The sequence below is a fragment of the Furipterus horrens genome, unplaced genomic scaffold (assembly GCF_987537825.1).
Source record: "Furipterus horrens unplaced genomic scaffold, mFurHor1.1.pri manual_scaffold_12, whole genome shotgun sequence".
Classification (NCBI taxonomy): domain Eukaryota; kingdom Metazoa; phylum Chordata; class Mammalia; order Chiroptera; family Furipteridae; genus Furipterus; species Furipterus horrens.
This window is the reverse complement of record NW_028327182.1, coordinates 25220150-25292238: the sequence shown is the minus strand read 5'-3', so window position 1 is coordinate 25292238 and position 72089 is coordinate 25220150. Positions and strand designations below refer to the sequence as shown.

Here is a 72089-nt window from a genome sequence, read left to right as displayed (position 1 = left end):
AGGTCCGGGGCCATGTGGGTGTGAAATACTCGGGGTCTTCGGGGTCTCTCCTCTTTAAGCAAACCTGCCCCCCAAGCAGTCTGTTAGTAGGCCTGTCTAATAGGAAGTGGCCGATGTCTGGCTGCAGCTGCTGCGGGGGAGGTCCCAGCAGAGGACAGGGAGGGAGTGGAAGAAGAGGTAACTGGATCAGGAGTGGGACAAGGCAGCATGCGTCTCAGAAGTTTAATCGCACGAAGGAGAGGCCCATTTGGGAAGCAGAAAGCGCGCACTCCCGGGAACAGCCATGCTACTGAAGGCTTGTATCCTGTCTGCAGGGGGCACAGCGTGTGTGCTGACCGGGCAGCCCTTCGACACGATGAAGGTGAAGATGCAGACGGTTCCCCGACCTGTACAGGGGCCTCACTGACTGCTGCCTGAAGACCTACTCGCAGGTGGGCTTCCGGGGCTTCTACAAGGGGACCAGCCCTGCGCTCATCGCCAACATTGCCGAGAACTCCGTCCTCTTCATGTGCTACGGCTTCTGCCAGCAGGTGGTGCGGAAGGTGGCGGGCTTGGACAGGCAGGCGAAGCTCAGGTGAGTGTCGCACGGGCGGCGCAGCACTTCATGGAGAAGAGCGTTGCCTTTCGGAAAATAGCACCTTTCTTTCCGATGACAAATGCATTATGACCGGACTGGAATGCATGTTTGCATTACAGCGAAGGAGTCGCCCACCCTCTGCGGAGGGGGAGCCACCCTGGGCACAGGCGTTCTGGGGGGTGGGGGCGAGGTTTGCAGGTGCTGATGGGGTGGGGGGTGCGGGCTGCTTCTCTTGTGGGCAGAAGCGCTGGACAGAAACCATGGATGCAAAACGTGGCCCGAGCTTCAGGTTCTACTCCGTGGGCTAAATGAAGAGTCTGGGAAGAGGCTGCCCGGACCACACAGGTCTGAGGAGAAATGTGGGCTTTTAGGAAGGGTCAGAAGCAGCTGAGAAAATACAGGTGGCCCTTCTTTGGCCAGGTCCGCCCCAGACAGCGGACTTCGGCTGGCGTCCTGTCTTCCTTGGGCGCTTATTATACAGACACTAAAGAGAACTTAGAAACCTCTGGGATGTTGGCCTGTGCCACCTCTGAACATTGATGTATTTGAAAGGACTTAAAACTCTGAAGTTAGCCTCATGGTTGCAAAGGGCAGGTGTTCCGGTTGTTTTGGTAGGAATTTGAAATCCCATTGCAACTGAGGGGGCCCACATGACGGAAGTAGGTTCCTTTGCTCCAGAAATGTTCTCTCGGAGGTGCCTAGAGGTCTAAAGATGGTCCCTTTTATGGGCAGGGGTTCTGTCGTGATAGATGGAGCCTGTTCTTTAAAAGCTCGGGGCCAGGTGAGCTCGTTCAGGCAGGCAGTGTTGGGGGAGCGGTTGCGGAGCATGGGTCCCAGGGCCTTCCAGCAGAGAGGGCCGAGGAGGAGAGGAAAAGCAATTAGCAGAGAACAAACCAGGTGGCAGAGGACCCCTCCTCTTGCTTTTGGCCTAAACCAGCGTTGGCTTCTGTTTTGAACTCAGAGTCGTTTTTGTCATCTTGCGGAACAGTTTGCTTGTCCCCGGCTGGGGATGTGCTGCCTTAGAGCCTCCAGCGCTCTGGCATGTGTGCGATGTGCTTCAGCGCCACCGTGGTCACGGGACAGGGGCATGGCGGTGCTGGTTCCACAGACGGGCAGGGGCACGGCAGATCCCGACCTGCTCGGCGTCACTGGGCGGTGACCAAGGAAGCCAGGGCTGCCGCCCGTGTCCCAGGAGCCCCCACCCAGCATGCTCTCCATAAGACTCCAGTCGGGGCTCAGGGGCATTTTGTAGGGCTCAGGTCTGGAGAGAAGGCTAATACGCAGAGCAGTGAAAGGTGAGAACTGCCTGTGAGGGCCTGTTGTGAGTGTCTGCAGTGACGCTGTGAACACTTGTCTGGCCTCGGGTGGGGCGCTGCGGCGAGGGGCGGTGTCCTTTGACCTTTGACTGGACGGGGTCTCCCATGGCAGGAGTGTTCAGGTCTTATTTGTTGAACAGGTGACCAACAGTCGATTCTTACAAAATCCCAGCCTACGCCTGCTGCCATTTCAACTCCAGCTCTAAACGCTTTCTCTTGAGGCCCAAGCGGGGCCTGTGGACCTCATGCAGGGCGCCGGCAATGGACGTCTTCGTTAGAAAGCCATGGTCCCCCGCGGTCTTCCCTGGCCTTGGGGTCGCGCAGGTGCCCGAGCCAGGGCCACGTCTGAGGTGGGACGGGCCGCTCCACTGACTGATGCCACCTTCGGTCCAGCAAACCTGGCAAACGGGGTCGTGACCCTGATGGACTATTGCCCATCAGCCGGTTGACCTCGAGTCCCGAGGGGGGCCAAGTATGGATCTGCAGGCCGGCCCAGAGACAGCAGAGATCGTTTTAGGCTTTGGCTTTGCCAACTGAGGGAAGGGGGTGTGAGTGGGAAGGAACGGGGTGCGTGGGGAGCAGCCCCCACACCCCGCACACCTGGCTCTGCTGTGGAAACGGCCTCCCGTCCAGTTCTCGAAATCCAAAGGAAGCCCAGGCCACAAGCTGTGCCTTCGCCCTGGGAGAAAGCTGCTCCCAGCCTACCTCCTGAGACCCGCATCCGTCCACCCGCAGCACCAAGGCCGGGCCACCAGGGGACAGGACGTCGGGGCTGGGACTGGAGGTGGCCCTTGATTTGACACTGGTGTTTGACCTCCGTTTATGTAACTGTTAGTCGATTGTCACTTTAGGACGACTGCACGTGGTAGGTCTGTTAAGCTCAGTTCTTCCGGAGAAGAGTTGCAAGGGGGGCTCTGTACCTGCGGCAGGAAGCCAACGGGACTCCTACCCCCGGGCTTTTGGAAATCCGCGAGTGGTGCTGGCCCAGCGACGCAGGCTGCTGGCCTTTAGGGAGCCGCAGTCCTGCCCGGGCAGCTCTGTCTTTCCTGCCCACCAAAGGGCCGTTTTGCCCCCCCGTGCCAGGGCAGGAGGGGTCGTCTTTTCAGGCCCCAGGAACTCTCAGAGAAGCCTTCCTGACAGTTTGTTTCTTAGACTTTGCCCCCGGGCTCTTGAGCTCTGTTGGGTTCCAGTGTCACCATCCACTGGTGACTGGCTGGCGGTACGAAATGGACACGGGGCGAGGAGGTGACCACTTCTGTGTTTGTCTTCACGTGCGTCCCTGCCTCCATTCGTATGCGTGTCCAGCTCAGCCGTTCCACCTCTGGCGGCCGGCCCCGCTGACCCACACGGGCTTCACCCTCGTCAGGCGCCCTGTGCTCCCGAGGTCAGCAGAGCATCAGTAGGACTTGGAAATCTTTCTGGAATGCGTGACATTTTGGTTAAAGATTTACCCTGGGCCCTGGCTGGTGGGGCTCAGTGGACTGAGCGGCGGCCTGCCAATCAAAAGGTCACAGGTTCGATTTCCAGTCAGGGCACAGGCCTGAGTTGTGGGCCAGGTCCCCAGTTGGGGGCGTACCAGTGGCAACCAATCGATGTATCTCTCACACAACAATGTTTCTCTCCCTCTTTCTCCCTCCCTTCTCCTCCCTCTAAAAAATAAATAAATAAAATCTAAAAAAAAAAAAAACTTACCCTGGGTTTTCATTGCTGGCAGATATGCTCTGTGTCTGCTCCAGGCCGGACTTCGGCCTCAGAACCTGGTTCTACCTAAAGCTTAGAGGCAGACACCCTGACGTGTTCAACGTTACGAGTGCATGTTTCAGGGTGGTGGGACTCTGCGTGATTTTCTCCCTTCTCTCTGTGCTTTGTTTTGCAGGTCACTGTGTGTCTTAGTTCTGGCTGCCATAAGTAAATGGCATTGACTCGCAGGCTTAAAAAACAGACATTTGTTCTCATAGTTCTGGAGGCTGGGAAGGCCGAGAGGAGGGTGCCGGCTGGCTCGGTGTGGAGGGAGGGCCCTCCTCCTGGCTTGCAGAAGGTTAGTCACCTTCCTTCCTGTGCTCTGCGTGGCAGAGAGAGCGCAAGCCGGCTCTCTGGTCCCTTCTGATAAGGGTTCTGATCCCACCTAAGGACTCCACCCTCCTGACCTCATCTAAACCGAATTATCTCCCAGAGGCCCTCCTCAAATACCATCCCACTGCGGATGGGAGACTCACACATTCAGTCCGTAGCACTGTGACCCATAAAAGGAGCGTGGATTTTACAGTCAGGCAGACCTGGGTTTGAATGTCAGCATCGCCACCTAGCAGCTGTGTGACTTCAGTCACGTGGTTTGCCCCACGTGGAAATGGGGTATTGCTGTCAGCCTCACAGGGCTGTGGGATGCTTAGATGCAAGTGTGCTTCTCTCCGCTTATCCTCGCTCTCCCGGGCTTGTGTCCTTCCAGCAACCTGCACAATGCCGCGGCGGGGTCCTTCGCCTCCGCGTTCGCGTCACTGGTGCTCTGCCCCACGGAGCTGGTGAAGTGCCAGCTGCAGACCATGTACGAGATGGGGGCCTCAGGCAAGATCGCCAAGAGCCAGAAGTAAGTACCCCGGGCTCCAGCGGGGTCTCAGCTGCCGTACTGTGTTGAGTATTTTGTAATTTGATCTTGTACTAAAATTAAGTCGTAGATAGATAGGAAAACAGATTTATCTGCTGTAAAATATGGTGTTTCTAGAACATTTTCCCCAACCGGTGGGAGGGTAATTTTCTGAACAGACTACCTATGATGTTGGACCTAGCACCCCACACAACAGATATTTAATATCCAGAAGCTGCACCCCTTTGGGCCTGTTGTGTGCGTTTCTGGCCATGTTGGGAAGCACAGAGCAGGCAGCTTCACCACTGAGAGCGGGGCCTTCCCAGGGGCTAATCTGGATTCAGACGCAAATATTTGATGCTCGTTTCCAGGATTCACATGGGTATTCGGGCTGATCAGCCCAGATCCTAGTGGTAACTTCCTTAACCAGCCCCCATTCCTGCCAGTCCTTCGGGTTTACCTACAAAGGGCCGGACGGTTTGTTTGTGGATTTTTTTTTTTAAGATTTTATTTATTTTTAGAGAGAGGGGAAGGGAGGGAGAAAGAGAGGGAAAGAAACATCAGTGTGTGGTTGCCTCTCGCATGCCCCCAACCCAGGAACTGGTCCGCAACCCAGGCATGTGTCCTGACTGGGAATTGAACCAGCGACCTTTTGGTTCACAGGCTGGCGCTCAACCCACTGAGCCACACCAGCCAGGGTGGGCCCCAGTTCTGGAAACCCATCGAAACCCTTGTGAGCATAGCGCTCTTCAATGATCAAATCACTCTACAACTCAGTCTTTTTTCTTCGCATTATCATTTAGTCCCTTCCTATCCCCGACACCCCTGCCATCACACGCTGGGTCCATGTCTGTCCTTTTTCCTTTGGCTCAATCCCCCGCCCCCCAGCTGTCAGCCTGCTCTCCATCTGTGAGTCTGTTGTAAAAAACGGGTATTAGCTCTTTCACATGGTTGATAATAGGTCTCCTAAAAATGTATTAATTATTTTAATAAAATTGTTCGGCTATAGAATAGTTCAGGTGATAAAACACGGCACAAAATATTTGTATCTATGTTTCTCTGGATATTTCCTCCCCACAGAAGCCTTTTCTTCTGAGTCCTGGTTCCTCTGGTTTGTAAAATAGCTGCGTCCTCCCTGGAGCTTGATCAGGCCTGTGACTGGGCACAAACGGCCACCTCGTCTCTAACCAACCCCCCCCCCCGCACCTCCCTCCTCCCCAGTACAGTCTGATCTGTCGTGAGGAGCATCCTTGGAAAGGACGGCCCCTTGGGCTTCTACCATGGACTCTCAAGCACTTTACTGCGGGAAGTACTGGGCTATTTCTTCTTTTTCAGCGGCTACGAACTGAGTCGATCATTTTTTGCGTCAGGGAGACCAAAGGATGAACTAGGTAAACGTGCTGGCCTTGCGGGGGCGGGGTGGGCTTCCCTGTGGTGTGCTCTCAGCGGACCCCGTCGGGTCTGCATCCCCCCGTGCGGTCCACCTGGTGCTGGGAAGCCACGTGGCACTGGCAATTGCAGGCGCCATCTGGCACCTGCTCTGGGCTGGGTCATTTTCTCAGGACGGGCTGAACCCCTGCGTCCTGAACTTCTATCCTGGAAGAACATTTGTTAATTTGTTCTGGCTCCATTTTAGGGGCAAGGAAATACAGAAATTCCTTTCCCTACGGGAAATCAGCTATAAATGGGGAAGTCACCTATGAATCATCTTGGTAATAAATCTTGCTAGTGCTTTGAGAGCAGTGGAATTGTATCGTCCTTCCTAGCTTCTTCTGTGTAGCTGCCCGACACAACGTATCGATGGCTGGCTGAAATACCCCCTCCAGTGTTTCGGGCCTGTGCTGGGGTTAGGCAAGCTCCCAAGCTTAACTGTTGCGTTTGATAAGACAACCTCGGTTTCTCGTGATAAAGGAAGGATCAGGGCTGTTGGGCTTTAAAATATTAAACTACTTCCGAATGAGAACGTTGAATAGAGGCCTGTGATCAGTGGTCTCTAGCACCATTCCTCCTTGCAGGGGCATGGCCATTGCTGGGGGGCCTGCCAGTTCCGTGCAGACCGGCCTGCTGGAGGATGGGGCCAGAGGGCCACCGTGCCGCGGGGACCAGCCCAAATACGAGCCTTTCTTGGGCTTCGCATCCTGGCGCAATGAGGAGCCGACCAGCCTACCACAGTGGACGCGTGCTCTTAGTGTTTTGCCAGTTGCTTCAGAGAATTGTGTTCCCCAGCCTCAGCCTTTTATTTGCACCTACCTGCAGCTGCTACCTTGACCTTGAGAAATGTCCCATCATTTGTTCCTGAGACAAAAGACTGCCGATTTCCTTCTCTAGGCCCTGTCCCTTTGATGTTAAGTGGTGGACTTGGTGGAATTTGCCTCTGGCTTGCTGTGTACGCAGTGGATTGTATTAAGTCAAGAATTCAAGTTCTTTCCGTGTCTGGAAAGCAGGCAGGATTCATCAGAACCTGCATAAGTATCGTGAAAAGTGAAGGTGAGTCTGGTGTCAGCACAGAGCACGTGTGCGCGGAGACAGACCACCCGCGGCTGGCCCTGTTGAGGTGTAGCGGGCTCTGTGGCCTGTCTCCTGCCTTTTCTAACCCCCTCTGTGCATTTGCTTCCAGCCCCCTTTCTTTACCTTACGTTTATTATTCTCAAGCATGTTTCAGTTCTTCCTAACCCTTGGGCCAGGTACCTGTCAGGATTCTTTGTTCTGAATAGCCTGGAGGGACTTATTAGAACGTGGGCTTTGTTTAAGGGACAGAGACTTTGAAGTTCGCATCACTTGGTTTATGTCGTATAGATATTTTCAGAAGGTAACCCTGAGAGAACCACTAAGGGATTTAAAAGAATGTGCAGCATCCTTAATCCTAAGACTTCTGGAATTAAAAATATGCTAAGCAGCTCCTGGAGGTGACTTTCTGTCCATTTTTAAAGTTATGTGGGAGGATGAAGGTTCTCTACTTAATGTTTGTATAAAGTCAGCTTTGCGCTGCTGGTGCCTGAAGAGCTGTCCTTCCAGCATCCATTATACATCTTCAAGCTTGAGATGGGAACGCGTCTGTCTTGACTTTGAAAGAGAGCGCACGGTAACAGTGTGCAGAAACCGTTCGATTTGTATCCCAAATGGGGCACAGACATCTTGTATGTTATTAACATTTGCAGTAAGCCTTCTTCAAATTTACATCATACTTCATAGTTTTACAACGTACTGACACCACCCCCACCACCCCTTATCTAACTGGATCTTCACCGCCATCCTGGGCAACGCTAACACTAGAAACAGGTCTCCAGCTTCAACGCTTTCTGCTGGCCCTGCAGGTGAAGCTGCCACAGTGCTGTGGCCTGTGGCTCTGTGGTGGCCTTCTGTCTGCCAATGGGAGGCCTCAGTCCTGCCAGAACCATCTGCCAGGAGCTACCCAGGCATGTGATGGGTGTATGTTACCAGAGCATCAGCCGCCTTTGCTGGGAGACCTGACCTTGTCCGGTTTCCTGTGGTCTGCTTCGTTCCATTAGCCCAGGGAAAATTGGAAATAAGTCCTTTCATCATGTGTTGGTTTTTAATGTTATTATTGCATGCATTTGTAAGTGTAAACATATGCTATGCAGCTTTGAGGGATACCTCTAAAGAAGGGAGTCTCAGTCTTTGATCACCCTTTTCTCTTCTAGGAATACTGGCCTTATATTCTGGGCTCAAACCTACTATGATACGAGCATTCCCTGCCAATGGGGCGCTATTTTTGGCCTATGAATACAGCAGGAAGTTGATGATGAGCCAGTTTGAAGCAGACTGAACTGTTCTGGCGAACCTGGATCCAAGTTCAAGTGTTTGAGGACTGTCGTTCATCATCTCAGGGTTTCCTGGAGTACCAGACCAATGTGCAATTATTTTGATTTCAGAGCGTCTAGTTGCTGTCTTCCATTCTTCTACCCTGAATCTTAACCTTTCTGGAAGGACCTCTATTTCACATCATTTCACTTCTGCCCATAATTGTATTGAAATAGAAAAGTTACTGCTCTTGTCTATGGTGGGACCTACAGGGTGAGCCTCTGGCCCTCGGCGCCTGTTCTGAAAAGATAAAGATTGTTGTGTCAGGGATTTCGCACAATGGTATGTGCAGTTTGGATGCTGTGTGTTGTCAATGAGGCAGTTTTGTTCCATGTTTAATCTCAGACCACACCAGAAAAACCCAGAGGTCACCATATTCCGTGAAGATGTTTATAAATGACCACCGATTCTAGATGTAGGGTCTCTCCTAAAATCTGCTTAGCACATGCACTCTCCCAAGTGGTTCAAGCTTTAAAAAGGTTTGCTGTGCTGCTTGAAAACCAAAATCTCAGATTTTAAAGGAGCGAATAGACCTGCACACCGATGTGGCTTCCTGGTTTATGATTTAAACTTCAGAGTAGACATCCTGGGTTTTCCCAGGGTGCCCAGCTGCTCAGACAGTGCCATTCACTTTCCGGGTGGGGTCCTATTATTCTCCCTGACATGCTGTGGGCTGTGGCCCAAGCGTCAGGCCTGCGGGAAGCCACGTGGCCTTCCCCTGCGCCGGCTGCCTTGCTTCTGTCCAAAGAGCGTCCCTTCAGCCGAGCTCTAGGCTGAGGAAGGGCCTGGGGTGGGGGCCGTGCTGCTGCGCTTTGTGGAGACCTTGTGGCTGACACCAGCCCTTCACTTCTGTCTCTGGGTCCTGGCCTGGGTAGGATTCCGGAGCATTCCATTGGACCACTGTGGGCCACTCACTCATTGCCTCCACCAGCTGGAAACCCATCCAGGGAGTCAAGTCACAAAGCCAAGAGAAGCCCTTGTCCTCTCTTTGGTGACAGAGTAGCACTGTGTACATGCCACAGAGACACACGTCAGGGCTGGCCGGCTCTCAGGTTTCCCCCGGGGTCTGTACCCACCATGCTTTCCCAGTGTGGGAGCCTCTGCCCTTCGGGACTGGCAGTCAGTGAACTGTACTGCTGACTGTACCTGCGGTGCGGCTTTATAAAGCAATGACACAAGAAAGGTAATTTGGGTTCAGCTATGCCACACGTATGCACTAACCACGCCACCCTTGTTCCTCTGAGGCCCGTGGACCTGGGGATGGACAGCTGTTCTTTGGCCATCTGAACAGTGCTGCGTCTGTCCAGGCTAGAAACACAGCAGCGCGGTCAATGGGACTGACTGCCAGCAGGGAGCAAACTGCTTCAGGTTCACGGTCCCTGTGCCTGGTGCCTGTGGGTGTGTCTCGGCACTGTTGCCAGTAGGCCTCACGCGTCTTTGAAAGGCTTAAATGTCTTTGACGGAGAGCGAGTCTGAGGCGGGGAAGAGGGGGAGTAAGGCAGGGGAGTCAGGGGAACGTGTTTGTCACTGTTTAACTCCAGGCGTGATCTGCACCATTTCAGGTCTGTACTCCAGACACAAATATAGGAACTGGAAATACTGTTTAGAGAAGTTCTGCTATTCTACATCATTAAATTATTGGCCTCATATGGGGGTCCACGAGGAGTTCTTTACATACACTGCAGTTATGAGACAGGGCTCACTAGAATTAGTCTCCCCCCACCAGGCGACGGAGGCAGTGTGTCTGATTTGGCAGGGTGCAATCCTATTTTTTTAAATCAACTTCTTGCTATTAAATTTTGGATAATTCTATTCCACCCAGGTCAGCAAAGTCTGTTTAAGAAAATCAGTATCATCCTGCTTTGTTCTGATGGAAGTTTCTTTTGTTCAAAGAATTAACTATATTGGGCTCTAACAAAGCAACCCCCAAGAGACCCTAAGCAAGTTTTCTTTCTATGAGAGGAAGCAGAATAGTGTGGCAACTCATTGCCAGAAATCTGGATGGATCGTGGAGGGTTAGGGAAGAGAGACCCTAACTATTTCCTTATATCAAAAGCAAGATTCTCACAAATTGGAGTTTTCCAGCATTGAAAAAGATCTTATTCCTCACTGAGCCGGCGAAGCGTTTCCCCCATTCAATCAAGACGGCCACCTGACCTGCACTCTGCATTACCATGGCATGAACTTTAAAGGACACCTGTTTGGCCACAGTGCGTGTTCCCCGAACAGAAATTAACAGGGGTGGATGCCGGCGTAACATGGAAGGGACTTGAGAGCATGTCCTCCCAGATCTCTTTCTCCAGGACAGCTGTAGAGTAGAAAGATTACTTGTCAGAAGAGCAAAAGGGACCCTTTGCGGGCTATTTTGAGGACAAAGAAGAGCCCACCTGTGCCGGGGCCGCCCCAGGGTTGACCGCGGTGACGCCTCAGGCAGCTCAGAGCTCCGCTGCCCTCTGTCGCTGACCCCCACCAGCCCTTCTCTAATTGAGTGTTGCCCCAGTTCCCCCCTTCAACACACACCTGCTGTGGCCACCGCCCGGCTTTGTGAGCTGCTGTCGGGGTGGTTAGTGGTTAGTGTGCTGGTGACGACATCGCTTAGCTGGCGTTGTGTGCCCCCGAACCCTAACCCCAACCCCCGCACAAATCATTTCTTTAATGTGTGCTTTTGGCAGAGCACAAGGGTTTTTAGGACTGAGTAGAGGGTTTTACCAGGCACTGTGTTTCTTATTAGTTGCTACCTTTGCTTCCCGATGAATTTACCTTGGTCTAGAGTGTTGAGAGCCTTGCGAATTAAAGGGGAGGTCGCTCCAAGGAGGATAATCTCAATAAAGCCAAAGCAGAGCCATTTTCGAGGAGTCTTTCGGCGTTCTGACACAGGGGCAGGGGCGGTACTTAGACTAACAGAGCACCGGGTACCCGAGAGCGAGTGCCTCCCTTGGACGCGGGACTAACCAGCGTTTGTGATGAGAAGGTGACCCTCCTTCACGGGGCATCCCAGGCTTCGGTGAAGCTGGGTCTTTGCGGGAGGGGGCGGGGCTTGACAATCATCTAGATCTCCCAGCAGATTTTCCTTGGACTTCTCTCGTGATGTTGCACAAAAGCAGAAGTTCCTGAAGCTTCTTTAGCCTTCACGTTGACCATGTTCTCCACCCTCCCCAGCGTGTGTGTGTGTGTGTGGGGGGGGGGGGGCTGAAGGGAGCTTGCCCAGCTCCGCACGGCGCTTGGAGGGCGACGGACCCGGTGTAGGGGGATGGGGCTGTTGCGTGACCATGTCTCTGCGTTGAATGCAGTCTTTGCTGCCAATGTGGTATTTGTCAGTTTGTAAGTCCAAGGGAGGGAGAAGCAAGAAACTGCCTTTCTAATACAAAGTTACTTATGTGCAACAGAGCAGGGAGGAAATATGTATCCAAAATATATATGTAAGTGAAAGAAACTCACAGTCCTGGGGAGAATCACAATTTATAAATACCTCAGTTATTATATTTAGATATGAAAGTTCTATTTAAAGTCTTTGGAAGCGGTAACTAATGTTCCTGTGTCATGTGCCAAATTGATCTCAATACGAAACTGATGTGTATTCAACCAAAAAGGAAAAAAAATGCCATTGACATACTCTCTTGTCTATAGATAATATATATTTAGTATACTCAAAAGATGAATAGGGGGCAGGGACTGGGAAGAATATTATATTCCGAGAAGCGGAGCCACTCTTATTATGGCGCCAGATGAATCACGGGGAACATCCAAAAAATATATTTGAACCCCAAACTGTTGTGGATAAATTCCCCATGTTTCAGGTCTGTGGGGGTTGTCCAACTCATTTCTACGCAGCCAAAGCCTAGAATAGAAAAAAATAACATTTTAGGGCTTACAGAGAAGGCGTTCCGTAGCGCACCTTTGTTAAACTCAAAAATGAAAGAGACTTGCGGCCTGCGGTTAGCGCCTGCCCGCTTTCCCGCATCTGGGCTTCCTACCAGCCAGCAACCCCCCTTTCTCTAGTGAGGTGCAAACATGGCTTCATCTTCGGTCACAAACACTCGGTAACAGCATGTCACTGATACTTTTAACATCGCCTTTTATGGACTTAATGACATCTGGGTTTAATAAAATAAATTTCTGTATGTGACAGAAATCAGTGAGAGAGACTGGATGTCTATTAAAACCGGTTATAAAATGCTTTCTTTTTAATCCACACCCAAGGATGTGCTTATTGATTGTGAGAGCGGGGAGGGAGGGAGAGAGAGGGAGAGAGACGTTGTGAGAGAGAGAAACGCCTGCTCCTGACCAGGAGGAACACAGCCCGCAACCCAGGTATGTCCCCTGACAGAGAATCAAACCCACGACCTTTCGGTTTACAGGACGAAGCTCCACCCAAGCCACACCGGCCAGGACAGAATACTGAGTGTCTCTTAAATGATGAAGGTGGCACTTTCCGCTGATTCACAGTCCCGTAAGTAATAAAACCAGCATTGCCAAGTAGTGTGCAAATGGAAAAAGAAATGTCGGAGAAATCTTTAGAAACGTGTAAATGGGAGGAAGAAAGCGATCTAAGTGTAGCCTTGCCAATATGAACGTGGTGTTTCAAAGGGAAACAATGTGTCCCTGCTCTAGCAAGGACCACCTCTGAGGAGCCCACCAAAAGAAGTTCCAGCCAGATGTCTACGTGCGGGATTGGCTCCTGTTACGAGTTAAAGGGAAGAAAACGGGTAAAAAACTTCCGTCCAATCCAAAGTTCCCACGAACAAAATCCATTAAATGCATGTGCATTATAAGCATGTAGCTTAGATGTTCAAAGTCCTGTTCCCTTACTGGACTAGAGGTGCGATTAGATGCAGTTCAGAGTTAAAGAAAGGCTAGGATTTAAGTACCGGGAACTACCAATTCATGCCACTTACAATCACAGCCACTTCAAAACTCACCTGCGTGATTCCTTGAATATTATTTTTTCTTCTGTAGTGAGTGCTATGGTGACACCAATAACGTCAAATTTTCAGCACCATAGAACACATACTCAAAGTGGAGAATGTCTAGAGTCAGGAATGAGTTTCCAGATAGGGTAGAAGGTTCTTTGGAACAATAATCTTTCTATCAGTTAAGAGTCACCTTTTTAAAAGTGGTTCCCAATTATTTACTCAAAAATCACTTTTAAATGGGGGAGTATTAATGACCTTTCTTTTTTAGCTGTCTTCATTGACGCTTGCTATGTCTTGTACCTTCTGCCCTAGATAAAAGGGTATCAGTCAGCTCTGAAACCAGCTGGAGCCCTCCAGGGGACACCTTCCTTTGGCACAGAATTGGGTGGTGGTGAGGCATCAGGACATCAACGTGTCCTAAGCATCTCTCACTTACACGTGAGGCCTTTATTACCACACTCAAAATACGTTTAAACTTATAACACAGTCCTGGGGCATGGGCCTTGCGGAGAATGCCAAAGTCAGTCTCCAGAACAGCCATATTTTAAAAAATAACCATTAAGATGAGTGTGTGAATGAAGACTGAAGAATGGGGACCTGAGGATATTTTAGTCTCTGTACCTTGAGCCTATGGCGATCAGCCAAAGACTTGCCACTCCACCTTCCACAGACACTGAAGGTCAGGCTGTTTCTACTGGGTTACATCATAAGCCATACCTGTTGCCTTGGATGAAGGACGTGTGGAACCAGAAGGAGAACGCGCAGTTGTCATACTGTTCCGAGACGACCTAAACACACGTGGTGAAAAAGAAAAAAAAAAGCGTTATTCGTCGTAGTAAAAAGGACACCAAGAACTAATCCCTCCAAGGGATTAAAATTCCTGCCACTCTTCATTGACATATTTATCAAGCAATTGTAGCCATCGGTGTGCAGCACTGACACCTACAGCATGACACGGAGGTCCCACAGGACGCGGCTTGACATGGGCGCTCTTTCTTCCTCTTGCCGTTTCTATCCAAATTGTCAAGGAAATGTATTTTTTTCTATGATAAGTATTTACACATTTGAATCTTCGCTAGAGAGTGCCAAACAGAATCTACTAAGGACCGATGACTATTTACGCCCAAATATATCATCCGTTTCCACAAGGAGCAGCCATTGTGTAATTAACTGTCATCGATGATGACAGAAATACTTAAATTTGTTAATGTGCTTGAACCTCATGGCCCTTTGAAAATCATAAAGGCCAAATACTATCAGCATCCTCTGCATCCTCTGGGTCAGTGTCCCTCGCCAGTGCTTCCGCCGAGAGGCCGGCGATTGAGGGAGAATCCAGACTGGCTCCATCATTCAAGGAGTAACCATCCAACATGGCAACTATCCAGGCCACTTCCTTCAACACACTGACCGTTTCAATACTTAGCAGATTCTCCCCAACAGGGAGCAAGCAGGGGCGAAAGGAGGGCATGGGAAAGAAGTTTTAAACTGAGGGACAGAGCTTCTGATTGGCAGGTTAGGTTGATGATTTCATAGGAAAATGAATACAAACTATTGAGAGTTAGAAAAGTGTAACATACAGAGTAATGCCCACAGACAGACATTCTATGACTGGTCCATGTAAATTATACACTCATGATACCCTGAGTAATGACAACAGCAGAATTCTGATTTTTCATAAAGTAACTATTAGATTTTGCATAAAGTAAATATCAGGTTAATATTTATAATGCATTATATAACAATTCAGAGAAAAGTAAAATCTTCCCTTGAAAGTATTTTATGAATTAAGGGGAACAATGTGTTCTGAAGATATAAAACAAAAACATGATTCCTGCTCTTCAGTAAAATGCACCTTTTGTTCGACGCCTTAGTTTTTGTATTACTTACATAAAAATTAATACACGCAAATTGTATAGAATCTAGAAAAAATGAGCAAACATTTTAAATTACATTATGTTCTTTAAAAAAAAAAAAAATGTGTTACGGCTCTGATTTGGTTTTGTCTTCCTCTCTGGCCAGGAGTTGATTTCTGTCCTCTCCCTGGTAGCATATGTAGCAAGGGCAATCCCAGACCACAGTCATTCAGAAGACCAGACAGGAGTGACAGTGCAGGTTGTTTCTGATTACTCACGGGAGACAGAAACCGTATTTTCACATCGTCGTACAAAGCTGGACAGCGGTGGAGATACATGATCACTCTGTTTCTTCTAGAATCGTGCATTACCTGCGAATGAACACATGGCATTCAGATAGTGAGATAGTAAGAATAACGGTGAAGTTCATGTTTACTCTTTGAGGCTTCCTCTAGTTACCACATACTCTTGGTCTCACATCCCTATCACTGCCTGTATAAAGAAATGTTGATCTTTATTTCTATAGAGCTGTGACGCTGTCGCTTACATGTTTAGAAGGCCAATATGTCTGAGGATAATGCTGCGGCACTGTTGCAAAGCAGAGCGTCCAGTGTTCCATCAGAGTCTAACCAAGTTAGCATAACTCTCCAATGTGTGTCCCTGGTTCTTCATATTTGGAGAATACACTAAGAAACTCAACTGCAAAGCTGGCGTTTGCATTCAAAAAGCAATGCCTAACTGCTCATGTTTTGTCAAACAAACATCATAGGACTTGTCCCTAGCAGGTGGCTAGATGAAGGGACTGAAGATAGACCAAGTTTCTGCAATGAACGACTTGGAAGCCGTACTACGTGTTCCTTTGTTACTGGTTCACCCTTGTGCTACCCACAGGGTCTGCGCCAGGCCCTGGGAAAAATACAAAGAGGGGTGCAGGCTCGGTTGATCATGCAGGGAGCTGCGCTCAGAGGGAGTGATAGCAGAGTGGCTCACACTTGTGTGTCACGCGGCGGGATGATGACCGGCTGTGCTCTCGTGTGCTTCAGGGAGGCTAACACAGCTGCAGGACGAGGAGGCGTCACTGAAGGGGCAGGACTCACGTGGGGCAAGGGAGGGTCTGTCTGAATGGAGGACGGGTCTGGGTAAATGGAGAGGAGCTCTGAAAAGAGAATCCAGGTCAGACAGGGGGCCTGTGGGAGTGGGGGAGTAGGAAAGACCAGTTAAAACATGAAGCAGAAATTAGAAGGTTGTGCCCCACGGGCCCTATGGGCCCCAGGCTACTTGGCAGGGAGCCTGCAGGTCCCTGATGGAAACGAGCTCAAGCGTCCTAGGGCTATATCTTGAGAGCTCAAGAGCCAGGGAAACAGGAATGAAGTTGTGGAAGAGTCGGGGGGGACATTTCCTACGTGACAAAGGGGCCCCATAGTTATTATGGGTAACATTTACTTAGTGATTTGCAGCTGACAAAGCCACTTCACAGGCACTACCCCATTTAATCTTTACAATACTTGAAACGTCATCTTTACTCCTCAGATAAGACCATTGAGACAAAGGTATTAGCTGCCTTTGACTATGGGCACACAGCGTGTCTTCTGCTCTCCCTAGAGCATTTTACAATGAGAGCAGCATTTCCGGATGCACATTGCAGGGCTCTGTTCACCCGGTATTAGGAGAAGAAAGGGTAAGGGGACGATTGTAGAAATACAGGCACGAGCCAATGAGGTCCTAGACTAGGAGGTGGCAATAGGAACAGAAAGAGAGTTCAGAGGGATTGCAAAGGTATCATCAGCAGCATGTAGGGGGCCAGGACAAAGAGAAAAATCAAAGATAGTATCGATTTGAAGGCCTGACTGAAAGAATGCTGGTGCCATTTGTGGACAGAAGAAGAGCTCATCTGATAAGGTTCGATTGATGAATACATTTTTCATTTGTGTTGAATTTATTGAGGACACACTGGTTCACACAGTTATCCAGGTTTCAGGTGCACAGTTCTGCAGCAAATCATCCGTACACTGTCTTGTGTGTTCACCACCCCAAGTCAAGGCTCCATCCATCACCTTTGATTCCTCTTTACCTGCCTCGCCCTCCCTCTTCCTTCTCTCTCCCTGGCAGTCACCACACTGGTGTTGGTCTGTGTCCTTGAGTTTTCTCTCCTTTTTTTTTTTTTTTCCTCAATCTCTCTGCTCCCCCCCCCCACAAATGCTGTCAGCCTGCTCTCTGTCTGTGAGTCTGTCTCTATTTCACTTGTTAGTTCAGTTTGTTCAGTAGATTCCACATATGAGTGAGACCACATGGTACTTGTCTTTCTCTGACTGGCTTCCTGCACTTAGCATAATGCTCTCTGAGACCATCCCTGCTGTTGCAAAGAGTAAGATTTCCTTCTTTTTCTATGGCTGAGTAGTATTCCATTGTGTAGCTGTACCAGGCAGGGCTTTTTTATCTGTTCGTCTACTGATGGACACCTGGGCTGCTTCCAGATCTTGGCGACTGTAAATAACGCTGCAGTGAACACAGGGGTGCATGTATTCTTTCGAATGAGTGTTTTGGGATTCTTCAGATAAAGTCCCAGAACTGGAGTCACTGGGTCATCAGGCAGCTGCATGTTTAATTTGTTGAGATGTCTCCACACTGCTGTCCACAGCGGCTGCACCACTCTGCACCCCCACCAGCAGTGCAAAAGGGCTCCCCTTCTTCCACAGCCTCGCCAACACGTGCTGTTCGCTGATTTGTTAATGATGCCATTCTGACAGGTCTGAGGGAATCTCTCACTGTGGCTTTTATTGCCACTTCCCTGATGATCAGTGACAATGACCATCTTTTCATCTGTCTATGGGCCATCTGTAGGTCCTCTTTGGAGAAGTGTCTATTCAGGTCATTTGCCCATTTTTTAATTGAATTGTCCTTTGTGTGTGTGTGTGTGTGTGTGTGTGTGTTGACTTTTTATAAGTTCTTTATAAATGTTGGATATTAACCCCCTGTCAGATGCATCATTAGGAAATACGTTCTCCCATTTAGGGGGCCACCTTTTCATTGGCTCGTTTCCTTTCCTGTGCAAACGCTCTTTAGTTTGATGCGGTCCCATTTGTTTTTGCTTTGGTTTCCCTTGCCCGAGGCGCTCTGATGGACGGTCTGAGTTGCAGGAGCAGAGACTGTCCACATTGTGGCATCTGCGTCTACCCCACACTGGGTGCTCATAACTGTGTGTTTGAAGGAATGAAAGGAAAAAACTATAGTTTAACGCAGCGGAACGAGTGAGCAGAGCCAAGAACAGAATCTGTGGAGAATTAGAACAGGGAGCCCAGGATTGGGCCTGGGTGCGAACCCTCATTGGGGGAGGGGCACACAGAAGGAAAAGGAGTGGTTTTGGAGAGGCAATAGAGCTAGAGGCCAGCCTGAGAGAGTTTGAAAAGTTCTGATTCCTAGACCCATGACGGAAACTCTGTTATTGCTTCAGAAAACTTCTGGAGTCTTTGGGGTTTCTTCAACATTTGAGAAAACATTGACTGGCAGGTCCCATTGCCTGGGTTCTTCACAATGTCATTTCTGTTCTCATAGTGCAGTCCCCCAGGACTTCTGAGTTAGAATCACTTGGGACATTGCTAAGTCTAGAGATTCCTGAGACTCATTCAGATTCCCTAAATCATACTTTGGGGTACAACCTAAGGATCTGCATCTCTACAAGCTCCCACGTGATTGTCATGCATACTAGAATTTCCAAATCAGTGCCATACAACAAAATGACCAAAAACAACACTCTGAACTGAAAATATATTGTGGGAAATGCTCTGAAAAAACTATTTTGGACAATGAGCTTAATTTAGCTTTGACTTGCACTCAAACCCAGGGGCACCATGTTGGACAGTACCCAAAGCAACACAGCCTCTCTTTGTGGTGAACGAGGGTTTTGGGAGGTCAACGTGTTGAATGACGTTGAGGTTGAAAACAATTAATTTTTCAGTCTCATGCCTTCTCTTACCTTACAGTTGGCAACAGAGGATGTGGAAAAGACGACATTTTGTTCCATTATTATCTGTGCTTCCAGATCACTCCCATCGCCATTCCCTACGCCTGAATGGAAAAAGTCAGAGTAAAGATCAAAATGTCGTACCAATTAGCATTATGAATTAAAAGGACGAAATCCCAGCTAACAATGTATCAATATTGAGCCATTTGAGTTTGCGTGAATTTTGTCTTTGGAAGACAAGGCTTCAAGACACTTCTGCCTCCTAAAGCGGACTCCGTTGGGCTGGAGGAAGGGAAAGAACGACTTAGGAGTTCAGCTTCTAAGCCGAACAAGCAACTAGAGAAAGTGACTTGTAGCTTTTCTGGCTAATGCGTTGCTTTCTTCAACTTTCAAATGATGATGTTTTTAAAAAACATTTTGTTTACTTATTTTTAGAGAGAGGGGAAGGAAGGGAGGAAGACAGGGAGACAATCATCACTGTGTGGTTGCCTCCTGCATGCCCCCAACTGGGGACCTGGCCTGCACTCCAGGCACGGGCCCTGACTGGGAATCGAACCGGTGACCCTGTGGTTTGCAGGCTGGCGCGCAGTCCACTGAGCCACACCAGCCAGGGCTCATGATATTTCTTAAGAACAGTCTAAATTCCTTTTTACCCAGGTCCTAGAGGGCAGTTTCTGTGAAAGAACGTATAGGCTACCCATACGTTACTATAGTGTTCAGTATATATTTACAGACACACGGTTCCTTGTCTTTTAAAAAAATTTCTATTCAAATGATCTGCTTCCTTCAGCATTTCCTCAAAGGGCTAGTTTCTAAGCCTCCAATTAATTTTTATTGCTCTCCTCTCCACACGCATATCTCAATTAAATATGCACAGGACTAAAGAGAGGCGCAGAACTAACAGAAACACTCCGAGAAAGGCATGTATTAATCAGTGTCGATTGTTCACCTCGTATTATGCTTGCTGTGTTTTCATTTAATTTTGTCCCCCTGACAGCCTATGACTCACTGGGCGTGAGGGGTCACCATGCCTCGGTGCCCTTGGTACCATTCCAGCTGCAGAACCTCTCTCCGCTGCCGGCTCCAGAAACCAGTGACGTCTCGACTTAAGCTACATCAAATACTTACCACGATAAGAAAAGAGCCTTGATTTGCAAGCTGAAATTCCCACACATTTAAAACATTTCAAGAAACGACATGATTTAAAAATTAAAGGTCTCTGTCCTACGCATCCCACATCTGTTTAACTGTCCCCCTGCAGGTAGACGGGCACTTCTGGTCGTTCCTGGTGTCATGTGTATATAATCAAACAAATATATCTTCTCCCACAGGTCTGACAAACACACCGCCACACAGAGAGAAAATCATATTTACTTCTCCCTTCTGTTTGACAGAAAGTGTCGCATGCCACAGCACTGCCCTGGGCCGTGCACTGTGGGAACACAGGTCAAAAAGTGTTTGTCATTCATTAATAAGGAAACAGCAGAAGCTTATAGTTAGTTCAAAGTCCTGCACATTTATAGGCAGGTAAGACCTGGGACCTGGGGACAGTTCTTCCTGTCTCCGCCCCATTTTCTTTTCTTCCTCAAGGTCCAGAGATGGATGGGAAGAACTTCCCTGCTACTTTGGGTGATGGTGGATCGAGTCAATTCTTTCGAAATTCATACGGATTTTTATTCCTGGTAGTAACTGGTAACAGCTGGGGGTGAAGATACCCCACAGAGCCCAGAGACTCAGGTAAGGAGACCTAAGCACTGATCCCTAGAAAGCTTTCCCTAACCCCGGGCTGGATGGGGCCCAGCTTCTGCACGCCCCCAGCACGGGGCCAGCCCTGTATCTGTGCGCTCATTGCTCAGCTCTGTTCACCACCCGGGGCCCAGAACGGCGTGGGTCTGGGCCCAAAGCCGCTGCAGTTGGACCTTGGCACTCGTCAGCTTCAGAATTGCTTGAACCCTCTCGTTGCATTTTGACAAGAAAAACATGTTCAGCGCTCGCTGCTTGCCCGGCACTCATCACACTTGGTAGAACTTGGATGAGCCAGGATGCTGCCCCACAAGAGAAAATGCTTCATCGTTGGCACATGTCAGTTTCAGCACTCGTCACAAGTTCCGGAACGAATTAATGATGAGTACCGAGGTACCGTTGCACTTGGTAGTGATTTGTGGGAAAAGGAGTGGTGGCAACAAATCCATTTACAGTTTGGGTACTTTAGGCACCCCGATGGAGTTGCTGAAGGTGGGAGAGTGACAGGTGGAGCGGGGAGCGGAAGAGGAGAGACCAGGGCGAAGAGAGAGAGGCAGGTGAGGAAACCAAGTGGGCGTGCCTCTGGCAGGACGGGCCTGAACCAGGGGTGGGTAAGAGAGGGAGGTGGTGCCTGGCACCCACGGGCCCTTCCTCTCTTAGGATTCAGAGGCTCTACTCTGAAAAGTCCAGCCGGGGCACCAGTGAGAACAGGAGGAAAGAGAAGGAGACGGAGCACCCCAAACTGGTGATGGGAAAGGGAGAGAGAAGACTTCGAAGGGCTGGTACTACAGCGGCAGCACCGCCGGGCTCACGGCAGTGCCAGCCAGGGGTTGGTACACCAGGATGCATAACAAGACAGCTGTGAGTCGGGGTGGTTTGTATCCATAACTAGGCACAAAATCGCCCCCAAATGGTAAGACCATTGCCCCTCCTACCCAATTCTCCCAGAATATGTAAAGCACTTACCACGAATCGAATCAATGATGATTTCTGTTATTATAAGTTCTTTTCTAACAGGTAAAGTCAAGCAATAGTTTCTTTTAAGAACACTGAAATAGTGAACGTATCGAGCCTGAAAAAAGAAAATAGAAACCTCAATTTAAGTGCCGATGAGAAGTCTAAAATCAGCATATCTGAATACCTTTTTTTTTTTACGTGGAACTTAAGGAGCATCGTTTACTAAGGAAACACTGTGGGTGCTACTACACAACTATGCATTTCTGTGGGTGTTGCTTCATGATTGGGTACCCACCTACCTCAGGAGGAAACACTCTGGGAAGTCACAGAAAGGGCAGGTGCTGCTGCCAGCTGCCAGGGCTGAGAGGGCAGCTGACTGGAAGCCACAGGACAGCCACCTCCCCCCAAGATGCAGTTACCTGCGACGGGGAACAAATCTAGCTGAGGGCAGGAGCTTGGTTGTGACTGCGTTTAAGGGGGTGTGTGGTTTGGTGGCGCGTAGACTCCCAGGCGAGAGAGAAATCTCCAGAGGGAGACAGCCGCGGGCCAGCGGTTCTTCCCCGGCCCCTTCCCCAGGTCTGTTTTTGCACAGAAGCCCCGGGAACTCGCTTAGCCTAGTCCTTCTCCAACGGCAAGGGGCTCCCTCTTCTCGAAGGTTCTGGTACTGAATCAACTGGACCAAAAAGGCCACACCCTTCCCCAGCCACGAGGGAGCGTTAATAAAATTCACTGCCATGCGGCCCTGGCCGCTGCGCCGCAGGCGGAGTGCTGTTCTGCGCGCCAAAGGGTGGGGCTTCAGTTTGTGGTCAGGGTACATGCCTGGGTTGTGGGGCTGACACCCAGTAGGGGTGCCTATGAGACTATCGATCAGTGTTTCTCTCTCACATCGATATTTGTCTCCCCCTCCCTCCCGTTCTCTCTCTCTCTCAAATCAGTAAAATTATTTAAAATATTTTTTGGAAAAGCAACAACCCTGAAACTGCCGTACTTCCCATCGGAAAGGGCCAGTAAAGAGAACAGCTCGTGCGAGTTTTGAACTCAGGGGTGGGTGAAATGTAGTCCCTACAGAATGGCCGGCAGTGCAGGGTCAGACTGTGACGGTGTCTGAGAACTGCCAGCCAGGCAGAAGGAACCCTGGCCCGGGGCCTCGCCAGCGAGGCTCTCAAAGCCGAGGGCCAGGCCGTGCCTGCATGGCTGTCCCCGGAGAGCAGAAGGGTCTGTCGTGCTTAGGGCGCACCGGTTCTGGACTGAAAGAGCCGCTGCGCACAGCGGTGGGAGAAATGGGGAAGGGAAGCTGGACAAGAAGAGTCCTTGAAGGAGTTACACAGCCACCCCCTTGGCTCCTGCCACCAGACTCTCTGCCTTCTGCTTCAGGCTCGTGACCACGCGTGGCTCTCAAGCTGCCTTGCGGTCACAGTGCCTTCTCCTCCCGCCGAAAACCCCAGGGGCCTGCAGTAGGAGCTCATGAAACCCACGTGCATCTAGTGAGCACTTGCCCTAAGCGGAGGAGATACTGCACCATCAGAGGCCCTTGGGCATGCCTCGCGTGGAAAGGAGGGTAAGATACAGGTTTGCCTGCGAGCGGGGTACAGAAGTCACCGTTGCCAAGAGCTAGAGAACACTGAGGAGTAAAAAGTCCCTGAAAGACACACGAAGGGCTAGAAGAATGGAAAGAGCAGGAGACCCCCCCGAGGCCTGGAGAAGGAAAGGGACTTCAGGGAGAGCGCCCACGTGGACAGTGCCTGTGGGTGTCATGTGCGCACCGGCTGGGAAGCCGCACACAGCCCACACGTGTTAGAGCGTGGGCCACGGGACTGCACGCAGTAGGAGAAGTGGTCGGGAAAACTAATCGTAGATCTGACGCCAGGTGCAAACACTGACACCCGTTGCCATTGGCAATCGGAAGCCTTTATGGCGATTGCATGATTGCAGCTGGGCTTCAGGAAGTTCATGCGTTCCTCTTAGCACGGCCGACAGCTTTTCCCCCTCTGGGTACGTCAGAAACTTTTCGGGAGATAAGGCTGAGTTTTTTCGCTCCAAACCAAGTGTCCGCAGGCAGCAGTCACAATGTCCCGCTGCCACGGCCAGAGGTCGGCTTGCATCGCTTCACCCCCAAATCGCTCATTCATGCCGTGGCCGTTCTGTGTCACAACCCCCGCCGGCTCTCACCTCAGCTTGAGGGGCCATGTAACAGACGAGAAGCTGTGCGTAGCGTGGGAAGTAACAGGCTCCAGAGCCCAGATCTCGCTTGCGTTCTTGGTTTGAACAGTTAAATTTCCCTGAACCTTAAGTTCCCGACTGTAAAACGGGACTCCCAGTGGTACCCACTCACAGACTTAGCGAGAATATTAAGTGAGATCCTGAATGTAAAACCCTTAGCACGGCACAGTCAAGTGTAGAATGCGCTAAACTCTGCAGCAGAAATGTCCTGGAGTAAAAAGAGGTGGAAACCTATGAACTACAGCAGACTTTAGAGACATGGCCGCCAAATGCAACATGCGGTCCTTATTTGGATCCTGATGGAGAAAAACTAAATTTTTAAAACATTTTAAGATAATTATGGAAATTTAAAGAGGAACTAGACATTTGGTGTCACTACAATATTATCATATTTTTAGATCTGGATAAATGGTTTTAAGCTTTTTTTTAAGAGTTTTTCTGCTAGATGTCATACTAAAATACTTGTGGGATAGAATAATCTGGTGGCTGGGATTTTCTTCAGAATAATCCAGGTTTAAAGAAAGAGTAGAGGGCGCATGTATGTATGTGTGTGTGTGTGTGTGTGTGTGTGTCTGTGTATGTATAAGTGGAGAGGACTAGAAACATGGCTGGTCATGTGATGAAGGACTGGAAATATGATTGGTCATGTGGAGGACTAGAAACATGGCTGGTCATGTCATGAAGTCATGTTGAAGCGGTGTGAAGAGTGTAACAGGATTTACTATATGGGCGTCTCAAGTTTTTAGCTTTGACATTTTCCGTAACAAAAGACTTTCAAAAGGAAAATTTAGCGTAATTGCATCTATTTCACCTGGGTTATCTGAGTATTAACTGAGATAACGCATGTACAAGTGTAAAAGAATAGTGCATAACAGTGTCTGGTAGGTAATAGGTTTTTGAAAAGGGTTCATTTCCCCTCCTCTTTCTCACTCAAGATACAGCCCGACCCCCACCGCTGTCTCTCTGAGTCTCTGTCTCTGTCACACACACACACACACACACGATATTCTGCTGCAAGGGTCGAGGTGCCCTAGTGGGGGTTTGTGAAAGACTCAGTTCTGACTGCCGACTTGAAAGAGTCTTCAGAAGTCTGGAACCTCCTTCCTTCACTGGGCAGGGAGTCCACGCCTGAGCTCTGTCGACAGTAGCCAATACGAAGTGGGAAGCGGGGTGCGCTCTGGGGAGGACGAGTGCTGGTGAAGCTCAGGCAGCACCCAAAGCGCAGGTCTCAGCCTCTGGCGGGGGATCGAGGCCTGTCACCGGGCACCCGGGTGTGGCTGCCTGACCACCAAGGAGGAGCCGAAACTTGGACCATGGAACAGGTGCCAATCTTAACCCAGTTACCCGCAGGACCCCCTTTTTAAGAAGGAAACTTACCTGAGAAGGAGTTTCTACTCCCTGGAGATTATTGCAGGCAGTGTTTTCTGTTCGTAGATTTCCAAAAACAGAAAGGCTTCCCTGTGGAAATGGGGACAGTCCAACCATGGCTCGCCTGTCTTCCCACTCCTGCATAAGGCATTCTTAAAGTTTCTAAGGGCACTCAGTTCCCTAAGTCCCCAGGCTTTGGGCAGAGGTCACCCCAAATAACATACTGAACGAAGCCACATCAAGGCTTGCTCTCATTCAAAGATTCACAAAATGTGGAATGTAGAATTGGAGAGACCTTTCACAGTCTGGGCTGCCTTCCTGTTTCCCTGTTGCCCACAGAGAAGACTGAGCCCCGAAGAAGAGCAGGTGACCCGTCATGGGGATGTTCGCAGCCAGTTAGAGCCATCGGGGGCCTGGGGCACGGGGCGTTGGCTCTCAGCCTGAGGCTCCAGCTTTTTTATTTTAAAAGCCACGACCCACACTAATAAACCGAGGGGGTGTGCACCCCCAGCTGAAACAGAAGGCCACAAAATAATACTTATCTTTGATGTTTCCTAATCTACTCCATTTCGTTTAAAAACATATGAGTCGCAACCCAATAAGTTGATTTAAAAACTCCCTGATAGGTTGCGATGCATAGTTTAAAAACCACTGTTTTAGAACATTCATCTTCATCATGGGTGTGCCCCACATTAGAACAGAAGATGCTGGAAACAGAGTGCTGGGCATTGCGCATGGCCACAGGTTCTGCATGTGGCTGCAGGCCACACGAGGAGCCAAGCTGGTGGGAGTGTGTCCCCCGGGTGGTACCTTCTCAGCGAAGATCATGGCAGAGAAAAAGTATGAACAGCCCACCCTGTCTTCTCAGAAATTCCCAGAGGGCACAGCCCCCACCAGGATTGGCTATGCAAAGAGAACAGTCAGGAGAGACTGTGTTCTGTGTTGGAACTTTCTAAGCAGCACGTCTAAGGTTCAAGGTCCTTTAGAGAACGTACCTAAGCGATCTCGCTATTTTTCGTGTGAGAAGAGAGGGAGTCCCATGCGTGGGCGGAGGGAGAGCAGGGCCAGACGAGACGAGACCGTCGAAGGGCCTCGATTGCTGGGCTTCCTCGTACTTGCATAACCCGACCTTACTTTACTGTAACCTTGCCCTGCCGGGTCCTTTTTGTATTTAAAATGAGAGTAGTGTGTTCATTATGGACAGTTTTGCATTGACTTTGATGGTGGAAAAATATTGCCGGAGACTGTTATTTATCTCAACTATGAGTATTTTGGCCTTCTCTTAACATCTGTGCCCAAGGTGAGTGTCTCACTGACCTCACCCTCGTCCTGGCCCAGGTCAGTCATAACTAACGCAAGCAAACCAGGAAGGATGAGAATCAGGCTTTCCCATCACAGCCTCTCCGATGACAATCGCATGAAGTGCCATGACTCAAACCATCATCCTATCCTACCAGGGATATTGCAGAACTAGCAGATTCCATCAGCGTAAGGCAACGTTGGTAGGAACATCTCTCATACCTCTGCTGTTCTACAGATTCCGCAGACCAGAAGGCAGGCACAAACCATTGTACCCGTTCTTCCTAGAAAAAGAGAGAAGTGCGTTCATGAACCATTGTTCACGGTCGTGTGTGGTCTAAAGACACCCTCAGAAACACGGAGAGGCCATTTGGGATGGGTTTCCTTTCACTCTGAAGTGCCTGCTCAGAACACTTCGCCTGAGAAAGAGTCAAAGCTGTCCCACTGCTCTGAGGTCTGCCAGGAGCCCTTCGTGTTCGCGGGTGCGAATGAGCACGCGTTCCTGCGTGTAGTGCTCACGGCGCTGCGGCTGCGGCCGCGGCCATGGGCCCAGGCAGCCGGCTCTGCCCCAGGGCTCTAGGCTGAAGCGCCACTCGCCAGGTAAGAGCTAATGACACGCCCTGCCTTTCTAACAGCAATAAGAGGAGACGGCGAGAACCCAAAGCCCCAGCTGGCACTGGCAATACCCAGCATCCCTTCCATTTTAGTGAGAGTTTTCCAGTGTGTTACAAAGCATCTCTGAAAGTAGAGAACGGTCTAATGGATACTCATACACCGGGTCCCCAGATTCTATAATTATATTGTATTTTTGTAATATAATTTTTGTTTAATTTCTCTCTCCTCTTCCCTCCCTTCTTCCCCCTCCCTCTCTCTTCCCCCTTTTCCTCCTCTCCTCTCTCATATAGAATTTTAAAACAAATGCTTGATTTCATGTCATGTCACCCTCAAAGTCTCCTATGTTTTATTTCTATTTATGTTTTTGTCCTGCCTTACAAACTTGAGTTAAAAAATATGCTGCTTTTTGTATTCCTACAACGGTCTGTGGCTTTTGCCTTCCCAGTACATGCTGAACTTACTTTATGTCATTCCAAACTTACCCTTTTCACTGGATACACTGCCGATACCCACAGAATATCTCAGCCCGCGGGACTGACAATAGAAGTTGCCTACCGCTAATGGGCTTGCAACTAATTTTCATGGAAGACGAAAACTTGGTTCTACTCAACCATAGAGGGTAGTTTTAAAGTGTCGTGCTTTCTTGGCAGTCAGTATAAAAATCCAAAAATGTAATTCTTTGTCAAAAACTTTGAATTTTGCTTAGATAACTCTTAAAAGCCTAAAGCTGAATGAGAGAAAACCTAACTCAACTTAACTTGGTTGGATTTACAAACAGCTTTAAAAAAATATCCACCCAAATCCATTTCTTTGTATCATTATACTATAAACATTTCAGGTAATCTTTGGTTTATGAAATAGCATCGCTGTTGGCTCCTTTAACTTAAAGCTTCTTACAAAGTTTACGAAAAATCTTAAATAAAAGTAAACTGCTCTGACAGTTTCTGAACTTAAATACAGTTTATAAATTTGGCTGATATTTTGAAAATCAAAAGTGAAAACAAAAAGTTCTTTCATGCTTATTTTCTGTCCTTCTTTTCTTGTTTTCCTTCAGTCTTGAAGCTAATATTTGAAACCCATTCAAACAAACTAACAGCAGTGTGTTCCTTGTTCTTACACTTAAATATACTTTTCTAATTTCTTTAGAAATGGAGAAATAAAGAAAAGTTCTTACCTTTTCCTGACCCGCAATGAATTACTACTACGTTTTGACCATCTTCATCGAACCAGTTACGGACTTCTCGGGAAAATTCCACCATCTCACTGATATCAAATGTAAGATTTTTAGTTGAATTAAAACACTTTCAAAAAAATCAAGCTCAGTGTATCCAGCCCTCTTCTGGCTGCCAACTTGGCATAACACTTACCGCAGAGAGGGCACATTGAGATCATCAATCCTGATTTGGTGGACCCTGTGGTGGAAGATCTTAGGGTCATAAGTTCTTTTACCTAAAATAAATGATACATATACCTAATAAACATAAGAGATTATCCAGTTAGGAATAAGTTGTACTCTTCTATTAGAAAATTTTTATTCCCCTTTAAAAGCTTTCTGACTGGATACTGCTACACTAAAAGAAACTTAAGGGTCTCAAAAATACAAGGATAGTAGCGGGTTGTCTACCTTGCGTAACGTAACCCAACTTTCCTGATTTGTCTAATAATCTGTACTTTAATTTCCTAGCGGGCTACTCATACTATGCTAGGGCAGGCAGATACCACAGAGCAGAAGCAAATGTGGCCAACAAATATGTTTGCCCCCTAAAAATGTCTGATATACAGAAAGAGGAAGTCAAGAGAGACAGAGGAGTAAGCTGGACTATACTGCTTTCTACAGGGTTTTGTTTTATTTTGTGTGGCACCCCGCTCTTCTCATGCCTCACTCGTGCGGTTAGAGCACGCATTTGTGGGATGGTGTGTCTTCAAAACTGGCAGGAGAAACAGAAACATTTTCCTACACCTAATACCACGAGAGTGGACTCTTCCTAAAATGGCTCCACCTCCTCTCCAGCCTCCTGCCTGACCCACAGGGCACGTGGCACCCGTGAGCTATCTTTTCCTACCAGATCAGGCCGGCGCAAGGCAGAGTTTTTAACTCACTTCCCAGCACCACCAAAAGTGAGCTGTAAAACCTGAACCACCTCCTTCTCTGTAGTGAACTCTTTTCTCTCGAGAGTAGAAAGTATCTAGTCATGTACGTACGGCAGAGATTGTAGATGCGGTAGTGGTCCTTGTGCATGCTGTCCAGGAACCGCGCCACTTCCTACGAAAGACGGACACGTGTCTCTCATAGAGCCGCACGGCACCGACACAACCCACTTTCTAGGAGTGACCTAAAATGGTTATGACCTTTTCTTCACTTGTCCCTTCCTTAGCACCTCTTAGGGGAGATTCAGGAAGGACAAGGTTATGGACATTCTAAGTCACATCTGACTCACTAATGGTTTTCTAATAACACACAGAGTTGTGCGTGGCCACTCTCATTGGGTCCGCTATAAACACACGTGGCTCAGCTGCCAGAAGGGGAAATTGGGTGCTTAACTAAAACGAATATGTGTGTGTGCGTGTACATGTATGTACACACCATGTGAATACATATAACTTTTAAAATAAGAAATAAATAGTGATTATTTTTTTAAATACAGTTCCTATCACCTCAGTAATGCATTTCGGCAAACTTATCCATCTGAAACACACACACACGCGCGCGCGTGTGTCTCTACAAGAATGACTACTAAAAAGTTCAAAAATTGATTAAAATAGTACCCTCAGAGCAAAGTTTACCAGCTTAATATTGAGTAAAATTAAAGGTAAGTTATCAAAGTGATGAGTTTATTAATTGGTTAATCCCTGTCAAGTAAAATTAAATGGACGAACATCCGGGGTCTGCACAGTCCCGGGGTGGGGGGGATAAATAGCCTTGTATAGAAATTCATAAGGTCCCTTACACCAAAACAAAATCCAGATGGACTGAGGAACGAAATGTAAAAACTCACAAATATCTCTAAGATATTTAAGTGAACATTAGTTAACGTAGCACTGAGTGTCCTACACACAAGACTCAGATTTTAAAAAATAAATAAATAAAAAGCATCCAAATTGGAAAAGGAGAAATATAACTGTTGTTATTGGCAGATGACAAGTACCATATAGAGAAAACTCTAAAGACTTCACCAGAACACTATTAAAATTAATAAAATAATTCATTAACGTTGCAGGATACAGAACCAATATACACGTGTTTTGTATGTTACCTGTATTATGTACTATATTCATTATATGCATACTACATGTATTATGTAAGGTATGTTATACAATACCTATATAAAATGTTATTACGAAAATCATAAGGAAAAGAAGACACCAGACAGAGTACTTTTTTAGGAGAACACTTCCGTCTCTGGGCCAATAATAAATGTACCGCCCGTCAGCGGCTGGAGAGAAACAGAGTGTTTGTCAGATGAAGCCCCTCACCTGAATGGGGTTCCCGTAGGTGTGCGGCTCATCAGACGTCGGGAAGGACATGGCAATAATGCGACCTGGAAGTCAAAACAGTCACTGGTGCGGATGTCATTAGAGATGTCAAACAATATATGAGAACTTAATTTGCATGTGACCAGACTTTTTAAAAGAAAAATCTTTCAGGATTGCAAATGATGGAAAGAAAGCTAAGTAACCCTCAGGATAATCAAGGTAATATATTAAGTTATCCAGGGCGATGACCATAAACTCCCACGTGTTCCCAGCTCAGCTGGTTCTAGCCAAAGGGAACGCATTTGCGTTGGCCTCAGTCTGGAGCTCTCCCTGTGGTGGGAATTTATTTCTTATTTAAACAGCAAAGGAAAACGAGAGATCTGGGCTCCAGTGATGGTGGGAACTCCCAGGGTGCTTTGCAGGACTCCTGACTCAGAAAGCTGGTATCTGCACAGCAGTGACCTTTATCTCTGGGGTTCTAGGGAAAACAAACAAACAAACAAAAACGGGTTTCTCTGGGATCCTTGGGACCCAGAAGGACTAGTGGACTTTAATAAAATCTAAACCCAACAAATGGCCCCGGCTGGTGTGGCTCAGTGGGTTGGGCCCCATCCCGCAGCTGAGGGGCGTGGCTGATTAGTATTTCTCTCTCTCTCTCTCTCTCCCTTCCTCCTTCTCCTCTCTCTAAAAATACATAAATGAAATCTTAAAAAAAATAATAAACCCAACAAATGGAGTCCGCTGTAAATCCATTCAACTTCCTGTACTGTAACCAAACAGACCTGGTTCGACATGACCATCAACGGAATTGTCAGGGTTAAGCTACAGAGAGGCCACCCTGCCAGAGTGCCATAGCTCTTCCGGATAGAATACTTGGAAAGAACATGGCTTAGACAAGGCAAGAACAAAATAAATACGTAACTGCTTACACACATGGGAAATGGAAAATTAATATAAGTACATCAACAGTTAAACTTCACAAACCAGTGATGTAAGTGAGGTCTAGGTCAAAGCCACCTGCCCGGTACCGTCGCCGCATTTCTGAATCCTAAACATTTAAAACAACCATTAATTTGTAACTTATAAATCAACACAAACAGAGAGATTATATAAATATTTACAACCCTTGCCAGTATTTCCTAAAACACAGCATTTTTTTGGAGTGCCCACTCACTATTGTTCTGGACAGCTTCTTAAGATAACTTTTTCGCCGCACGAGGTGACAAATTTTCAGCAGAATGAGGAGCCGTAGAAGTCGAAGCATAAAGAACGATCTAACAATAAATCAGAAAGATCCGTTTTTGCGGCAGAAACAGGGTTTTGACGATGTGAACGAAGTCTAGAGCAGTGGTTCTAAACCAGGAGTAATTCTTCAAGCACTCCCCCCGCCCCAGCTTCCCACCCATCCACCTAGGGGACATTTGGCAATGTCTGGAGACACGTTTGCTTGTCACAATGGTGCGTAAGGGGGTGCCACTTGCATCTCGTGGGTCGAGGCCAGGAATGATGTTAAACACTAATGCTCAGGACCCGCCCCACAGCAAAGACCTATCGGATCCCGGATACCAATCATGCGCAAGTGGAAAAACTGATTCAGAGAAAGAGTTGGACGATGAACACCTAGACTTTGTGGATTTCACGTTTGTGGCTTAAGATGAGTATTTTCCAGGCTTCTCCCACCCCCCCACACGGAGGGCTCTTGTTCACTTGCGTTCCTTGCATCATGACAGAGGTTCGCTGCGGCGGCTAACACACCAGGCAGGCAGCGGGCGGGGTGCTTCCCCGTGAGCTAGAGAGCGTGCCCCCCGACTCAGTGGGTCTCGAATGGGGCCGGGGATGTTGTTCTTCCATTTTTAGCAGCTCTTAGGTGATGCCGAGGTTGCCGGTCAGAGGGCCATTCGGGTCCAGTTATTCTCAAACAATTCTCTCAGCCTATCAAGCAATGTCAAGTTTCGCTGGAGCCTGAATTGAAGGCCAGGGAAGAGGGAGTGGGGAACGAAGCGAGCTATGTGCCGCATGGATAAGCCTCGCAAGCGCCACCCAACACCTACCACCCAGGACACACTGGCTCTTGTTTCCCTCGTTGCCGGAGAAAGAAGAGGAAGAAGAAGAAAAAAGCCACAGCGTCTCGTACACAATTCTGTTTCCTAACCGCAGACAGTTCTGACTTTGCCCCAACTTTCTTCAGTTTCCTGCTCCACTTGCTCTGCTTTGGCCAATCCTCAGGGTCACTCCAAGGCTGCATATGTTCAAATCAATCTTCTCTTCCAGAAAAACCTAGGAATTTCATGTGTCAGGAATTTGTGATTGAAGCTCCCACTCTAATTTAGTGGGAATTTTAAAATGTGGGGTAGTTGAAGTTAGTACAAGAGCAAAGCCCCAGTTCCTCCTTTGGGGGTTCCATCTTCTTCATTCAGCAAAACGGGCTTTGTGTGTGGGGACCCCTCAGTCCTTCAGGTTCCAAGCAGGTGGAAATACACCATTTCCTTTCCAAACAGCTTGTCTGGCACAGAATCAGGATGCTCAGAGTTAAAAAGATTACGCAGGATGAAAGCCACCGCAAATGAAGACAAAAAAGAACATCTTTAACAGAGGAGAATCATATGTTTCTTACCCGGATTGATAAGGAAGGATCTCAAAGTACAAACAAGGAAAAGAGAGATCAAATATTAGACACCACACAACGACCACAGCATCCACAAAATTAAGTGCGGCAGAAAAATACCGTCGTATCCTGTAATATAAACAAAAAAGAAGTATGTGTATGCCTCCCAAGAAGAGAGAGGTATATTTCTAAGAACACAAATTATCTGACTCAGCACTGTCACCGCCCCACCCCCATTCCACATTAATGAATTACTTAGAATTCACTTTTCCAAACTAGACTAAGGGGACGAATTTCACATTCATTATTTTATACCTACACAGACACAGCAAAAGCATCAACACGGCAACTTAAGCACAGCGTGGATATAACCAAATGATTGAACACGAGGCCAGCATTGCCCTCCCGTGGGCGCAGGAGGAAGGGGGGACATTTGGCAGTGCCTTTGGGCCAGGGGAGCTGAACGTGACAGTTTTAGGGAACCGGGGCTGTGAAGAATGAACAAGAGGAGCCTGTGAGAGGGACAAGGGTCCGCCACTTTGGTCTGCAACATATCACCTGGCTTCGTGCGCCCAGGGGCAGCTCTGACCAAAGCTGGACTTCCAGCCATGGCTCTTCCCTCCCCAAACTGGCTGCTTCAGCCATGGGCGCTGCTGCTCCAGGGGAAGCCCTCTGGGGTTCTGAGCAGTCCTTCCAGCCCCGGAGCCACCTGGGACTGGGCCACTGCCCTTCGCTCAGAGGCATGAGGCTAGCTCAGCGCGCAAGGACTCGGGTGCCTTCTGAAGTGCCCTGGGTGCAGCGAGGCTGGCGATCTCAGTCCCTGACCCCCACGGCAATGCAGCTCCAAGCCTTGGCTCACTCCGTGAACCTTCTCAGAAAGCCAGCCAGCTGAGAAGCTCAGCTGCCGCCTCCGGGCCAAGCCTCACGGCCCCAGGTGTCTCGTGGGCCCAAACAGCGGTCCTTGTCCTAACGGAGGCGGCGGTTGGCGGTGGCCTGTCACTGAGAATTTCCTAACCTGGGAGCTTTGATTTAGATGCAGTTGTTAACAAAATATTACTCGTTAAACAAATCTATCACATACATGTTCCTCTCAATTGGCATGTGGACACATTCCTGTCTGGCCCCACTTTGCAGACCCTAAGGGTTTTTTACCTGTTGAAGAAAGCATCTAGAATACACCGTCAGAGACTAGAATGCCAGTCGCAACAACAATATTAAAAGCCCAAGCTAGTCGAAAGTGGGGTTTGGACTGCTGTTTGTCTTGTGGACCATGACCTCCAGGAGACTTATTTTAATGAAGAGGGACATGTTTGTTTGGGGTGACCTGGCCATTATGAGGAATGCTTTTCATTGCGGTGCAGAGTAACTCTATGTGCTTCTAGAAAAATTAATCAGACTTACCCTTCCACATACACCTGAAGGAGAATATCCATAACAAAAAATGAAGCCATAGATAAGGAAATTGCACAGAATTCCGGAGGAATCAGCAGTGTGTTATCACTCAAAATAATGGTGTAAACGTCCACGAAGACAAGCAAAATTCCCAGTAGTCTACAACAAACACATAGATCAATAGAATCAAAATAAAGGGATGTCCACCTCTATAGTTAAACTACATTTAGACCATTAATCTGAGAAGAAAATGTCATCCTTTAGGATTAAACCATGCAGTCTTAGGAAGAACTGCATTGCCTCGGAATCTGAAAAGTTACTGTTTTCACCCAATAGAAGCCGTGTTGGGAAAACAGCATCCCCACCAGACCACTGGATACTGTTGTGGCCTTTCCTCGGGGACACATCAGGTCAACATTCCAAATCAGAATAGGCAGACGGAATTAAGATTCCATGCACTCACTTGTAAGCTCTTCTTAAAATTGGAGAAATTTTTAGGGGCTTGTACCAATTTCTCAGAATAGTTAAAACCTCATTAAGCTTGATAACTTTACAGAATTTAGTATTAAAAACCAAGTTCAATCCTGGCTAATATAAGCCCTTAAAAGACCATGTGGGTCGAGAAGATTTTGTATCCATGAGATTTTACATATTCATGGACGCTTTGAGGACAAGCCTGGGTACATGAGAAGAAATTCAGTTTCATAAATACATACATAATTGAATACTAAAGTACCTCCTAAGCCGTTCTCTTGTATATTTTATTCATTTTTCATCTGTTTTTGTTTTTCTTTTAATTGAATTCATTGCGGTGACATTGGTTAATAAAATTATATAGGTTTCAGGTGTACAATTCTATAATACGTCATCCGTAGATTGTATTGTGTGTTCACCACCCCAAGTCAAGTCTCCTTCCCTTAGACATTTTATACAGATTAAAATACGATAAATTTAAGAGGAAACGAGTACATTGTGTGAATCTGTATTATAGTATGATATCTTACTATCCTATCAGGAAGAAGCTTAAGTAGAAAGCTTCCATAATTAAAGAGTAATTCTAGACAAATAACTCATAATTATAGAATGTGAAAATGAATGCTTCATTATTTTTACTTTCACAGATAAAGAACATGTTAACATTTTCTTATTAGACTTCGGTAAAAGGCATTTCTTTGCAATACTTAATGTTCAGCTTAAACTAAAATTCCAAGAATTATATTACAGTGTATTAAATGGCACAGGGACTATGAACAGCATACTGACAGAAATGGTTCTTTTCCTCCCAGATCCTTTTTCATTAAAAATATTGATATTGAGGGTTCCACATATTTATCATTCAAAAAAGGAGATAACTGTCCTTTTGTGGGGTCCCACATACCTGAACGGGACGGAGGAAACCAGTGAGTCCACAATTCTCCTCATCTTGCTCCTACAAAAGGAATTGAAAATCAAATCCCAGAATTGTCAAGTTCTTCACAGATTTCTTTTAACATATCATATGAATTTAGTTAATGAACAAAGACCTCTATAAATATAATTCCTTAAAAATTCTTCAAGAGTTTCAAAACAAAATGCTTTTCCCTAGTTTTATCGGAACACACTTATTTGTACACGTCCTGTCTCCGCTGCTCTAACACTGTCATGGCAGGGTTGGGGAGTTCAGACAGACACTCAACACGTGACCCACAAAGTTAAAAATATTGACTATCTGGCTCTTTTAGGAAAAAGTTGACCAAGTCCTGCTCTAGGTAATGAAAGTCTCGTTTTTCCTATGGTTCTCTCTTTTAAACAAACAAACACAGAAAATTCGAATGAGCAAATTGAATCAGCAAAACATGTGTACTTTTGCTATCGTTCCCATTGGTTCACAGATACAATCCAAAAACCCAGGAACCAGAATATATACCCGGGAAAAATGAAAAAGAAACAAAATTGAAGGGTAAGTAGCATTCTGTGTTTCACCGTTGAAAAAGGGACTCTAATAAAATTATAATCTACTAAGGATATATTCAAGTTTTTCAAACTAGATCATTTAATTGTGATGAACCATTTTTTAATGTTGCTTTTCTGTAAATTAAATTAGAATGTTTTATCATATACCATTGCTTCTCAAGCATTTTGATAACTTCTCCATACTTTTCCATTTTCTTCTTCCTTCACCTATGTTCCCACAGATAGGAGACCCATCAATAGATCCCTCCTTCCAAACTTCAATCTTACTTACTTCTTTAACTTTTCAAGTTCAGCCTCTTCATGCCCATCATCAAGAGTGGAGAGTTGTTCCATTCCACTAGAAATACTAACGAAGACCAAAACACATCATTAGAGGTTTCTTACAATGAAGAATTATGTGATCTATTTACCTCAACAACAAGAATTCCATGATCGCAATACACAAGGTGGAGGAAATGTAGGTTTACCATTCTTCATATGGAAAATAGTACAATAATTAGTAAATAATAATACAAGAATAAACTCTCTGTTTTACACTTGTAAGCCTACTTTTGACCCACCCTGTATAGTAAGCATGACTTAGCTTACTGGAAGTACTAACGTTTTAAAAATAATTACACATCCTTGCACAGAAATTTCTGGTTGCCACAGACATTTCTGAGGCAGAATTTCACCACGCCGTGCTCACTAAGTATATACCTCACCTTTTATTGGTGGTTTCTTCAAATGTTACTGATGCTAATTTTTTTGGGTGATTTCTAAGGCATTAAAAACATGTATGTTTAGACTCCCAGTTACTTCATAGATTACACTTTTGTTTGAAATTAGTTACAAGTAGTCTATAATGTGTAACCTGGTTGAACTCTAAACATTATTTCAAAACGAGATTTTTGAAAATGACCACGTCATTTTCCATCAAAATCAGGCTTTATACAGTTCTCATGCAAAGGCTAGGCTGGTCAAAATTCCTAATGAATCAAGACAGTCAATTTTTTATGCTGTTAAGCCAAACTCAAGTGTAACTAACTGCCTTTAGGTTGATTTTACTTCAAAGTTCAGCTTCGGTTTATGGGTTCGCATTGCTCTAGGCTCTTCTAATTTTCTGATGTTCAAGTCCCTCCACAGCCCTCGTACTCTTCAGGTAGCAAGTCAGTCTTTTTCCATTCCTCAATTGGGTTTTAATGACTGCCAGCCTGGGTCAAGGGATCCCTCTGATATCGTGTTGATTTTACCTTTGTGACTCCCGCTCTAGACAGTAACAGAGCTCTGGGGAGTGAGGGGCAGAGCCAAAGTCTATTAGCTCCGGTCATACCTGCTCTCTATCCACTGTTACCTCTGCCTCGGTGCACACAGAGTTCCCTCCTTTAGGGTCTGATGTCCACAGAGATGTCCACGAGTAGTCTAGAGCAGGGGATGATAAACTACGGCTTGTGGGCTAAATCAAGTCTACCAGATACTCTGGGGAGCCATGTTTTATCGGAACACACAGAGTTGTACACACCCTGTCTACTCTGCTCTCACACTATCATGTCAGGGTTGAGTAGTTGAGAAAGACACTCAACAGGTGGCCCAAAAAGTTCAAAACATTTGCTATCTGGCCCTTTTCAGAAAAAACTGACCAACTCCTGTTCCAGGTAACGAAAGTCTTTCTGTTCATATGATTTTCTCTTTTAAACATGTAAACAAACTAAGAAATAAAATTCCAACGACCAAACAAATGTAAACAGCAAAACATGTGCACTTTTGGTATCAGTTTCTTTGGTTCACAGATACAACCCACAGAATCAGGAAACAGAATATATATCCGGGAAAAAAATGAGAAAGAAACACAATTGAAGGGAAAGTAGCATTCTCTGTTTCTTTATTAAGGAAGAGACTGTACAGCATCGCTGCTACTGAGACTCAACAATTTGATCTAAGTGGATGTGTCAGTGAAGCATGAGGTGGTCTGCGGGCTTCACTTCAAAAATCGTTTCTATTTTCTATGCTAATGCCTGGTTCAGAAAGGGCCCAGAGGTCTGAGAGTGGGGAAACCTAAAATATTCCCCTCGGCCCAAACTAAGTATAGCGGTCAAAAGGGTTTTGGGCAGTTGTGACATGGTTGGCACACCTTACTACAAAGAAGCCTAATTCTCCATAATATGGGACATAGAACAATTAATCCCTGCTTTTGTCATCTAGAGGTTATGGTTTGAATGCTGCCTTTTAACCCTGTTGCCCTTAGAATACAATAAGGATGCCAGCCTGTTATACCTGTTATACTTGTCTTTCTCTGTCTGACTTATGTCACTTAGCATAATACCCTCTGGCTCCATCCATCCAGGTGGTAGCAAATGACAAAATTTCCTTCCTTTTTATGGCTAAGTAATATTTCATTTCAAGCATGTACCGTCTTTTCTTTATCCATTTGGGTATCTATGAAAACTAGTCTTCTGATTGGGGCATTTAAATGATTTACATTAAAATAAATTATTGACAGGTGTGCAAGCAAGGGTGGGGATAGGGAGTCAAGAACAACAAAAACAACAACAAAACAATGGCTTCTGCCAGCACTTCTGTCTGGGAGAAAGCTGCTCCTCCAGCCCTGCTCTAAAGCCAGACAATGCAGTCCCTCCCTGTACGTTCCTGGTGTTCTTCAAGCAACTGCCACAAGACTGGAGCTCAGCAAGTGAGTGTGTCAGTGATTAAATTTGTACATTGTCCCCATAAAATAAAAACACCTGGGACTCCAGAAGCAGCCCTTTCTTTCACTCAGCTGCAATCCCTGCCAGTTTTCACAGCCAACAGTTATGAGGTTTTCTCTTCCTGGATTGGGACCCTCGACTGAGGGGCATCGAGTGGGGCTGGAGCCCTTGTTCCTAGAGAGGGAGTCTCTGCAGCTCAGATATCCCCTCACCACTGATTTTTAACTGACACATTGTGAGAGTAAGGCCTTCTGTTTTTGCATCTTTAACTCTCCTCCCAGTATTAGTGTGGCTTCTTCTGAATCTCTCTAATTTTATAGGACTTCTGTTCAGCTAATTCTCAGGGTGTTCTTCAAGGAGGGTCGTTCTGGAGTTTAGTTGCAATTTTGATGCTGTCCTGCCGAGGGCAGGGGGGCGGGGTGGCTGTGAGCACAATGTTTACCTACTCTACCATCTTGACAAAAAATTCTTCCTTACAATTTATTTGTAAAAGTAATATAACATTGTTTTCCCTTTCATTTTGTTTTGAAATTTGCTGATTGTATCTCATGGTTTTACTTCCCATGTTTCCCTTGTAGTTCCTGTAGACTGGTAGCTATGGGGAACTTTTAAAAGTGCACATGTCTAGACCCCGCCTTAAAAATATATTCAGTAGAGGTGTTAATGTGGGTGCAGGGAATCTCTAATTTCCCTAGATCTGTAGGTGAGTGTGAGTCTCTCTCCCTCAGGTTTGGCAATTGCGAACCATCTGCCCCTGCTGGTAACCACAAGTCAGCCTCAGTCACAGCGAGGGTCAGAGAGAGACACTGAGGATCTAATTTCCAGCAGTGGACCGTAGGGGCCGGTCAATGCGAAGGTCAGAGAGAGACACTGAGGATCTAATTTCCAGCAGTGGACCGTAGGGGCCGGTCAATGCAGGAAGACGCAGTAGCTGTTTTCTGTGGGTTAACTGAGGCTCACAGTGGGACATTTCTGGGTGCCCAAGGGCGTGTGTTTCCTTTCCCCTAACCCAGGTTCAGGAAACCTGTTACGTGGTCAGGACCTTCCGTGGCCTTAAGGGTGTGTATCAGGGAGGAGCAAGGATCTTGTGCTGTGACCCTTAAATTCCAGTGTGCTATCCTCAGCCCGGCCTGAGGGCCACAAGCTGCTGAGGCGGGGGAGCCTGGGTGTTCTTTCTTGTCTGTTATGTCCCCTCCCCCACTCCCAGGACCAACTGTCCCCTTAACTGCCGCGTCATCCGCTGGGGGCAGCCAGCGCCTCAGTGCCCTGGCACACAGCAGTCAGTGTCTTTCTATCACCTGCACCCGGTCACTTCACGCTCCTGCTCTAAGCCCACCCGGGGCCCCTAGCGCACTTAAGAAAAGACCCTCGCTCCTCACCATGGCTGACAGGGCCCACTATGGATGGGGCCGTCCCTCACATCTTCATCCTTTTCCCTTTCCTCCCCCCGCTGCTGGTCCTGGTGCAGGCGGCCTCACTCCTGCCTCAGGGTCTTTGCATTCGCTGCGTTACCCTCCGGGAACCCTCTTCCTCCATCTCCTCACATGACCCGCCACTCACATCTCCGCTGAAAATTCTCCTCCTCGAAGTTTTCCCTGATCACCTTGTGTCACCTAGCACCCCCTCCTCACTCTGTCCTCTTATCCTATGGTGCTTTTCTTTATAGATGTCGTCATTATTTCAAATTATATTGCTGACGGTTTTGTCTGTTCATGTGTGGATGCTTTGAGAAGAGGGGCTTCAATCACTTCAGTCACCAAAATATGTAAAGCTACAAAAATATTTATTTACTCTATAAATATTTGTTGAGTAAATCGATAGATGGAGGGGTGGATCCATAGGTGAAAACAGCATTTTCTCAGTCCCACCTCTACACACACACACACACACACACACACATACACCCCACAGGGGAGTACTCATGGGTTTCAGCCCGAGTTCTGCCCCAGTGTACACAGCTGTCATTGAAGGAGTCACGCAGGAGCTGCACCCAAGGGTCCTTTCAAGAGGCAGAAGGTCTCACAGGCCCAATTCCCCTTTTGGGGATATACTTCAAGGGACCTAGATGTTGGGGTTCTCACACTGGACAACTGAATTTCATGTCAAATATTGGCTTCAACAGAAAATTATACTTTATTGATCAGTAAGGGCCCCACTGAGAATGGATAGGCTGGGAATAAGAAAGTGGGTGAGGCCTGAGGGAAAGGGGGTTGCTTCTCAACAAAGCTGTCCAGGGAGCAGGACTTCCTGAGTCTCCCTATTGTGCTTTTAGACCTCAGACTAAAGGCTGCCTGGTTACCCCAGACTGCTTCGTTCAGTTTCAAAAACCCTCCTAGTTTGTGTTGGTGCCGCTGGCAGTGACTCAGGGTGGGACCCCATCTGGAAGACTGGGCGGCCTCTGCTAAGGCCACTTTGCACCCTCTCTTTTCTCCTGGATCCTATTTGGCTCACGGAGTGCAGACTTTGCCTTCTTTTGCTCAAGAAGTGACTCTGTGACAATGGTCCCCAACATTTTTGTCACCAGGGATTGGTTTTGTGGAGGATAATTTTTCCATAGACTTCGGGGTGCGGCGGGAGATGGTTTTGGGAGGATTCAAGGTCATTTCCTTCAAATCCACTTCCTGCTGTGCAGCCTGGTTTGTAACAGACCCAGACCAGTTACGGGTCCATGACCAGGTACGGATCTCTGCTCTAAAGGGTTGAACAGGACCATCAGGTTTTCTGCCAGGCCAGTTCCAGCCTTGGGATGTTCAGAGGTGCCTCCCATCGGAAACCTCAGTTCTGAGGCTCCTCGCCCATGGCTGTTTAGTATGGAAGGAAGCTCCTGGCTGAGGAGGGTTCAGACCGAGTGGCTCAAGTTGTAATTGCCGGTGGTGGGCAGTGGGGAGTCAGTGAAGGAAGAGGCATTAGCTGCTTTGGGCCATTAAACCTGTGCCCTCTCTGCAGAGTGTCTCAGTCAGAGAGCTTGTGTGGGGCCATCCTGTTCCCACCACGCTCCAGTCGCTGATGTTTAGGGCTGGATCAGCTGAGGTCTTTGTCAGACCTTCCCCCAGGATGCTGTCTCTTGAGTGCTCATCTAGGGACTGGCTTTTTTGCTTCTGCCTTCGCTGGGGTGAGCTTCTGCGGTGTCAGCCTCTTGCCGTCATGCTCTTGTTGCCAAATGTAGGGGCTAGAGGAGCCTTCATGCTCCAAGGTTGCCAACGTATGTTTCACAATTTAGTCTTTCCTATAAGTCAGCCTTCAGTCCCCACTTGGGTCATCTGAACTGGGCCTGGGGAACCGAAAGTGCCAGGCCACCTGCATGACCACCAGCCCTACAGGTGTCACCAGCACTGAGGAATAACAGTGAGGCAACACAGGTCACCATGCCATTCACTTAGCTTTTATTAATGTATATTCAATCCAAGTTCATGCCCACCTAATGACAATGATAATCACTCAGTAACTGTTAGCAATAACATCACAGCAGAAAATTGAGGAAAAAGGAACCTGTTTTTTCTGTTTCTGCCTTGGCTGGAGTGAGCTTTGCTGGTGTCAGCTTGATGCCATTTAGCTCCAACTGAGGACTTTTTGGCATGGAGCGGCAGAGTTCTTTGTCAGTACTTTCCCCAGGATCACATCTTTCAAGACCTCATGTGGGGACCGTCTTTGCTGGTCCTGCTTTTGCTGGGGTAACTTTTGGTGCTCTCAGACTGTTATTATCTTGGTACAGGTGACAAATCTTGAGGCTGGAACAACCATCAGGCCCCAATCACCAAATGGTGTTAGATTTGTCCCCAGGATGATGTCTTTTGGGAGCTTTTGCCACAGCTGCTGGCATAAAAATTAGAACTGACCAATCACTTGTGCTGTGCATAGTCCTGCCAGACTGTTTCCTCTCTTAGGTCTTTCCAGGTTTTTTTTCTGAAGCTTTCTAACTTGCTTGGCATCTAAAACACAGCCTTAACCCATCACTTCTGAGTCCCTGAGAGAAGGGGCGTGGGCTGCAAAAGCAGTCGTGTGGGGCCCAGGACCGCAGCAGGAGACCAAAAAATCTCCCTCATTCCCTGAGAAAACAGAACTCAAAAATATTGTAATCAGGATTCCCTCCCTCATCTCTCCCACAACAGAGACAAGATTTCTTACAGCCTGTCACTTCTGAGGCTTTAAGAAAAAACCTTCCAAGTTTTGGGAAAAAATGTAATTTAACCTAAATTGATTTCAGAACCCCTCCACCTTGGCCATGCCTCTCGGGCCTGATTCATGCTGCTCTTTCCAGTCACACTGAACTCTAGTCCCCTGATACCTTTATCTAGATCAGAAAAAGGCCAAGTGCTGAGGCAGAATGACCAGGAGGTCCAGAGCCAGATTCTGCCTACCAAGTCTAGGCTTACATCAACCCAGCCTTCTGGGATACCATTTCCTCAGCCCTCCAGTCTCAGAATCCCTCCATCACTTCCATTGGCTCTTTTGTCCTTCCCATGGATTCAGCACACCTTTTTCCCCAGTACTCAGCAGCTCTGTCTGAGATGTGTCTGAGGCGACCCATGCGGACGTCTACATGACAGCAAAGTGAGTGTGACTGGGTTTGAAAGAGAGGTTCATGCATGGCACTCAACAATTCTTCCTCAAACTTCCTCACTTATCATTTGCCAACAAAAATGCACTTTTGTTAAGAGGCCAACCAGCAATGAGCAGGAACACTGTGGGTCTCTGAGGAGCCCCAGGCCACTGGTATTACATATAACTAGGGTTGTTCTCAGGTGTGATGGGCAAGCTCCAAAGGATGATGTGGCATCCAGGTGAGGCTGTGTGTACAAAAATGCATTCTTTACAGATGCCCTGCCCAGGCCTACCAGTTCTGCTTCTCTCCCGGGGGAAAAGAGGACAAGCTATATCACATGTGTGAATACCGACTCTTCATCATCTTTCCTAACCAAACCATCTGGTATCTGGTAGAGAAATGCTAAGGAAAGCAGCTATTTGTGTGGATTGGGGAATCAGGAAATGCACCTTCATGGTGGAAAAGTGAGTTTTAGAGTCATGGAAACAATACGGAAGACATTCCAGTTGGGAAGAGCAAAAGCAAAGACAGGCTCTTCTTGACTTTGTCATGCCTCAAGTGTCAATTCATAGAACCCTCATGTTTTTATAATTGAGGACTCAAAGAAACGACAGGTTTGGCAGCCAATCCAACATTGCATAAGTAGCAGAGAGGTAGTTGTTCGGGTCAGTGGTAGGGCTTCATCTTGAATAGCTGATAGAAATGTAAGGACAAGCTCATTCCATTTCAAAGTGACACTGGCAGAGATATTAAAGGTACTACAAAGCAAAGTGAAGGTCTTGAGTGACTTTACAGATTGGAAATGATGAGCCCATTCTAATACAAAACTGAAAATAAATTCAAGCCAAAATGACATATACAAAATGAAAACCCAATCAACATACTCCTCTCCTCCTCCCAAACCAATATAAGGGTAATGTTATCATCAATGGACTGATATGTTTAGGTGCAGAAGCAACCCACATGAAAACTATGGTCAACATTGTAAAAGGGTATTGTTAAAAGACAACTTAGTTCTCCTCAGAGGAGAAATAGACAACTCTGCCCTTAGCATGATCAGACCAATAGGAAAAAAGTCATATTTGGGGCACTCTATGGTGTGGCCAAGAACTTGCTAGCAATGAGAGATAATTTTCTTTAGGAAGGGATCCTGTTGCTGACTTTTAATAAGCAAAGATGGGACATCTGTTTATTGGGTCTGTTGCAGAGGAGATGTGTCCAGGAGGTGGATTGCCTGGGCTGTCATTATAGAAGGCAGGTAGCCCTGGTTGAGAACCATAGCACCTTCTTTCACCCTTATATTGCTTGAATTAGCATAGTGCATGTTTGGATGAAGTCAGGACTAATTGGAGATGACTACTCTCTGGGGGGATTAGGAGGTACACTGCGAAGGGGAGGGCTCTGGAGGAGGTTTGTCCTGACAGGTGTATCAACATGATACCACTCAGATTCTCCAAGGCTTCTGGGAGATTACTTGTCTGAGAGGATTCCTCTGATCTAGTGGGAAAACTGATACCTTCTCAGGACCTAGTTGGGGCCCCTGGGGAAGAAAGAATAGCTAGCATAGGCAAATGATTTATCACATTAAGTGGGCTTGCGACTCACCTGGGGATTCAACAAGACAATTTAAAAATACTTGTATGTATTCTTGGGCTAACCTCCAGAAAACATCCAGATCTGGAGTGGGGCATCCACACTTTTAAAAAGTTTCTGACACAGTGGTTCATGGATAGTGAACAAACTGGGTGACTTTTGAGTTTCAAGGTGGACAATATTAGAACTGCACCAGCTTTAGATGGGAACAAGGACTCTTCCAGGAAAACAGAAATACAGTTATTCTGTGCGTGAATCGCATTTGAGAAAAGCTACCATGGTGGTGAAGAACACAACCCTGGGTAGAGACAGACCAGATTCTGACCAGTATACTTACTGTGTTATTATGAGGAAGTTTTTTTTTTAACCCCTCTGAGCCTCAGTTTCCTGACATGAAAAAAAGAGCTTGCCTCAATATTGTCTTTTGGCAAAGGTTCCCCTGCGTCCATGTCTGTTCTCTACAACCTGATCCTTTTCAGTGTGCAAGTATTTTTAAGTTACTACTTTGTGGAGTATTATATTTTACTTTGAACTCTTCCTTAGTTCAAGCAAAGTTTATATAATGCTACAGAGCTGAGAACCTAGGAGACAGTGAAAGGATGCTATCCACTTATTTTTCCAGTTTGGTAACCTCCCTTTAATCCTCTTTTCTCTTTCACCATCACCAAGAGACTGGAAGTGTACACCAAGCGATGTGTCTGAGTCAGTCTGCCTCTCATTCTTTCACCAGGACTTCCCAGAAAGAGTTCATCAAGAGTGTGCAAGCTCTCCATGGGCAGTAGTGGTGAAGAATATTTCTCACTACTGTTAGTCACACCCCTTTCTCTTCTTGTGGGGGCTTAAAGGATGTTTTGGGGGCAGGAGGTAATAATTAATGTTTACAAAGCCAGTTGTTGTTGTTGTTGTTGTTTTTGTGAGGGGGAATCCTCCCTCCTACTGTATATTCTTCTGTATCTCTATTATATAAAAATGTCTGCAGGTGTTTTAGTTATATAGAAACATTCCATTTATTAATGCAAAACTATACTTTGTTGAAATTAAATCATTATTCTTTCAAATATAAAGCAAATTTTTGTAACTGACTTATTTTCAGTAGCCTAATAGACAAATTGGTTTAAACAATGATTATCACACATTTAATAAAAACATGGTGTATACAAATATATTTTCTATTGCAGATTTAAAAAACACTTTTAATATTGGAGGTTTTAATAATCTAAAAAAGACAACAAAACCCCACACATAAGCACAAATTATACAAAAATATAGTATCGATTATGAAAATTAACAGAAGTAAAGTATACTACAGCTATTCAATACATCAAAGTAAAAAAAGAAAACATCTTCATGAAGAATAAGACATGTTCCTTATAGAAGTAGTTTTTTAGATTGGCCCTTAAGTATAAAGATAATTTATACAGGCACATATTTAGGATAAAATGCCTTTTCAAAAATTATTTGGTACGTAATACATAAATACAAAATGTGTTAAACAATAAATCATATGTTGTTTAGAGTGCCATGTGTGAAAGATGAGAGCTAAATGCAGGATGGGACCACGTTGTAGAAAATTGTTGTTTCTAAGGTAGAAATGTTGACTAAAATAACTGTGAACTGATGTTTCTTTGTCTGTCTGACTGTCTCTCTCTCAAATTAATAAATTAAAAAATCATTTTTTAAAAGAAGATATAGTGAGAGTGGGAAGGAATGGAGAGATTTAAAATGAAATACAGGTCATATATTTTAGAGCTGTTTCAGCTGATTAAAATAGGAGGCATGTGAACTGAATCTTACAGACACAGACAACACTATGGTAGTTACGGAAAGGAAGGGGCTTGGGGAATAGTGAAGGGTAAAGTAGGCAAATATGTGGGGAAAGATGACTTGATTTGGGGTGCTGGGTAAAAAGTACAATATACAGATCATGTATCATAGAAATATGCTCTTGAAACCTATATAATCTTATTAACCAATATAACCCCCAATAAATTTAATTAAATAAAATAGGAGACAGGTGAAAGGGATCGATTTTAAAAATATAGTTGCTTAATGCAACAATAGTGCATTACAACTTGTCTTGATAAAAAATGGTTGTTAAACTTAATTTAAAATATACTTATCTTCCATTTCTATTAAAAGATGATGGAGGCAGTGGTTAAATTCATTGTTAAATAATGTTAGAGAAAGTGCTCTGTAAGAAAAACTGAGAAACGTGGTTGCCATCTACTCCTCCAAGTGTTACTACAGCTATTTCAATATGTTCTGACAATAAGGGTCAAAGGAACAGTTGAGGTAGCAGGTTGCCACAATCGCTATAATTCTAACTCAGAATATACTTTGTTTTATTTTCCAATACTACAAACCCACCAGTGAAGCTGGGATGACAGGTAGTGTAGGTGAGTTAAATGATTATTTACAATGACAATAATTGTGACAGTAAGCATAATGACAGCCATCACTGTATTCAAGGATTTATCAAGGACAACGCATCCAAATGTTTAAGCTGAGGAGACAAACTTATTCTTGGTCTTTATATCAAACTTAACACTGTATCTGTCAACAAGAAAAGAATTATTCACTTCCTTTGGGTCAGTTGTTATCTCTACAGAGATAGTTCGCATATCTCTATTTCTAGTCCAAACTATTCCTCAATTTCAAACCTGCATTTTCTACTTTACTTGGATTGAAGACCTTGCTGTTTTATCATCGGAGATTCAAAATATTAGTAGGTCTGTGAAGGGTTGAGGAGGTGCAGACATTTAGAATTGATGGCTGGGTTAACTAGCATTTTTTAAATACACAATTTTTTTTTTACGGAAGTATCTCTGTGTAATGGAGAGCAACAAACAATGTGAAATGAAATGCAATAGTAATTTTGTCTTAACAGTACCTCAAATACAAGGAAAATGAAGCAAAAAAAAATCTAAAAAATAGAGGTTTATGCCAAAAGAAAGAATAAATACAGTGATGGAGGGAAAAAAAAAAACAAACTATTGAGCTAAAGAATAGACTCCACAAGCTCAAATGGAAAGTAAACCTACAGTTCTACATAGGACTGATCCTGAAAGCATCACATGGGTTATACACACTTTAGAGGAAATATTAACATTACTGCCATCAATGCAAAGAGGTTACCTAAGGTGACACTCCACTCTGTATTATAATGACTTGATAACAGAAAAAATACAAAAGTATTTGATTATAGTGCAGTGGTGAGATGGAACTTGCGACTGCCCAAAGCACTAGCTGGGATCTAAAATGCAAAGGGCAGAAACACCCATGAATATTTCCTCCCTCACTAAGTTCTATCACCACTGATATTTTGGGTACTTGGACAGGCCCAAATCCACTCCCTCTTAAGTGTCTCTACACTTGTATTTGTATCTGCCTGATGTGATAGGTCATTTGTCCTGATGTTTCATGAGCAGCATTTTCATCAATTAAATTTCATTCTCAATTGAATCCATGAAGAGACTTTCCCTGACTACAATATCTAAAGTAGTTCATAATGCATCTTATTTTCTTAACAAACCTTATTATCTCTTACAAAACTATTGTTATTTGTTTTATTTTTTAATTTATCTCCTTTCCCTGCATTGTCAATCTTCAACGGTGGGCAACCACACTGATTTTCCCTGAATTACTGAATGTTACATGAGAAAGTCACAGAATCATGGTAGTACAATAGTCCAATCAACAAATATGTAATGTGCAAGGCATTCATTATCTGTCAGACACTATGATATACAACAGGGGCACTAGAATAAAAGCAGATGGAATTATCTCCTAAGTGTGTACATTCAGCCTAATATTCATGAGCTTGCTAAATACTTGATGTTTTTGTTGAATAAAACATATAACTCCTAAAACAAACAGACAAATACAAGTTATTCCGGCATGAGAACAAGAACCTGCTTCATTTATAAAAATGTATGATTAGTATAGATTAAAGAAATTTTGAAAAAATTAATTACTTTTTTAGACAATCCACTCATACTTAGGACAATCAGGTTATGAAATGACTGAATCAGAAATTAGCAATGCACTACAATATTTCAGGAAGTAATCTGTATCAGTAGTTAAATAATATATCATTAAAATGTTAAGTGATTACAAACTAAATTGCTGATTATTAGATAAATAATGAAACAACAAGTAGCATAACAATCATTGGGGGGAAAAAAAAACATGAATAGAATTGGAATAAATATAACAAAATGCCACTCTAGTACATACTCTCTTTTACTCAATGCCTGATAAACCAACCCAAGTAAATCAGAAAGTTACTAAATAAGCACAATAACTTAAAATCTCCACATATGCTTCTTAAAACATGGTGGTCAAGATCAACTTCAACTTTTTGCAGTATGGCTAACTAAATATCTTGAAAAGAAATTTGATTCAACACACTTATAACAAATTGATAAAATATATTTTTTAAAAATCCATAACATACATAGTTGAGTTCACATTAAAAATGGAGGAAATATGCAATAGACAAGAACAAGAAAAGTGTAGGAGAGTTACTTCTAAGCTATGGCTGTCCTGCATGGTTAAACAAGAAGCCTGGGTTACAGTGGACATACTGGGAAGAATGCAATATTGTTTGCATGCAGAATATTGGGACTGAGGTTAAATTCCCAATAAAGATTTATGTAAGAAACAACACATCCACTGACAGAATAATGAAAGAAGGCAAGTTGCTTAAGCTGAGATTTGAGTGAAAAAACAAAAGCAGATTTGAGTTCTAATTCAGACACGTTTCACAGAACATCTCTGTAAGAACATGGTCGCTCAGAAAACCATCAAGACGCAGCAAGCAGAAAAAAAGTTTATTGAGAGAATTAGTAAGCAGGGAGGGAACCATGCTGTGAGTGACTCTGACTCCGGATTCCTAGGGAAGGAGGGGGTTGTTTTATAGGGGGAAGAAAAAAGGAACTATTGAATTTAGTCATTTATCTTGCAGCTGTAAGTCTGATGGGCTGATCAAGGCCAAACGTGGTTTGATTTGACACACCTTAGTATCACGGGGAAGTCTTGGCCCAAAACATCGCTATCTTCCAAGCAGCTGCAAGTGCAGGGGTGGGGAGGGGGACATAGGAACCAAGGCTGTCATTCTAACCTTTTTGTTTTAATAAAAGGAGGCAAGAAGTGGGGGGGGTGTTTTTTGTGTGTGGGGGAGGTAGTGGCAGAGTCTACTACTATTTCCAGTAGTCTGAACAGGACAGATGTAACCAGTAAGTCCACAATTCTCCTCATCTTGCTCTTCTTTAACCTTCCAAGGTCAACCTCTTCATGCCCATCGTGAAGAGTGGAGAGTTGTTCCATTACCCTAGAAATATCATATAGATCGGGCATGTCAACTTCTTTATGCCCAAGTGCAAGGATGGAGACTTCATCTATTAAACTCGAAATACTTTCATTCCTCGTTCCGTCTGAGATGACAGATGATGACTCGTCTGGGTCATTTCTTTTATTCCTAGTTCTGTCACCTTCCTCCGGGCCATCATAGGTGTGATCCCCGAAGATCTCTGGGGCGATATAGCGTGTGGTGCCACAGAAGATAGCCAGTTTATTGTCGGTAAACTTCCTACCGAAGCCACAGTCTGCTATTTTGAGATTCCTCTCACCGTCTACCAGTCTGTTCTCTGGCTTCAGGTCCCGGCGCATGATTTTCTTCTGCTAGCAGTAGTGCATCGCCAATAGTAGCTGCTGGCACATGGGTCTGGCTGCCTCTGAGGTCCTGGGGCTGCAGTTCTCCAGGTAGTCAAGCGAGTCCCCTCTGCTTAAATGCTCCGTGAACAGATAACGTTTCTTCTCAGTGGCAATCACCTCAAATAGCTGCCTGACATTTGCGAGATGTAAGCTCTTATGACAACAGACTTCATCCAAATATCTAGACAAACCAAACCAACTAACAGCTTTGACAGCCACCTCTGTTGCCATCAGCACATGCAGGGCCAACCATACCTTGGCGAAGGATCCCTTGCTGATGGTGCACAGGAGCACGTTATCACCAGTAGAGTGCTCTTTAAGGACAATGATGGCTGCAAGGTCATTAGCCATGGTGACTTCAAAATAAGAACAAAAACCAAAAGGAAACAAAATGAAAAAATAAAAAAGGAGAACAAGTAAGAAAAATTCAAAAGAAAAGACCGTCTGAGATTACAGATGTTAATTCAGCTTCGTCATTTTCCTTTAGATCGGGCATGTCAACTTCTTTATGCCCAAGTACAAGGATGGAGACTTCATCTATTAAACTCGAAATACTTTTATTCCTCGTTCCGTCTGAGATTACAGATGTTAATTCAGGTGCGTCATTTTCATTTAGATCGGGCATGTCAACTTCTTTATGCCCAAGTACAAGGATGGAGACTTCATCTATTAAACTTGAAATACTTTCATTCCTAGTTCCGTCTGAGATTACAGATGATAACTCGTCTGGGTCATTTCTTTTATTCCTAGTTCCATCATCTTCCTTCGGGCCATCATAGGTGTGATCCCCGAAGATCTCTGTGGCGATATAGTGTGTGGTGCCACAGAAGATAGCCAGTTTATTGTCGGTAAACTTCCTACCAAAGCCAAAGGCTGCTATTTTGAGATTCCTGTCATCATCTACCAGTCTGTTCTCTGGCTTCAGGTCCCGGCGCATGATTTTCTTCTGCTAGCAGTAGTGCATCGCCAATATTCGCTGCCGGAACATGGTTCTGGCTGCCTCTGAGGTCCTGGGGCTGCAATTTTCCAGGTAGTCAAGTAAGTCCCCTCTGCTTAAATGCTGCATGAACAGATAACATTTCTTCTCAGTGGCAATCACCTCAAATAGCTGCCTGATATTTGTGAGATGTAAGCTCTTATGACAACAGACTTCATCCAAATATCTAGACAAACCAAACCAACTAACAGCTTTGACAGCCACCTCTGTTGCCATCAGCACATGCAGGGCCAATCACACCTTGGCAAAGGATCCCTTGCTGATGGTGCACAGGAGCACGTTATCACCAGTAGAGTGCTCTTTAAGGACAATGATGGCTGCAAGGTCATTAGCCATGGTGACTTCAAAATAAGAACAAAAACCAAAAGGAAACAAAATGAAAAAATAAAAAAGGAGAACAAGTAAGAAAAATTCAAAAGAAAAGACCGTCTGAGATTACAGATGTTAATTCAGCTTCGTCATTTTCCTTTAGATCGGGCATGTCAACTTCTTTATGCCCAAGTTCAAGGATGGAGACTTCATCTATTAAACTTGAAATACTTTTATTCCTTGTTCTGTCAGGTATTACAGATGATAACTCATCTGGGTCATTTCTTTTATTCCTAGTTCCATCAGATATTACAGCTGGTAACTCCTCTGGGTCATTTTCACTTAGATCGGGCATGTCAACTTCTTTATGCCCAAGTACAAGGATGGAGACTTCATCTATTAAACTTGAAATATCATTTAAATTGGGAATGTCAACTTCTTTATCTCCATGTTCAAGAATGGAGTGTTGATCTCTTCCACTTGAAATACTTTTATTCGTAGTTCCATCTGATATTACAGATGTTAACTCATCTGGGTCATTTCCTTGGGTCCAGAAACCCCTAATTAGAGTGGGGGTGCGGAGGCGGGGGTGGCCTTCCCACAGGGGGAAGGATCATGCAGACTCCAGGTCGGTTGGCTGTCCCCGGACAATGGCGTGCTTGGTTTAACAGGGTGGTATCCTTGTTGTGTTCGGTTAAAGACTAGTGGAATTGTGACGGGTCATGTCGTTTCCAAGTTCCATGCATGTCTTCACTGTCTCTTTAGGAAAAAAATGCATCTGCTAAAAAAACTTAAAATGGTTGTACTTCTTCTAATAGATAAACGTATTGTTGAAGCTCACCACCCCAAAATCAAATTATTTGTTTTAATTAATACTCTCTAAATTAAGTTTTGTGGAGAACAGGACCAATAAAATGACATTGCTCTGATCAAGATAGCATAAAGTATATAAAACAAATTGAAGTCACTCATGTCAACCAAGATGGCTGCCAGTCAGTCGTAACACTTTGGTTCAAGAGGGAAATGACCTCAGTCACACTAGACACATCTGGCAAGGAGATACACCTGCAATATCTCCACATGTGATCTGAACAGCCATTGTTTGGGACTCCTGGCCTGCAGAGGTCCCCTGGTGTCACGGATGAAATGAAGACCTCCCAGGAAGCTTGTGCTAGGGGAGAGAAGGCTGGCAAATACCTCAGAGACAAATGCCTTGATTGCCTTCCTCCAAGGTCTTTGATTGAGTGCAGTAAGCTTAAGGGCACATAGCATGTATGTAAAACTCATCAACCAATTTAAACAGTGCTGATGACAGAAAACAGATATTGTTCAGATATTGAAGGAATGTTGAGATCTCCCTCAGGTCAGGGTGTGTTGGACACAAAGACTTCAGATGGCCGTAAAATAGGGAGGGTGAGTTCATTTTGAGTTAAAGTTAAAACCTCTGCTGCTAGTCGGCAGCCGTCCGTCTCGAGAGACGATGGTGTAGCTTCTTAAGAGTCTATCTGCACCGCCGAGAATGGCTGTGCAGTCCAACTCGGGAGTGACACGGTATCTGTCTCCTCCCGTGTTGAATCGACATCTTACGATGACGCTGGAGTGTCCTCTCCAGTGAAGCTGAAGCTACAGAGCCTGGGCAGGGTGATATGGAGGGTCTGCTGTTGCCCATGCAGCAGACCCCCCCTCTCTTCGCAGCTGAAGGGTCCAAGGGAAAGACGGAGTCAATACAGCTTGGCTTCAGGTGCGCCGCAGGAGTTGCCGGTGTTGACTACAACATCAAACCGCCTTAGGGACTCCGGCTCCGGATTTTCTGTCGGGGTTTACTCCCTTAGCCTTTCCCCTGAAGAGGTATGCCGCAAGGCAGCGGAGGTTTTTTGGAGTCAGAGTTTTCCTTCTCTGATGTGCCCTGACTGGAAGATCGAACCAGCGACAGCTCGCAGGCCGACGCTCAATCCACTGAGCCAAACCAGCCAGGGCTGCTGCTAGTACAATAAAGCAATCAAGTGAGGTAAAAGAACAGGACAAGCTTCAAAGGACATAACGCATTTTCTCATGGCCCAATTCCCACCAGGGCCCACTGTCTATAGCATCGAGGCATACATGCACCCAGCTTCCCCAGTTTTCTGGTCAGGTCTTAAAAGGCTTTGTTTCCCTCAGCTGGCTTGCACGGGGCTCCAAGTCTCTATACTTTCGCAGGGAGATCCTGACAAGGCATGTCTGCAGAGTGGGAACATCTATAGATAGGCTCCTGAGGAAATTCCACACTTAGCATCAAGGGTGCCAAGATATTTCTCAAAAAGACCCAGAAGGGTGGAGTACACCACTTTCAAGATATAAGTGAGGCACACAGTCCAGACCACTGCCGAGATAACCAAGCTCCACACACCAGAGTGATGCTCCATGCCATGTTGCTCTCCCTTGGCATTGGCTGCTGGGGGCTCTGCCCTACTGGACTGAAGACTTTGTCTGCCCTACTGCCCAGCTGGGTTTGGAGATCTTTTCTTACAAGATGCTGACAACTCCCTTGCCCACCATGCTGTCTCCTGGACCTGATGACTGAGACTTTGGGACCCGGGTTCTCTATCCCCCACTGATTGCCATGTGTGTGTTATATTTCTCTTAGTTTATTAGAGTGTGAGTAGGGTATTAATGAATACTGATGTTTTACTTAGAGTAAACCTGCATTCAATAAAAGCTGAGTGAATAGCATAGTTACCTTGTGTGACTCTTGTCTATTCCTTGGTGCTAGGCTGCTCAGCAGACAGCGAGCCTTGCAGTGGCCCAGCTGATTTACAGGAAAGACTATATCACAAACCCATGCTTGTGGAAAGCTGTTATCAAAGTGTCTTGCTACTTGTTTTATGAGCTTGAACAAAACATTAGATTCATAGATTTATTTTCATTTATGGTCCCTAGTCTATACTTTCACAATGTAAGCTAAACCATAAATAATTTTTAAACTTTTTACAACAAGTTGTCTTTTAATTGGGAATGATATTTTGTGATCATATTCCTTTTGTTCACCATTGTTTTCTGATGGCTAGAACAGTATATAGCATATAGAACAGCGGTTCTCAACCTGTGGGTTGAAACTCTTTTGGGGATAGAATGACACTTTCACAGGGGTTGCCTAAGACCATCGGAAAACACATATATCATTACATTTTGTTTTTGCGATTAATCACTATGCTTTAGTTATGGTTGGGGGTCACCACAACATGAGGAACTGTATTAAAGGGTCGTGGCATTAGGAAGGTTGAGAACCACTGATATAGAAGATGTGCAATGCAATTTCTTTGATTGAAATAATGACAAAATAAGAGTATTATCCACATTTGGAAGCAAAACTAAAGAGGAGGAAGAGAATAAGAAAGAGGAAGAAGAAAGAGAGAGGAGGGGGAGAAGAAGAAGAAATTCCTAACACTACTAAATACATTTTTGTTCCTTCAAATAGTCTATTTCCTGACAGAGAGAGAAAAAAAAAAAGACCTATTCTTTATCATGTGTATTAGATAAAATAAAAGCAGTAATACCTCAAAAAAAGTGCAGCAGAAAAATGTTTCCACACTCTTCCCCCACTCTTAGTTGTTATTTTTCCCCCCTAAATGAGCAATATAATAAATGGTGCTTTTGTTCTCAGAAGTTACTTCAATATTACTGAAATATTTTGACATTGAAATGGTAGTCCCAGTAGTGAGATAAAAGTTGTAAGATATCAAAGTGAGTTGGAGCAGCCCATGACCTGCTCTGCAAAAGAATTATGTTCTCAATTTTCTAGAAATGCAAACTTCCCAATAAAGACTTTTCTCTGTGTGTGTGTGTTTCTAGTGAGACAAATTTTCAGTAAACATTATTTATATAGTTTTTTTGTAGATGCTATATGTTTTTTTGGAGAGTGTTTTTCCTTACTTTAATTTGTCATTTGATCCACATAATTTTACCATGCACTCTGGTAACTCAGATGTTGGAAACAAAATGAATATCATGAAACCAGAAACAAATGGTCTATTTTCAATTTTCAGTTATTAATTCATCATAGTGTTAATCTCTACGTGGAACATGAAAAGTTGCTGGTGTACTGTAACTGCATGATACATATATATTGATTTGTTTTAAATCATACGTACATACAAGGAGTGGCAAAAGTAGGTTTACAATTTTGAGTACACAGAAGTTTATTATTGTATTATTTTCTACACAAACAACTGTACACCTACTTTTGCCCAACCCTGTATATATATATACATGGCATTAAAATCACTAGCATAAAGCACACATATTTCTCTTGGACAGATAAAAATATTAATACAAGAATAAGTAGAAGACCTTATATTTATACTATTTTAATTTATCAATGTGTAAATATATAAACGATGTTACATCATTTACTCCATTCAATCTTTTCAAAACAGCAATTCTAAAAAAAGTTACTTATTGATCTTTCCCATTTCCAATTTTCCCTCTTTCCAACTAGTGTCAAGATATATACACCAACCTTTCTTTCTGTTTTAGTGCTTAAGTTTTACAAAATAGCTACAACTTTAATAAGATGGCATGTACCACATTCAAAGTATTTATGAGGGGAGCATACATTAGAAAGTGTGGAGATAAATAAAATATAAACATGATTTTGAAGAATAGAGAATAATATTTATATAAATTATAAGGAAAAAATAGAGACTGTAAGCAAGTTAAAGATAATAAAGATGGCCCCTGACTTATGATGGTTTGATTTATGATTTTTCAACTTCATGGTGGTATAAAATAAATACACGTTGAGTAAAAACTTTACTTTGGATTTTGATCTTTTCCTGGGGCAGTGATGTGCAATCTTGCTTGTGATGCCAGGGGGTGGCAATGAAATAATTTTGCCCAATGTAAGTGTTCTTAGCATGTTTAAGATATGCTAGGTTAAGCTATTATGCTCAGTAGGTTAGGTGTGCTAAATGTATTTTGACTTAATGATATTTTCAATTTCCATGGGTTTATTCGGATGCAACCACATTTTAAGACAAGGAGTATCTGATTTGTACCAACTACATCCGTAAACAGACTACTTGCACTCCTGTCGTAAATGTGTGAATTATAATTTTGTATACCTAAAATTTATATAATGTTATAAACCAATGTAACCTCAATGGAAAAAGTTAAATGGGTTTATTCCCCGACAAACAGAGCCTAGAGCTATCGGGTCTACTGGAGAAGCAACCGAATGTGGGTTGTTTCACTCATCACATCTTCAATGTCAGAAGAGCACAGCAGTCAAATGGTTTAGGATTCATGGTCTATGGAGTTTGACATAAATGCTTTAAAATGCAAAATTTTATCAAGCTCATAGACTCAGAGAACAGATTGATGGTTTCAGAGGCGGGTGTCAAGTGGTGAAAAGGGGTCAAAAGGCACAAACTTGCAGTCATAAGATAAATGCTAATATACAGCATGGCAACTATAGTTATAATACTAAATTGAATGTTTGAAAGTTGCTAAAAGAGTAGATCTTAAAATTCTCATCACAAGAAAAACATTATTTAACTATGTAGGCTAATGGATATTAACTAAACTTATTATGGTGGACATTTTACAATACATACAGATGTCAAATCATTATGTTGTAAATTAAAACTAATATCATGTAGGCCAATTATATGTTAATAAAATAAATAAATAAAATATTTTTTTCAAAGTTAAGGATAAACACCAGTGAACATAAAATCTTTAAAAATAATTTCAACTTCACCTATCTTTTATCCTTCTCTGCATTATCAAAGAGTAAATGGGAAGACTAAAATGTTTCAACAGTTTATGTTATATACTAAGAATGTCAGCTGTTCTGCATTGTCAATGTGTCCTCTGAACCTTCCGAGTATCATGTGACTACTGTTTTCCAATACCAAGTGGACACATTTCGATATAATCTGGGACTATTCTATAACATGGCACCCTTTTGTACCACTTTTTGTAAGCTTATTTTTCTTGTTGCCATAAGATTCCTGTTGTACTAGCTTCCGGTGAACAAGTAGATTTACAAGCTTTACATATCGTAATTTTTTCCCCTAGGCTACAAATGTGGGGAGAATTGGTCTATTTTTTAAAGCATATATTTTTTACTTATGTAAATAGAAAGGTAATGACAGATTGTTACACAAAAGCAACTGCAACCAGAAGGGTGATTTTAGTATTGGAAGACAAGAAGTATCCATACATAAAAGGGGCATTATGGGGAAAAAATTAATAAAAAAAAACAACACTCAAATTATAAGGAGAGTTGAAGGGATGTGAAAAGGAGGGGAAATCCCAGTGATAGAGAATAACATACAGGTAACATTTTTTACAGGTTTATCATATAAGAGAAAGCAAATATCAGCAATCTATTGATGGTAACAACATATAAAATGAAATTTGAGCCTGTTTACAAACAGGGAATATACCTAAGTGTTCTAAATTAATGTAACTAATCCCGGCACAGATGGAAGGCTTAGAAAACACCACAGTGCAGACAAAAGAACTCAACTACATTTGCCCAAACAAAACCTGTAATTTTATTGTGGAATCCTGACCTGAACAAAATAGAGTTTAGTCTCAACTTCTCAATAGCTAAGAAATATCGTTCATTACTCAGTGTGAGGAAGAATTGGTTATTTTTAATGAGACCCTCTTTTATGCCTATGAATCCTTTTCAAAGTTGTTTATAAAGATATGCTTACATTAGCACTCATTTCAAAAGAGAAGACCTATTCAATCTCAGCTAAATTATTTTCTTCCTCGAATAAAAACACTACTAAAAGTACCTTCAGATTTTCCTAATAGAAAGATAGGGCAGGTTTTGAGATCTATGCAGCATTTGAGGCAAAAGTTCTGGATAATAAAAGAAGACCAAAAGTAATTTTCTCTATACAATATTATCTTAATAAATATCATTTCTTTCTAAATTGCTTACATATTGCTCTTTTTTTAATTTTTAAATAATAAAAGTTACTTGGTATTTAAGTAATCAGTAAATATTCACTATTAATATATAAATTAATATAGGAAATTAATGTCTTTATAATAATATTAAGACTCAAACCAAGGAAGTCACAGAGATAAATTCTGAAATATATATTTTTGTCCTTTATTCTGAGTATTTCCATAAGATGAACATAGAATCTATCCATCTACATAAAATTTTAACATACATGTTTATAGATATACATAACTGTACAGAAACAGGGGAGGCCAAAAACAAACCCCAGAGTTTGCGGCTGGGATATAAGGAAAAGGAAGCAGCTTTCAGGATGCTCTTGCATGCCTGGAGCTAGTGGCTGGAAACATTGTTGCAAAGATCCACTTTACTTCCAAGGCTCAGGTCTGGCAGGGGTCTTGGACTGTGGGCTGGTATGGAAGAAGGAGACAGAGCCTATGTATGGTTAACTCTGTGAATGGTCAGAACTATTTGCAACACCCACTGCGTGAGAGGACGCAGTGAGGGAGAGAGAAGCAGCTGCGGACATTTTGGGCTGGCTCTGGTTCTAGGAGGCTTTCTCTCAGGCTCTCTCTCTCTGGCCCTCACTCTCTGGCTCTGGCTCTGGTGGACTCCCTCCATGTGGCTTGGAGGGGCAGGGGTCTCCAGGCTGCTTTAAGAAGAGGCTCTTGCCAGGCTGCTTTGAGAAGGAGAGGAGATCCATGTGGTTTACAGGAAGAAGGCAGTTTACAAGGAGGCTGAGAATCCAGGAGGTTCTGCATTGAGAGCTGGAGGGCACCACAGCACAGAAAGGACCTCCCCAATCAGAACTGAGTGATTGGCAGCTACTGGTAAAGCTGAACTGTGCCTAAGAAGTAGGGAAACAGTGTCTCTGACTTTCCTAAGACTGGCCAGGTCTGGCAGGGGGAGGCAGGACTATGTATAAATAAACAATTCTTTTTCTTTTCACCAAACTCTGGTATTCAGAGTTATAATTCTGGCGGCGGGCAATCGGGCCCCTAACTAAACAGCCTGTGGGTTCTGTTTCAATTGGAGCAGCCCAGGGGTTCTGTTACATAACTATGTATTTCAATACAAAATCTGCAAATGTATTTATAGTTATTTATCTACACACAGGTAGGTGTATGTGTTTGCACAAGATACTAAGTACTCTTTATCTTGATATGATAAAAAATGTTAACAACAATGTACAATAAGGAACACTGTTTTTCACTATTAAGTCACTGGGCAAAATTAGTGTGTAAACAAATATTTACTATTAGTCTGGTCTTTGATTTGGGTTGAGGAGGTAGTCAAGGTCTAGATTGTGGGAAAAAGTTGGGCTGCTTGGTCTGATGTAAGTACATACTTGGCATTGAGTGTTCTTGGTCAAGAGAAATATAAGTTTTGAAAAACTGAAGTTCAGATGTCTGAAGTGTAAGGATAGTGTCATTGTGAAACATTGTAATTTCTGCTGTGATGACCATTGGGTAACTAAGACAGATGTGTGGTTAAACAGCAGAGAATTTGATGAAGGGCACATTTAGCTCTTCTTGTTTACGTAATGTAGATTCTTCAGATATTGAATCTTAACGTTTGTATTAAAGTCTGCTATCTTTTTTTTTACATTCCCAGCATATTAAATGTAATATTCATGTGCTTTAACTCTCTTATTTAAAAAAAGGAGAATCTTTTTATTATTTCTCTCTCTGACAAAGATAATGTTTGTTATCAGATATGTTCTCTGAATTTACAGAGGAATTAAAGTAGTATATTAGATACATAACTATCCCCTTGTGTAACAATGAAAAATATATATCATTTTCATATCGCTATAGGTAGCATACCTATATATAATGTGAGAGAAACTATGAGGTGATAAGCTGCAAGCTTATGAAAGTCATAAGAGAATTTAGTGTTACTTCTGACAGGCTAAATGCTGCAGTCACTGATACAGATTATATCTGTTGTTGATGATATCAGACTTAAACTTAAAACATCAGAAAATGAATTTTAAAATTCCTAGACTATCATTTAAGGGAATTCCAATTACTAAATCAAATTTATTCATAACATAATTTATACAAAATGTTAAACTACTAACGAAAATATTTCTACAAATTTATTGTTTTCATAAACTAGATATACTAGCAATCAAACTAAATATAGAACAGGCATGTTTATTACCTCAGCTCAACAAGAGTAGACAGTTCATGACTTTGATACAACTGTTATATATGGACTAAGTTCTTTCACATAAATCCCAAATATAATATAATCAAGTCATTAATCATAATTTTGCATGGTAAAACTAATATGTTTCAAGTTTTACATGATAATTCAACATTTATAAATTTTCTTTCTGTCTATAACCCTATTATTGCATATCAACTATAACTAGAAGTAGAGTCTTAATAATTCTAAAAGTATTGTTGGAAATATATGGAGGACCAAAAAGGATGGAAAATACTAACACACATAGTATCAGAATATTAACAGGTAAAAAGAGAAACCTGTGATTAAGCAAATAATATCAATAGTTTTTTTCCCTCAATTTAATATGTAGCTATGGAATTCATGAGTCACCCAATTATTACTATATTTAATACAATGAGGATCAAATAGCTCTTCAGAGATTATGGACTATTTAAATGTAACAATTATCTTATACAGAAGTTTTTTTTTTTTTAAACTAAAACCGTTCTCATTCAATTTTGCATGAAAACTTAAGACAAACAAAAGATATTTAAATCAACTATCAAACCATAAATAGCAATTATACCTGAGTGTTTGGAAAGGCTGATAGATGTGTTTGGAAAAGGAAATTAACCAACATCCTGACTGATCCTGTCTACAGTTATCCTATAGAATCAGTATACCATGTGATTCCTCGTTCAGGAAGAGGGATGCATGGAATAACTAGTATTTTCCCTTCTGTTGGGCATAAGTAATAATGTAAATAGAAAGTTCTTAGAATTTTTAAAAATAAATTTATTTCCTCCCATAAAAACAAATTCATGAGGGCTCCAGGATCAATAAACTTTTTATTTTGCATATGTTTTCTGTTGAAACATTGAGAAATAGAACTTAAAAATCAGGTCAACTCTGAGTGTTCTGAGATGTTCTCCATAACGTATTACTTAAATATATAGGTATAAACTGCTTTTTAAATAGAACTTATTTTTAGAACAGTTTAGCTTCACAACAAAATTGAGCAAAACATACAGAAATTTTCTTGCTCCTATACATGCATAGCCTCCTCATTATCAACGTCTTCCACCAAAATGGTATATTTGTTACAACCGATGAACCTACAACTGAATCATTATCACCTAAAGTTCATAGTTTACATTAGGATTCATTCTTAGTGTTATATATCGTCTTCCAGTATAGCTGTATCATTTTGCTTTCCTACCAGAAATGAATGCAAATTCATATTCCTCCATATCCTCAGCAGATTTTTGTATTGTCAACGTTTAGCGGTATCTCGCTGTTGTTTTAATTTGAATTTCTCTCATGACATATGATGTAAAGCACCTTTAATGTGCTTATTTGCCATCTGCAAATCTTTGGTGAAGAATCTGTTAAGATCTTTACTCTCTTTTTAAGTTGGGTTGCTCATTTTCTTAATGTTGAATTTTAAAGACATAAACTTTTTGCCAGCCTTTTTCCTCCTCTCTTAGGAGCATCCTGACTTCTGCTGTGCTCTTTGGTTATTACCACAATCTAATATTTGATATTAAAAAAGTAGTGATTAAAATAAAATAAGGATAAAAGTGACATAAAACCTTTAGTTCTTAAAAATTTGGGGGAAGATTTCTACAAGAACAAGTTTGAGAATTTACAAGACACAATAACTAATAATCTTACAAATTTAGTGATATTATCTTGCCAGTTGACAGAAGAGATACTCTGACACTTCAGGGACAATTCTAAGTGAGTAAACTCAGACATTGAATACATTCCCATGACCAAGCAGCCTCTCCTGCAGTGAGTGTCATTTACCAATCAATAGGGTCATGCTATTTGGGTATAATTAATCATGGTCTTCTGTCACACCAAGATATATCAATTTCAAGAAATTCTTGGCATGAGACAGTAACCAATAATCCACCAGACTTATAATTGAATAAGGTAGAAAGTAATGTATTCTAACATTAACATACATAATTTTATTCTAATGACTAATTGGTTATTTGAAAGGAAGGAGAAGCTGGTGGTTTTAACATTTACTCAGTCTTCCCCAAAAGCAAAATCATGTCTGCTGCTACAAATAAATTCTCAGTTTCTTCCCAAAATAAGAATTCATGCTGTAGCACAATGTTCCTGTCTTAATATTTTCTCCATAATTATTTCTTGTTTAGAAAATATTTCAGGGACTGTGGTGGGTTATTTATATACAATTATTGGTAGTATTTATATGTATAACAGGTATTGTAATTTTGTTTCTAGAAAGGAAATTTGAACTGCAAAAAAGGTAAGTAAGGAATTTCTTCCAAGTTATATTACTGGCAGAATACAAATCATGTTTAGTTTCAAAAAATGCCCATTGACTTTCTATCTTTCTATTATTATGCTCCTATCCTGTCTTTTCTGCCTCCACATTGTTTATCTTGGAATGCATCCCCCCCCCATCCCTTTCCTTCTCTCTTTCTCACCTTCTCTGTTTCTTCTGCTTTTCCAAATCCTACCTATCTTTATAAATATAACTTATTTCCATAAACTCTCTTTTAATTCTTATTTAGGAATAAACTTCTAATGACTCAACTGGTGCAACCCACCCTTATTATAATTGGCATTTGTCTAAACCTGGCATTAGCAATGCCTATTTTTGTATACATGACCATTACCTATTTAATATTTCTTGAGATCACAACTGTGTTACCTAGTCTCTGCAAGAATGTAGGAATTCATTAAAAACTACTGAGGTATATTAACTTAGGGTTTTTTTTTTTTTAACCTTGATCCAAGAACAATTTTTCATTGCTTTCAGTGAGGAAGGAATGGAAGGAGGGAGTGAAGTGGAGGGAAGAAGAGAGAGAGAAAGAGAGAGAGACATCAATTGATTGACTTCTATACATGACTTGACCAGTCATTGAACCCACAATCTGGGTATGTGCCCTGACTGGGAATCAAATCCATGACCTTTTGTTCTGTGGGATGATGCTTCAACCAACTGAGCCACATCAATCAAGGATAAATTAGGGTTTTTTTTAAATTCAAAAACAATATAAAGAGATTATGGTATTAAATAAGTGATCGCCTATGATAAAAAACAAAATATATGTAGTCTCCCTTATATTTGAACATCTATGTTAAGAAATTATTGAAGCAAAAAGGAAATCCAAAGAAATAGTTAATAGAAAATTTCTCCATACACATTGGTACATGTAAAATACATGAAAAAATTTGCCTTCATGACTTTGTTGTTTTATATCACATTTAATTAATTGTCATTCTTCTGATCTAGAATTAATTCTTCCTATTTTGACCTAGATATTTTCCTTAACCACCAGCTTAAGTGCTCAGCTTTTTATCCCTTTCTTTTGTACCCTTAGTGTCATGCACTTTATTGAGTCCTTCTACAAATATGCTCAATATTCCATAATCTCTTATCCTCACTTGACCAACTGTTCTCTACCTACACAATCACATTTTTGTTCTTCAAAACCTATCCTCACTATTTTCCTATTCAAGGCCCTCATTCACATTTTAAGCCAAAGCAGTTCAGATTCTTGAGCCACCATTACATTAATATCTGAATGATTTAAGTATCCAATAGTATAAATACTGACATCTCTGCAATACTTAAAACATACATCCTCTGCTTTTTGTGAAATTTAATCTTTTTTGTTTTGACAGCAATATCTTTGTTTGTTTTCAATCACATCTCTTGCATCTGTTGAATCCTGTTCACAGATTTCTCCTCAATCTTATACCTTGAATGCCTTCTAGTGGCTCAAGTTCAAACAATTATTGTCTATTCACTAAACAATGAAACTTGAATCAATATCATCCATAATCTTGGCCGTATCATCTCCTATGTACACTTGTGAAACATTCATCTAAATTTCTTATGCTAACTCTGTCTCTTATATTTGTTTGTATTTTTTTATGAACTATATTGAGGTATATGAGATATTTAAAAAAAGAACATACTTCATGTTTAGTTCAGTGGATTTTCACAAACATATGAACCTAAATAAGCATCATCTGAATCACAATATAAAATACAGCCACTAAGAAAAAAAATTCCCTCATACCCACTTGCAATCTCACCCCTGACCCCAGTCAGTCTACACTGGTCTGATTTCTATCATGATAGATTTGTTTTGCCCCTCTAGAACTTCATATAAATGAAATAATATAATTTGTAAATTTTGCTTCAGTTTTATTCATTCAGAATAATATTTTTGAGCTTCATCATTTTGTTGTGTCAATATACTTAGTTGTTCTTTTTTATGACTGATTAGCCATACATTGTATACACATTCCAGAATTTGTTTACATAAATCTGTTAATGGACAGTTGGCTTACTTCAAATGTTTTTTGTGGACATATGTTTTAATTTCTCTTGGTAAATATTTAGGAGTATAATTTTGTTGAATCAACTAACTACTGTTGAATTTATTGAGTATTTTTGACTATATTAGCCTTTGGTTATAACTCATTATTTTTGTTTTCTAATACTTATTCTAGGATTTCAAACATATTGATAGAGTCTTTGTACTATGTTTTTCTCTCGATAGCCCACATATTTAACCCTGTGATTCATATTTTTTTAAATCAATTTCTATAAGAAAAAGAAGAGGGACAAGAAAATAGTTAACATAAATATAACTTAGTATTTTCTAGGTGCATAAGTAAGTGCTTTCCATATATTAAAATTTTTAATCTTAGTAATATATGCTAGATTCTACTATGATTGACATTTACAGAGAAGATAAGAGATTTGCTCAAGACCTTAAAGTTAGTAAGAGGTGGAAGTAAGATTTGAATGGAGGCAATCTCCTCTAAAGCCCTTCTCTATACCAATCTGATGGAGGATCCCTCAAAACCTAGAATTATCTTTTGGAAGGTGGACCCCTTGTAGTATAGGCTTCCTATCTTAGGTAAGTGTTGTGAGAAGTTGCTTTTGACTTCAGTGAATTTTTTTTTTGAAGACTCTTTCAACATGTATGCACATTTCATGATGGGTAGAAGCCTGACATTGATGAGTGCCAAATAGCAAACACAGGTGGCTTCCTCAGAGAGAAAAGCATTATCAAACTCAAAAAGAATCAAATATGCTCAACACAACTCATAGAAAAAATTCCTGTAGTTTTCACCAGTTCACTCCAGCACTTAAAAACTCTCTTAATCTTTGTTTCAACAGAATTAAGTCCAAACTAAGTTTTGATCTCTCTCTACTATGGCTATAGCCTTGAATAAAATCCCCCTTGCCTATTTAAGATTGTCCAGTGAAATTTTAGTTTTGACAAGAGAAAGTTGGGAAAAGATTACTACCTTTTGTCAAAAATGGCCATAGTGCCTGGTAGACAGGAAATGCCCATCTTAACTGGCTAAATATTAATGCCCAGCACACAGCATTACTGGTGCTAGAGAAAGCCTTTAACAATGACCTCAGGAAACAAGGTTACAATGAAAACATAAGGAAGACTACAGAGTTGGGAGATTCTCAGCCCCATGAGCCAGAGGAAAAATGGCAGCTAACTAAATACCTCAGGGATCACATTGTCTGCTTATTCTTAAGTAAAAAAAGTGGTCTGTATCACTCTTAGTAAAGTAGTCCCAGGAGCTGACCTATACAGAAGTAAACTTATAATGATAATTGTGTCCAGACTTCCTTTGTAGGCTGGTTTGGTCTAGGGAATTATCTTGAACATAATAGATACTGATGACAAACTCTTTGGTGCCTAAAAACTGTGCAGATATTGGTAACCATTTAATTTTTAGGTTATTTTCAGAACAAATCTCTCTGATGTTTGCAGACTACATATATATTTAAATATATATATTAATTCAATGTCATATATATATTTGAGTTTCAAATATCTGATATAGAATCTAGTGGTTTAATTAAAAACAGATATGTAGATATACAGTACACTTATCCATATGGATTTGTTATTTTGTAAGAATTAAATTTATCATTGTACTGATTTCAATTTGATAACTGGCATAATTTTAATATTATGTGTTTAGAAAAAGGTGCCTTTTTACAGACAATTCACAGTTATAGTCCTCACAATTGAGACATTCTAATAAACCATTGACTAATTTTTCTTAATTTGAAGAATAACTTCTTGTTTAATTCACAAAGTTTAAAGCAAATATTTTCCATTTCAAGAAAACAACCAACCAACAACAGCAACAATAAAACAAAGCTCTTTAAAGACACACACACACACACACCTTACAAAGATTATTGCATTGAGGATCATCTAAAAGCCTGTTCTTCATTCAGAACACCTGAGATATTATTATACAATTATAATGGCTATATGTCATTTACCCATGATATTCTAGTTTATGTCAGTTGCTCTAACATAATTATTGACAATTACAACTTTTACTTCCCAATGTACCTCAACTTTTACAACAAATTATATGGTTGCCCTCCCAAATATTTAGTAGTTTGTATTCCTCATTTGCTTGCACTCTCAACAGAAAGTAGAATAAAAGTCTTCATTTGCAGAAACTGATAACAACAGTGTTTCATATGAAATCCACCTTTCATAAAACCATAGTTTATATAATCATCTAAATTATCATTGATGTTTTTTATTCTTTTAGTAGTAATTGTGAATGGGATTATTTTCTTAATTTCCCTTTCTCTTAGTTCATTATTTGCAAATAAAAATGCAACTAATTTCTGGATATTGATTTTGTATTCTGCTACTTTGCTGAATTCATTTATCATTCCTAGTAGTTTCCTGGTGTAATATTTGGGGTTCTCCATGTCACCTGCAAATAATGACAATTTTATTTCTTATTTTCCAACCAGGATGCCTTTTATTTCTTCTTGTCTGATTGCTGTGACTAAGACTACCAACACTATGTTGAATAACAGAGGTGAAAGTGGGCATCCTTGTCTTGTTCCCAGTCCTCAGGGGAACAATTTTAGTTTTTGCCCATTGAATATGATACTGGCAGTGGGTTTGTCATATATGACCTCTATTATGTTTAGGTATGTTCTCTCTAATCCCACCTTGCTGAAAGTTTTTATCATAAAGGAGTACTGGGTTTTATCAAGTGCTTTTTCTGTATCCATTGATATGATCAAGTGGTTTTTATCCTTTATTTTGTTTATGTAGTGAATCACATTTATTGATTTGTAAATGTTGTACCAACCTTCCAATCTCAGAATAAATCACATTTAATCATGGTGTATGATCTTTTTGATGCATTGCTGTATCTGGTTTGTTAATATTTTGTTAAGGATTTTAGCAACTACATTCATCAAGGATATTGGTCTATAATTTTCTTTCTTTATAGTGTCTTTATATGGTTTTGCATGTAAAAGACCTGTACTCAGAAAATTATAATACACTGAAGAAATAAATTGAAGAAGAAACAAATAAGTGGAAGCACATATTGTATTCATGGATAGAAATTATTGAAGTGTCCATTCTACCCAAAGCAATCTATGGATTCAGTGCAATACCTATCAAGATTCTAATGAAGTATTTCACAGAACTAGACAAATATTTCAAAAAATACATGGAACCATAAAAGGCCCTGCATAGCAGTAGAAATTGTGAGAAAGAGGAACAAAGTTGGAAGAATCACACCACCTAATATCAAATTATACTATAAGGCCATAGCAATCCAAACTGCATGGTAGTGGCATAAAAAGACATATAGATCAATGGAACAGAACAGAAATGACTGAACTAAACCCACTTCTTTATAGTCAATATTTGGCAGAGGAAGCAAGAACACACAATTAGTTAAAGATAGTTTATTCAATACATCATGTTGGGAAAATTGGACGGATACGTGCAAAAAAATGAAACTAGACCACCTTCTTACACCACACACAAGAGTAAATTCAAAATGGATCAAAGACTTAGATGTTAGACCTGAAACCATAAAAACCCTAGAAGAAAACATAGGCAGCAGAATCTCGGACAATGCTCGTAGCAATATTTTATCTGATATATCTCCCCAGGCAAGGAGAACAAAAGAAAAAATAAATAAATGAGACTAAAAAAAACTAAAAAGTTTTGCACAGCAAAGAAAAACATCAACAAAATAAAAATACAACCCACAGAACGGAAGAACATATTTGCCGATGCATCTGATAAGATGTTAATATCCATAATTTATAAAAAACTTAAAGAACTCGACACTTAAAAAACAAAGCACCATACTAGCCATGGGTATTTGAGTTTACAGTGTTCTTCTGTTTATAAAACCTGGTTTTTAGAAATGCATGACATCTTACTCAGTTTCTTTTTTTCTTGAATTTGTTCCTAAGAAGAAGAAATTAAAGATTTGTATTCAATAGAAAATCTTGCTTTAAAATGTGTATGTGCTTCTATTTTAAATTAGTGTTTAATCCTCTGGAGTTTTTTTTTATTAGTACTTTAATTTCTTTATGCCATATTTGTTTAGCTATTTAAACCATTTTCACCTTATTTGGTTTCCATTTTAACCATTTTTTCTTTATTTGCATTTCGATGTTTAAAGTAAAACTTATTTAAACATTTAAAAACTTTAGTTAAGCAATTTAACTATTTCTTTAAATGATCATTCCTTTTCACTTTTCTAGTGAAGCATGTCCCAAATATATTTTAGAGAAACTTGTTTCAAAGCATGTTATCCAGGAATGTGTATTAATCAAATCATTTGTCTCTAGTATGATTTCTTAGCACCTTGCACATATGTGTTTTGAATCTCAAAGGGGTTAATGTAATATCTAATATTTTGGATAATTTTTTACCATTAGACTCATTTTCACCAGAATATCTGACAGGATTGTAACACACTCTGGGAAATAAACATGACAAGTTCTCAATTGTTATGATTTATTTTAATATTTAAGAAAGTATGAAATAGTGATGGTAAAGGGAAAAGTTTGAACATTTTCCCCCTAAGTTAATTTTTTCAGCTACCCTTTTAAGTGCACTCAAGGTAGTGTATTTTTTTTTGTATTTTTCAAGAACAAATTTATTATAAAATATAGCATCATTAAATCAGACTTTTATGTAAGTATAAATTTAATTAAAACCATGAAAATATTTAAATCCATAAAATTTTTCTTTACATTTTGTTATTTATCTGAATAAAGAGAAAAATAACAAAGAAAATAATATTAAATAATATTCTTGAAGCCTTCTTAGATACCAGGAACTGCATCAAAAATTGTACTAATATTTTTTCCTTTAATTCCTGCACCACTCTGAGATGTTGAGGCTTAAAGATGAGGAACTGAGCTTAATGACATTCAAAGCCATAACAGTAGTGATAAAGCTGAAATTTACCACCAGGCATGTTCATTGCCTTTAAGTAGAACACTCCTATGATGGTAACTGATGTGATCTGAAATATCTCAACCTCATATGAGCAAATAGATGTTGATGAGTTTCTATAAGTTTATTGTTTCAAGTAAGTAAGGTAAAGCAAGTATAAAATTTCCCTGAGAGAATAATCAGCAACATAATACATTTCTAAAATTGTGGACAAAAACGTCATAGCATAAAATTTACCATCTTAACTATTTTGAAATATACATCATTCAGAAGTATTAACTGTATGCACAAAACATGCCTCAGATCTCTAGAAGTTTTCATCTTTTAATAAAGAAACTAAATAACTATTGAAGAACTGCTCCTTTTTTCCCTCTCCCAGCCAACCATCATTCTACTCTCTGTTTTCAAGTCTGTTTTAGATACTTCATATACATGAATTACTGCAGTATTTGCATTTTTGTGACAGGCTTACTTCACCTACCATTATAACATCAAGGTTCATCCATGTTGTAGCATATGGCAGGAATTCCTGTCTTATTAAGGCTGAATAATAGTCCACTGTGTGTGTGTGTGTGTGTGTGTGTAAACATACATTTATATATATACAATTTTTATCTATTCATTTTGTTAATAAACATTTAGTTTACTTTCACATCTCTGCTACTGTGAATAAATCTTCAATGAACATGGTGTGCCAATATATCTTTGAGATCCTGTTTTTAATTCTTTTGGATATATACTCCCAAGTGGGATTGTCAAATCACATAGTATTTCCATTTTTAATTTTTTGGGAACCTCCATGCTGTTTTTCATAGTGGCCACACCATTTTATATTTACACACCATTTGGTTTTCCACCAAAACTCCACAGAGTTTCAATTTTTCCACCTCCTCACCAACACTTGTTATTTTCATTTCTCTTCTTTTTGCTTCTTTTTCTTTCTTCCTTCCTTCCTTTCTTTTGTTTCCTCCTTCCCTCTCTTTCTTCCTTCCTCTTTCTATCTATCTATCTTTCTTTCTTTCTTTCTTTCTTTCTTTCTTTCTTTCTTTCTTTCTTTCTTTCTTTCTTTCTTTCTTTTTTTTCTTTCTTTCTAATGGCCATCTTAATGGATGGGACAGATGATCTCATTTTGGTTTTGACTTGCATTTCCCTGATGATTAGTGATATTGACCAACTTTTCAT

General features: G+C 42.8%; 1 protein-coding gene and 1 long non-coding RNA gene across 2 annotated transcripts; one reads left to right on the top strand and one right to left on the bottom strand.

Annotated features, from left to right (window-relative positions):
• The first annotated feature begins 4347 nt into the window (after nucleotides 1–4347).
• LOC149995962 (uncharacterized) lies at nucleotides 4348–6858 on the top strand. The gene is made up of 3 exons (XR_016507435.1): nucleotides 4348–4477; nucleotides 5696–5865; nucleotides 6803–6858. It is a non-coding gene; the product is annotated as an uncharacterized LOC149995962 (long non-coding RNA).
• Nucleotides 6859–27125: 20267 nt separating this feature from the next.
• LOC149995961 (phosphatidylinositol 3,4,5-trisphosphate 3-phosphatase TPTE2-like) lies at nucleotides 27126–43861 on the bottom strand. The gene is made up of 11 exons (XM_090258190.1): nucleotides 43809–43861; nucleotides 36921–36995; nucleotides 36075–36125; nucleotides 34706–34855; nucleotides 31874–31973; nucleotides 31684–31747; nucleotides 30700–30764; nucleotides 29428–29488; nucleotides 28593–28674; nucleotides 28400–28488; nucleotides 27126–27238 (listed from the first exon to the last, which is right to left on the bottom strand). Exons 1-11 carry the CDS (start codon nucleotides 43859–43861, stop codon nucleotides 27126–27128), a joined length of 903 nt encoding a protein of 300 aa, XP_090114316.1.
• Between the last annotated feature and the right edge of the window lie 28228 nt (nucleotides 43862–72089).

Excerpts from the sequence above, each read along its gene's own strand:
- LOC149995961 (XM_090258190.1), bottom strand. The coding sequence starts at position 43,861 with ATGGGTCGCCTCAGACACATCTCAGACAGAGCTGCTGAGTACTGGGGA. Across the intron at positions 34,856-36,074 it reads GTTTCCTCCGTCCCGTTCAG|ACTACTGGGAATTTTGCTTG; the intron begins GTATGTGGGACC and ends TGTTTGTTGTAG. Across the intron at positions 31,974-34,705 it reads CTTCAGGTGTATGTGGAAGG|ATCGTTCTTTATGCTTCGAC; the intron begins GTAAGTCTGATT and ends ATTTATTGTTAG.